The following is a 70,440-nucleotide window of genomic DNA, read 5'->3' as shown; positions in this document are numbered from 1 at the left end:
TTCTTTCCTCTCTCCTTTTCTCAAACTCTCCTGCTTCCTGGCTTTCGTCTTTCAATTCCTCCATTTCATTCCTGTAGCCCGGCACTACTTTTTCCTCTTGCCTCCCTTTGGCCTGCTCCCTTGGTTTTCTCCCTCTCTTCCATATTCTTCTTCCCGACTTGTCTCTTGGAGACTTTTGGCCACTTTGGAGCCAAATCTGGGGAAGTTATGGAAACTTTTCAGAGGCCTCGCTGGTGACAGGGGGGACAGCAGGCAGTGACAGGCCCGGGGCTGACAGGCTCCCCCTCCCCTAGCGGGCGCTCGGCTGCCACACCCAGCTGACATAGAACCTTTGTCACAATGCCCGCTACCGTGGTGAGGATGCGGGTACTCTGCAGGTGACAGGGACCCAGCAGGACTTACTGTCAGCTCAGCAATTGCTCAGTTCCCCAAAGAAGCTGAATTCTGCAAACTGATGTTTTTGCTCTTGAAATGATGTCATCAGGTGGGTGTTTTGGTGTAATACACTGAAAACCAGAGCAGAAATGCTGAAATATTCCCATGATATGCATGGTCTCTGCACCAAACCACCATGACTCAGCCTAAGTACATCTGCCGCTTGTTCTTTTGTACTGCCAGCTGATTGTGAAAGTACAGTATAAAAACCATCTTTATGGAGAGATCTTTGTGGTTTAGGCTTAGTCTAAGTGTCTCAAGTAGCCGGGGCTTTTGTTTGGGCCTAATCCATAAGGTCTGATGGCTTTCCTGCTCATCTCAAGATGAATGTGGTAGAAAATATAAATCAAGGAAACCTCGTTTGGCCTTGCCTTGCCTTGCCTTGCCTTATTTCCTTCTCATCCTGTTCTCTGTCCCAGCCTCTCTCACTAACCCCTCGTCTGGCTGCATGTCTCTTCTTTCCTCTCTCCTTTTCTTAAACTCTCCTGCTTCCTGGCTTTCGTCTTTCAATTCCTCCATTTCAGTCCTTCAGCCCGGCACTACTTTTTCCTCTTGCCTCCCTTTGGTCTGCTCCCTTGGCTTTCTCCCTCTCTTTCATATTCTTCTTCCCGACTTGTCTCTTGGAGACTTTTGGCCACTTTGGACCCAAGTCTGGGCATGTTTTGGAAACTTTTCAGAGGCCTCGCTGGTGACAGGGGGGACAGCAGGCAGTGACAGGCCCGGGGCTGACAGGCTCCCCCTCCCCTAGCGGGCGCTCGGCTGCCACACCCAGCTGACATAGAACCTTTGTCACAATGCCCGCTACCGTGGGGAGGATGCGGGCACTCTGCAGGTGACAGGGACCCAGCAGGACTTGCTGTCAGCTCAGCAATTGCTCAGTTCCCCAAAGAAGCTGAATTCTGCAAATTTCTGCTTTTGCTCTTGAAATGATGTCATCAGGTGGGTGTTTTGGTGTAATACACTGAAAGCCAGAGTAGAAATGCTGAAATATTCCCATGATATGCATGGTCTCTGCAGCAAACCACCATGACTCAGCCTAAGTATCTCTGCCGCTTGTTCTTTTGTACTGCCAGCTGATTGTGGAAGTACAGTATAAAAACCATCTTTATGGAGAGATCTTTCTGGTTTAGGCTTAGTCTAAGTGTCTCAAGTAGCCGGGGCTTTTGTTTGGGCCTAATCCATATGGTCTGATGGCTTTCCTCTCATCTCAAGATGAATGTGGTAGAAAATATAAATCAAAGAAACGTCCTTTGGCCTAGCCTTGCCTTGCCTTGCCTTATTTCCTTCTCATCCTGTTCTCTGTCCCAGCCTCTCTCACTAAGCCCTCGTCTGGCTGCATGTCTCTTCTTTCCTCTCTCCTTTTCTCAAACTCTCCTGCTTCCTGGCTTTCGTCTTTCAATTCCTCCATTTCAGTCCTGCAGCCCGGCACTACTTTTTCCTCTTGCCTCCCTTGGGCCTGCTCCCTTGGCTTTCTCCCTCTCTTCCATATCCTTCTTCCCGACTTGTCTCTTGGAGACTTTTGGCCACTTTGGACCCAAGTCTGGGCATGTTTTGGAAACTTTTCAGAGGCCTCGCTGGTGACACGGAGGACAGCAGGCAGTGACAGGCCCGGGGCTGACAGGCTTCCCCTCCCCTAGCGGGCGCTCGGCTGCCACACCCAGCTGACATAGAACCTTTGTCACAATGCCCGCTACTGTGGTGAGGATGCGGGCACTCTGCAGGTGACAGGGACCCAGCAGGACTTGCTGTCAGCTCAGCAATTGCTCAGTTCCCCAAAGAAGCTGAATTCTGCAAATTGCTGCTTTTGCTCTTGAAATGATGTCATCAGGTGGGTGTTTTGGTGTAATACACTGAAAACCAGAGCAGAAATGCTGAAATAGTCCCATGATATGCATGGTCTCTGCACCAAACCACCATGACTCAGCCTAAGTACATCTGCCGCTTGTTCTTCTCTACTGACAGCAGATTGTGGAAGTACAGTATAAAAACCATCTTTATGGTAAGATCTTTGTGGTTTAGACTTAGTGTAAGTGTCTCAAGTAGCCGGGGCTTTTGTTTGGGCCCAATCCATAAGGTCTGATGGCTTTCCTCTCATCTCAAGATGAATGTGGTAGAAAATATAAATCAAGGAAACCTCGTTTGGCCTAGCCTTGCCTTGCCTTGCCTTGCCTTATTTCCTTCTCATCCTGTTCTCTGTCCCAGCCTCTCTCACTAAGCCCTCGTCTGGCTGCATGTCTCTTCTTTCCTCTCTCCTTTTCTCAAACTCTCCTGCTTCCTGGCTTTCGTCTTTCAATTCCTCCGTTTCAGTCCTGCAGCCCCGCACTAGTTTTTCCTCTTACCTCCCTTTGGCCTGCTCCCGTGCCTGTCTCCCTCTGTTCCATATCCTTCTTCCCGACTTGTCTCTTGGAGACTTTTGGCCACGTTGGAGCCAAGTCTGGGGATGTTTTGGAAACTTTTCAGAGGCCTCGCTGGTGACAGGGGGGACAGCAGGCAGTGACAGGCCCGGGGCTGACAGGCTCCCCCTCCCCTAGCGGGCGCTCGGCTGCCACACCCAGCTGACATAGAACCTTTGTCACAATGCCTGCTACCGTGGTGAGGATGCGGGCACTCTGTAGGTGACAGGGACCCAGCAGGACTTACTGTCAGCTCAGCAATTGCTCAGTTCCCCAAAGAAGCTGAATTCTGCAAATTGCTGTTTTTGCTCTTGAAATGATGTCATCAGGTGGGTGTTTTGGTGTAATACACTGAAAACCAGAGCAGAAATGCTGAAATATTCCCATGATATGCATGGTCTCTGCACCAAACCACCATGACTCAGCCTAAGTATGTCTGCCGCTTGTTCTTTTGTACTGCCAGCTGATTGTGGAAGTACAGTATAGAAACCATCTTTATGGAGAGATCTTTGTGGTTTAGGCTTAGTCTAAGTGTCTCAAGTAGCCGGGGCTTTTGTTTGGGCCTAATCCATAAGGTCTGATGGCTTTCCTCCTCATCTCAAGATGAATGTGGTAGAAAATATAAATCAAGGAAACCTCGTTTGGCCTAGCCTTGCCTTGCCTTGCCTTGCCTTATTTCCTTCTCATCCTGTTCTCTGTCCCAGCCTCTCTCACTAACCCCTCGTCTGGCTGCATGTCTCTTCTTTCCTCTCTCCTTTTCTCAAACTCTCCTGCTTCCTGGCTTTCCTTTTTCAATTCCTCCATTTCAGTCCTGCAGCCCGGCACTACTTTTTTCTCTTGCCTCCCTTGGGCCTGCTCCCTTGGCTTTCTCCCTCTCTTCCATATCCTTCTTCCCGACTTGTCTCTTGGAGACTTTTGGCCACTTTGGAGCCAAGTCTGGGGATGTTTTGGAAACTTTTCAGAGGCCTCGCTGGTGACAGGGGGGACAGCAGGCAGTGACAGGCCCGGGGCTGACAGGCTCCCCCTCCCCTAGCGGGCGCTCGGCTGCCACACCCAGCTGACATAGAACCTTTGTCACAATGCCCGCTACCGTGGTGAGGATGCGGGCACTCTGCAGGTGACAGGGACCCAGCAGGATTTGCTGTCAGCTCAGCAATTGCTCAGTTCCCCAAAGAAGCTGAATTCTGCAAATTTCAGCTTTTGCTCTTGAAATGATGTCATCAGGTGGGTGTTTTGGTGTAATACACTGAAAACCAGAGCAGAAATGCTGAAATATTCCCATGATATGCATGGTCTCTGCAGCAAACCACCATGTCTCAGCCTAAGTATGTCTGCCGCTTGTTCTTTTGTACTGCCAGCTGATTGTGGAAGTACAGTATAAAAACCATCTTTATGGAGAGATCTTTCTGGTTTAGGCTTAGTCTAAGTGTCTCAAGTAGCCGGGGCTTTTGTTTGGGCCTAATCCATAACGTCTGATGGCTTTCCTCTCATCTCAAGATGAATGTGGTAGAAAATATAAATCAAAGAAATGTCCTTTGGCCTAGCCTTGCCTTGCCTTGCCTTATTTCCTTCTCATCCTGTTCTCTGTCCCAGCCTCTCTCACTAAGCCCTCGTCTGGCTGCATGTCTCTTCTTTCCTCTCTCCTTTTCTCAAACTCTCCTGCTTCCTGGCTTTCGTCTTTCAATTCCTCCATTTCATTCCTGTAGCCCGGCACTACTTTTTCCTCTTGCCTCCCTTTGGCCTGCTCCCTTGGTTTTCTCCCTCTCTTCCATATTCTTCTTCCCGACTTGTCTCTTGGAGACTTTTGGCCACTTTGGAGCCAAATCTGGGGAAGTTATGGAAACTTTTCAGAGGCCTCGCTGGTGACAGGGGGGACAGCAGGCAGTGACAGGCCCGGGGCTGACAGGCTCCCCCTCCCCTAGCGGGCGCTCGGCTGCCACACCCAGCTGACATAGAACCTTTGTCACAATGCCCGCTACCGTGGTGAGGATGCGGGCACTCTGCAGGTGACAGGGACCCAGCAGGACTTACTGTCAGCTCAGCAATTGCTCAGTTCCCCAAAGAAGCTGAAGTCTGCAAACTGATGTTTTTGCTCTTGAAATGATGTCATCAGGTGGGTGTTTTGGTGTAATACACTGAAAACCAGAGCAGAAATGCTGAAATATTCCCATGATATGCATGGTCTCTGCACCAAACCACCATGACTCAGCCTAAGTACATCTGCCGCTTGTTCTTTTGTACTGCCAGCTGATTGTGAAAGTACAGTATAAAAACCATCTTTATGGAGAGATCTTTGTGGTTTAGGCTTAGTCTAAGTGTCTCAAGTAGCCGGGGCTTTTGTTTGGGCCTAATCCATAAGGTCTGATGGCTTTCCTGCTCATCTCAAGATGAATGTGGTAGAAAATATAAATCAAGGAAACCTCGTTTGGCCTTGCCTTGCCTTGCCTTGCCTTATTTCCTTCTCATCCTGTTCTCTGTCCCAGCCTCTCTCACTAACCCCTCGTCTGGCTGCATGTCTCTTCTTTCCTCTCTCCTTTTCTTAAACTCTCCTGCTTCCTGGCTTTCGTCTTTCAATTCCTCCATTTCAGTCCTTCAGCCCGGCACTACTTTTTCCTCTTGCCTCCCTTTGGTCTGCTCCCTTGGCTTTCTCCCTCTCTTTCATATTCTTCTTCCCGACTTGTCTCTTGGAGACTTTTGGCCACTTTGGACCCAAGTCTGGGCATGTTTTGGAAACTTTTCAGAGGCCTCGCTGGTGACAGGGGGGACAGCAGGCAGTGACAGGCCCGGGGCTGACAGGCTCCCCCTCCCCTAGCGGGCGCTCGGCTGCCACACCCAGCTGACATAGAACCTTTGTCACAATGCCCGCTACCGTGGGGAGGATGCGGGCACTCTGCAGGTGACAGGGACCCAGCAGGACTTGCTGTCAGCTCAGCAATTGCTCAGTTCCCCAAAGAAGCTGAATTCTGCAAACTGATGTTTTTGCTCTTGAAATGATGTCATCAGGTGGGTGTTTTGGTGTAATACACTGAAAACCAGAGCAGAAATGCTGAAATATTCCCATGATATGCATGGTCTCTGCACCAAACCACCATGACTCAGCCTAAGTACATCTGCCGCTTGTTCTTTTGTACTGCCAGCTGATTGTGGAAGTACAGTATAAAAACCATCTTTATGGAGAGATCTTTGTGGTTTAGGCTTAGTCTAAGTGTCTCAAGTAGCCGGGGCTTTTGTTTGGGCCTAATCCATATGGTCTGATGGCTTTCCTCCCATCTCAAGATGAATGTGGTAGAAAATATAAATCAAGGAAACCTCGTTTGGCCTAGCCTTGCCTTGCCTTGCCTTGCCTTATTTCCTTCTCATCCTGTTCTCTGTCCCAGCCTCTCTCACTAAGCCCTCGTCTGGCTGCATGTCTCTTCTTTCCTCTCTCCTTTTCTCAAACTCTCCTGCTTCCTGGCTTTCGTCTTTCAATTCCTCCATTTCAGTCCTGCAGCCCGGCACTACTTTTTTCTCTTGCCTCCCTTGGGCCTGCTCCCTTGGCTTTCTCCCTCTCTTCCATATCCTTCTTCCCGACTTGTCTCTTGGAGACTTTTGGCCACTTTGGACCCAAGTCTGGGCATGTTTTGGAAACTTTTCAGAGGCCTCGCTGGTGACACGGAGGACAGCAGGCAGTGACAGGCCCGGGGCTGACAGGCTCCCCCTCCCCTAGCGGGCGCTCGGCTGCCACACCCAGCTGACGTAGAACCTTTGTCACAATGCCCGCTACCGTGGTGAGGATGCGGGCACTCTGCAGGTGACAGGGACCCAGCAGGACTTGCTGTCAGCTCAGCAATTGCTCAGTTCCCTAAAGAAGCTGAATTCTGCAAATTGCTGCTTTTGCTCTTGAAATGATGTCATCAGGTGGGTGTTTTGGTGTAATACACTGAAAACCAGAGCAGAAATGCTGAAATATTCCCATGATATGCATGGTCTCTGCACCAAACCACCATGACTCAGCCTAAGTACATCTGCCGCTTGTTCTTTTGTACTGCCAGCTGATTGTGAAAGTACAGTATAAAAACCATCTTTATGGAGAGATCTTTGTGGTTTAGGCTTAGTCTAAGTGTCTCAAGTAGCCGGGGCTTTTGTTTGGGCCTAATCCATATGGTCTGATGGCTTTCCTCCCATCTCAAGATGAATGTGGTAGAAAATATAAATCAAGGAAACCTCGTTTGGCCTAGCCTTGCCTTGCCTTGCCTTGCCTTATTTCCTTCTCATCCTGTTCTCTGTCCCAGCCTCTCTCACTAACCCCTCGTCTGGCTGCATGTCTCTTCTTTCCTCTCTCCTTTTCTCAAACTCTCCTGCTTCCTGGCTTTCGTCTTTCAATTCCTCCATTTCAGTCCTGCAGCCCCGCACTACTTTTTCCTCTTGCCTCCCTTTGGCCTGCTCCCTTGGCTTTCTCCCTCTCTTCCATATTCTTCTTCCCGACTTGTCTCTTGGAGACTTTTGGCCACTTTGGAGCCAAATCTGGGGAAGTTATGGAAACTTTTCAGAGGCCTCGCTGGTGACAGGGGGGACAGCAGGCAGTGACAGGCCCGGGGCTGACAGGCTCCCCCTCCCCTAGCGGGCGCTCGGCTGCCACACCCAGCTGACATAGAACCTTTGTCACAATGCCCGCTACCGTGGTGAGGATGCGGGCACTCTGCAGGTGACAGGGACCCAGCAGGACTTACTGTCAGCTCAGCAATTGCTCAGTTCCCCAAAGAAGCTGAATTCTGCAAACTGATGTTTTTGCTCTTGAAATGATGTCATCAGGTGGGTGTTTTGGTGTAATACACTGAAAACCAGAGCAGAAATGCTGAAATATTCCCATGATATGCATGGTCTCTGCACCAAACCACCATGACTCAGCCTAAGTACATCTGCCGCTTGTTCTTTTGTACTGCCAGCTGATTGTGAAAGTACAGTATAAAAACCATCTTTATGGAGAGATCTTTGTGGTTTAGGCTTAGTCTAAGTGTCTCAAGTAGCCGGGGCTTTTGTTTGGGCCTAATCCATAAGGTCTGATGGCTTTCCTGCTCATCTCAAGATGAATGTGGTAGAAAATATAAATCAAGGAAACCTCGTTTGGCCTTGCCTTGCCTTGCCTTGCCTTATTTCCTTCTCATCCTGTTCTCTGTCCCAGCCTCTCTCACTAACCCCTCGTCTGGCTGCATGTCTCTTCTTTCCTCTCTCCTTTTCTTAAACTCTCCTGCTTCCTGGCTTTCGTCTTTCAATTCCTCCATTTCAGTCCTTCAGCCCGGCACTACTTTTTCCTCTTGCCTCCCTTTGGTCTGCTCCCTTGGCTTTCTCCCTCTCTTTCATATTCTTCTTCCCGACTTGTCTCTTGGAGACTTTTGGCCACTTTGGACCCAAGTCTGGGCATGTTTTGGAAACTTTTCAGAGGCCTCGCTGGTGACAGGGGGGACAGCAGGCAGTGACAGGCCCGGGGCTGACAGGCTCCCCCTCCCCTAGCGGGCGCTCGGCTGCCACACCCAGCTGACATAGAACCTTTGTCACAATGCCCGCTACCGTGGGGAGGATGCGGGCACTCTGCAGGTGACAGGGACCCAGCAGGACTTGCTGTCAGCTCAGCAATTGCTCAGTTCCCCAAAGAAGCTGAATTCTGCAAATTGCTGCTTTTGCTCTTGAAATGATGTCATCAGGTGGGTGTTTTGGTGTAATACACTGAAAACCAGAGTAGAAATGCTGAAATATTCCCATGATATGCATGGTCTCTGCAGCAAACCACCATGTCTCAGCCTAAGTATGTCTGCCGCTTGTTCTTTTGTACTGCCAGCTGATTGTGGAAGTACAGTATAAAAACCATCTTTATGGAGAGATCTTTGTGGTTTAGGCTTAGTCTAAGTGTCTCAAGTAGCCGGGGCTTTTGTTTGGGCCTAATCCATATGGTCTGATGGCTTTCCTCCCATCTCAAGATGAATGTGGTAGAAAATATAAATCAAGGAAACCTCGTTTGGCCTAGCCTTGCCTTGCCTTGCCTTGCCTTATTTCCTTCTCATCCTGTTCTCTGTCCCAGCCTCTCTCACTAACCCCTCGTCTGGCTGCATGTCTCTTCTTTCCTCTCTCCTTTTCTCAAACTCTCCTGCTTCCTGGCTTTCGTCTTTCAATTCCTCCATTTCAGTCCTGCAGCCCGGCACTACTTTTTTCTCTTGCCTCCCTTGGGCCTGCTCCCTTGGCTTTCTCCCTCTCTTCCATATCCTTCTTCCCGACTTGTCTCTTGGAGACTTTTGGCCACTTTGGACCCAAGTCTGGGCATGTTTTGGAAACTTTTCAGAGGCCTCGCTGGTGACACGGAGGACAGCAGGCAGTGACAGGCCCGGGGCTGACAGGCTTCCCCTCCCCTAGCGGGCGCTCGGCTGCCACACCCAGCTGACATAGAACCTTTGTCACAATGCCCGCTACTGTGGTGAGGATGCGGGCACTCTGCAGGTGACAGGGACCCAGCAGGACTTGCTGTCAGCTCAGCAATTGCTCAGTTCCCCAAAGAAGCTGAATTCTGCAAATTTCTGCTTTTACTCTTGAAATGATGTCATCAGGTGGGTGTTTTGGTGTAATACACTGAAAACCAGAGCAGAAATGCTGAAATATTCCCATGATATGCATGGTCTCTGCAGCAAACCACCATGTCTCAGCCTAAGTACGTCTGCCGCTTGTTCTTTTGTACTGCCAGCTGATTGTGGAAGTACAGTATAAAAACCATCTTTATGGAGAGATCTTTCTGGTTTAGGCTTAGTCTAAGTGTCTCAAGTAGCCGGGGCTTTTGTTTGGGCCTAATCCATATGGTCTGATGGCTTTCCTCTCATCTCAAGATGAATGTGGTAGAAAATATAAATCAAAGAAACGTCCTTTGGCCTAGCCTTGCCTTGCCTTGCCTTATTTCCTTCTCATCCTGTTCTCTGTCCCAGCCTCTCTCACTAACCCCTCGTCTGGCTGCATGTCTCTTCTTTCCTCTCTCCTTTTCTCAAACTCTCCTGCTTCCTGGCTTTCGTCTTTCAATTCCTCCATTTCAGTCCTGCAGCCCGGCACTACTTTTTTCTCTTGCCTCCCTTGGGCCTGCTCCCTTGGCTTTCTCCCTCTCTTCCATATCCTTCTTCCCGACTTGTCTCTTGGAGACTTTTGGCCACTTTGGACCCAAGTCTGGGCATGTTTTGGAAACTTTTCAGAGGCCTCGCTGGTGACACGGAGGACAGCAGGCAGTGACAGGCCCGGGGCTGACAGGCTTCCCCTCCCCTAGCGGGCGCTCGGCTGCCACACCCAGCTGACATAGAACCTTTGTCACAATGCCCGCTACTGTGGTGAGGATGCGGGCACTCTGCAGGTGACAGGGACCCAGCAGGACTTGCTGTCAGCTCAGCAATTGCTCAGTTCCCCAAAGAAGCTGAATTCTGCAAATTTCTGCTTTTGCTCTTGAAATGATGTCATCAGGTGGGTGTTTTGGTGTAATACACTGAAAACCAGAGCAGAAATGCTGAAATATTCCCATGATATGCATGGTCTCTGCAGCAAACCACCATGTCTCAGCCTAAGTATGTCTGCCGCTTGTTCTTTTGTACTGCCAGCTGATTGTGGAAGTACAGTATAAAAACCATCTTTATGGAGAGATCTTTCTGGTTTAGGCTTAGTCTAAGTGTCTCAAGTAGCCGGGGCTTTTGTTTGGGCCTAATCCATATGGTCTGATGGCTTTCCTCTCATCTCAAGATGAATGTGGTAGAAAATATAAATCAAAGAAACGTCCTTTGGCCTAGCCTTGCCTTGCCTTGCCTTATTTCCTTCTCATCCTGTTCTCTGTCCCAGCCTCTCTCACTAACCCCTCGTCTGGCTGCATGTCTCTTCTTTCCTCTCTCCTTTTCTCAAACTCTCCTGCTTCCTGGCTTTCGTCTTTCAATTCCTCCATTTCAGTCCTGTAGCCCGGCACTACTTTTTCCTCTTGCCTCCCTTTGGCCTGCTCCCTTGGCTTTCTCCCTCTCTTTCATATCCTTCTTCCCGACTTGTCTCTTGGAGACTTTTGGCCACTTTGGACCCAAGTCTGGGCATGTTTTGGAAACTTTTCAGAGGCCTCGCTGGTGACACGGAGGACAGCAGGCAGTGACAGGCCCGGGGCTGACAGGCTTCCCCTCCCCTAGCGGGCGCTCGGCTGCCACACCCAGCTGACATAGAACCTTTGTCACAATGCCCGCTACTGTGGTGAGGATGCGGGCACTCTGCAGGTGACAGGGACCCAGCAGGACTTGCTGTCAGCTCAGCAATTGCTCAGTTCCCCAAAGAAGCTGAATTCTGCAAATTGCTGCTTTTGCTCTTGAAATGATGTCATCAGGTGGGTGTTTTGGTGTAATACACTGAAAACCAGAGCAGAAATGCTGAAATAGTCCCATGATATGCATGGTCTCTGCACCAAACCACCATGACTCAGCCTAAGTCCATCTGCCGCTTGTTCTTTTGTACTGCCAGCAGATTGTGGAAGTACAGTATAAAAACCATCTTTATGGTAAGATCTTTGTGGTTTAGGCTTAGTCTAAGTGTCTCAAGTAGCCGGGGCTTTTGTTTGGGCCTAATCCATATGGTCTGATGGCTTTCCTCTCATCTCAAGATGAATGTGGTAGAAAATATAAATCAAAGAAACGTCCTTTGGCCTAGCCTTGCCTTGCCTTGCCTTATTTCCTTCTCATCCTGTTCTCTGTCCCAGCCTCTCTCACTAAGCCCTCGTCTGGCTGCATGTCTCTTCTTTCCTCTCTCCTTTTCTCAAACTCTCCTGCTTCCTGGCTTTCGTCTTTCAATTCCTCCATTTCAGTCCTGCAGCCCGGCACTACTGTTTTCTCTTGCCTCCCTTTGGCCTGCTCCCTTGGCTTTCTCCCTCTCTTCCATATCCTTCTTCCCGACTTGTCTCTTGGAGACATATGGCCACTTTGGACCCAAGTCTGGGCATGTTTTGGAAACTTTTCAGAGGCCTCGCTGGTGACAGGGTGGACGGCAGGCAGTGACAGGCCCGGGGCTGACAGGCTCCCCCTCCCCTAGCGGGCGCTCGGCTGCCACACCCAGCTGACATAGAACCTTTGTCACAATGCCCGCTACTGTGGTGAGGATGCGGGCACTCTGCAGGTGACAGGGACCCAGCAGGACTTGCTGTCAGCTCAGCAATTGCTCAGTTCCCCAAAGAAGTTGAATTTTGCAAATTGCTGCTTTGCTCTTGAAATGATGTCATCAGGTGGGTGTTTTGGTGTAATACACTGAAAACCAGAGCAGAAATGCTGAAATAGTCCCATGATATGCATGGTCTCTGCACCAAACCACCATGACTCAGCCTAAGTACATCTGCCGCTTGTTCTTTTGTACTGCCAGCTGATTGTGAAAGTACAGTATAAAAACCATCTTTATGGTAAGATTTTTGTGGTTTAGACTTAGTCTAAGTGTCTCAAGTAGCCGGGGCTTTTGTTTGGGCCTAATCCATAAGGTCTGATGGCTTTCCTGCTCATCTCAAGATGAATGTGGTAGAAAATATAAATCAAGGAAACCTCGTTTGGCCTAGCCTTGCCTTGCCTTGCCTTGCCTTATTTCCTTCTCAGCCTGTTCTCTGTCCCAGCCTCTCTCACTAACCCCTCGTCTGGCTGCATGTCTCTTCTTTCCTCTCTCCTTTTCTCAAACTCTCCTGCTTCCTGGCTTTCGTCTTTCAATTCCTCCATTTCAGTCCTGCAGCCCGGCACTACTTTTTTCTCTTGCCTCCCTTTGGCCTGCTCCCTTGGCTTTCTCCCTCTCTTCCATATCCTTCTTCCCGACTTGTCTCTTGGAGACTTTTGGCCACTTTGGACACAAGTCTGGGCATGTTTTGGAAACTTTTCAGAGGCCTCGCTGGTGACAGGAGGGACAGCAGGCAGTGACAGGCCCGGGGCTGACAGGCTCCCCCTCCCCTAGCGGGCGCTCGGCTGCCACACCCAGCTGACATAGAACCTTTGTCACAATGCCCGCTACCGTGGTGAGGATGCGGGCACTCTGCAGGTGACAGGGACCCAGCAGGACTTACTGTCAGCTCAGCAATTGCTCAGTTCCCCAAAGAAGCTTAATTCTGCAAATTGCTGCTTTTGCTCTTGAAATGATGTCATCAGGTGGGTGTTTTGGTGTAATACACTGAAAACCAGAGCAGAAATGCTGAAATATTCCCATGATATGCATGGTCTCTGCAGCAAACCACCATGTCTCAGCCTAAGTACGTCTGCCGCTTGTTCTTTTGTACTGCCAGCTGATTGTGGAAGTACAGTATAAAAACCATCTTTATGGAGAGATCTTTCTGGTTTAGGCTTAGTGTAAGTGTCTCAAGTAGCCGGGGCTTTTGTTTGGGCCTAATCCATATGGTCTGATGGCTTTCCTCTCATCTCAAGATGAATGTGGTAGAAAATATAAATCAAAGAAACGTCCTTTGGCCTTGCCTTGCCTTGCCTTGCCTTATTTCCTTCTCATCCTGTTCTCTGTCCCAGCCTCTCTCACTAAGCCCTCGTCTGGCTGCATGTCTCTTCTTTCCTCTCTCCTTTTCTCAAACTCTACTGCTTCCTGGCTTTCGTCTTTCAATTCCTCCATTTCAGTCCTGCAGCCCGGCACTACTTTTTTCTCTTGCCTCCCTTGGGCCTGCTCCCTTGGCTTTCTCCCTCTCTTCCATATCCTTCTTCCCGACTTGTCTCTTGGAGACTTTTGGCCACTTTGGACCCAAGTCTGGGGATGTTTTGGAAACTTTTCAGAGGCCTCGCTGGTGACAGGGGGGACAGCAGGCAGTGACAGGCCCGGGGCTGACAGGCTCCCCCTCCCCTAGCGGGCGCTCGTCTGCCACACCCAGCTGACATAGAACCTTTGTCACAATGCCCGCTACCGTGGTGAGGATGCGGGCACTCTGCAGGTGACAGGGACCCAGCAGGACTTGCTGTCAGCTCAGCAATTGCTCAGTTCCCCAACGAAGTTGAATTTTGCAAATTGCTGCTTTGCTCTTGAAATGATGTCATCAGGTGGGTGTTGTGGTGTAATACACTGAAAACCAGAGCAGAAATGCTGAAATATTCCCATGATATGCATGGTCTCTGCAGCAAACCACCATGTCTCAGCCTAAGTATGTCTGCCGCTTGTTCTTTTGTACTGACAGAAGATTGTGGAAGTACAGTATAAAAACCATCTTTATGGAGAGATCTTTCTGGTTTAGGCTTAGTCTAAGTGTCTCAAGTAGCCGGGGCTTTTGTTTGGGCCTAATCCATATGGTCTGATGGCTTTCCTCTCATCTCAAGATGAATGTGGTAGAAAATAAAAATCAAAGAAACCTCGTTTGGCCTAGCCTTGCCTTGCCTTGCCTTGCCTTATTTCCTTCTCATCCTGTTCTCTGTCCTAGCCTCTCTCACTAAGCCCTCGTCTGGCTGCATGTCTCTTCTTTCCTCTCTCCTTTTCTCAAACTCTCCTGCTTCCTGGCTTTCGTCTTTCAATTCCTCCATTTCATTCCTGCAGCCCCTCACTAGTTTTTCCTCTTGCCTCCCTTGGGCCTGCTCCCTTGGCTTTCTCCCTCTCTTCCATATCCTTCTTCCCGACTTGTCTCTTGGAGACTTTTGGCCACTTTGGACCCAAGTCTGGGCATGTTTTGGAAACTTTTCAGAGGCCTCGCTGGTGACACGGGGGACAGCAGGCAGTGACAGGCCCGGGGCTGACAGGCTTCCCCTCCCCTAGCGGGCGCTCGACTGCCACACCCAGCTGACATAGAACCTTTGTCACAATGCCCGCTACCGTGGGGAGGATGCGGGCACTCTGCAGGTGACAGGGACCCAGCAGGACTTGCTGTCAGCTCAGCAATTGCTCAGTTCCCCAAAGAAGCTGAATTCTGCAAATTGCTGCTTTTGCTCTTGAAATGATGTCATCAGGTGGGTGTTTTGGTGTAATACACTGAAAACCAGAGCAGAAATGCTGAAATATTCCCATGATATGCATGGTCTCTGCACCAAACCACCATGTCTCAGCCTAAGTATGTCTGCCGCTTGTTCTTTTGTACTGCCAGCTGATTGTGGAAGTACAGTATAAAAAACATCTTTATGGAGAGATCTTTGTGGTTTAGGCTTAGTCTAAGTGCCTCAAGTAGCCGGGGCTTTTGTTTGGGTCTAATCCATAACGTCTGATGGCTTTCCTCTCATCTCAAGATGAATGTGGTAGAAAATATAAATCAAAGAAACGTCCTTTGGCCTAGCCTTGCCTTGCTTTATTTCCTTCTCATCCTGTTCTCTGTCCCAGCCTCTCTCACTAAGCCCTCGTCTGGCTGCATGTCTCTTCTTTCCTCTCTCCTTTTCTCAAACTCTCCTGCTTCCTGGCTTTCGTCTTTCAATTCCTCCATTTCAGTCCTGCAGCCCCTCACTAGTTTTTCTTCTTGCCTCCCTTGGGCCTGCTCCCTTGGCTTTCTCCCTCTGTTCCATATCCTTCTTCCCGACTTGTCTCTTGGAGACTTTTGGCCACTTGGGAGCCAAGTCTGGGGATGTTTTGGAAACTTTTCAGAGGCCTCGCTGGTGACAGGGGGGACAGCAGGCAGTGACAGGCCCGGGGCTGACAGGCTTCCCCTCCCCTAGCGGGCGCTCGGCTACCACACCCAGCTGACGTAGAACCTTTGTCACAATGCCCGCTACCGTGGTGAGGATGCGGGCACTCTGCAGGTGACAGGGACCCAGCAGGACTTGCTGTCAGCTCAGCAATTGCTCAGTTCCCCAAAGAAGCTGAATTCTGCAAATTGCTGCTTTTGCTCTTGAAATGATGTCATCAGGTGGGTGTTTTGGTGTAATACACTGAAAACCAGAGCAGAAATGCTGAAATATTCCCATGATATGCATGGTCTCTGCAGCAAACCACCATGTCTCAGCCTAAGTATGTCTGCCGCTTGTTCTTTTGTACTGCCAGCTGATTGTGGAAGTACAGTATAAAAACCATCTTTATGGAGAGATCTTTCTGGTTTAGGCTTAGTCTAAGTGTCTCAAGTAGCCGGGGCTTTTGTTTGGGCCTAATCCATAACGTCTGATGGCTTTCCTCTCATCTCAAGATGAATGTGGTAGAAAATATAAATCAAAGAAACGTCCTTTAGCCTAGCCTTGCCTTGCCTTGCCTTATTTCCTTCTCATCCTGTTCTCTGTCCCAGCCTCTCTCACTAAGCCCTCGTCTGGCTGCATGTCTCTTCTTTCCTCTCTCCTTTTCTCAAACTCTACTGCTTCCTGGCTTTCGTCTTTCAATTCCTCCATTTCAGTCCTGCAGCCCGGCACTACTTTTTTCTCTTGCCTCCCTTGGGCCTACTCCCTTGGCTTTCTCCCTCTCTTCCATATCCTTCTTCCCGACTTGTCTCTTGGAGACTTTTGGCCACTTTGGAGCCAAGTCTTGGGATGTTTTGGAAACTTTTCAGAGGCCTCGCTGGTGACAGGGGGGACAGCAGGCAGTGACAGGCCCGGGGCTGACAGGCTACCCCTCCCCTAGCGGGCGCTCGGCTGCCACACCCAGCTGACATAGAACCTTTGTCACAATGCCCGCTACCGTGGTGAGGATGCGGGCACTCTGCAGGTGACAGGGACCCAGCAGGACTTACTGTCAGCTCAGCAATTGCTCAGTTCCCCAAAGAAGCTGAATTCTGCAAATTTCTGCTTTTGCTCTTGAAATGATGTCATCAGGTGGGTGTTTTGGTGTAATACACTGAAAACCAGAGCAGAAATGCTGAAATATTCCCATGATATGCATGGTCTCTGCACCAAACCACCATGACTCAGCCTAAGTCCATCTGCCGCTTGTTCTTTTGTACTGCCAGCTGATTGTGAAAGTACAGTATAAAAACCATCTTTATGGAGAGATCTTTGTGGTTTAGGCTTAGTCTAAGTGTCTCAAGTAGCCGGGGCTTTTGTTTGGGCCTAATCCATAAGGTCTGATGGCTTTCCTGCTCATCTCAAGATGAATGTGGTAGAAAATATAAATCAAGGAAACCTCGTTTGGCCTTGCCTTGCCTTGCCTTGCCTTATTTCCTTCTCATCCTGTTCTCTGTCCCAGCCTCTCTCACTAACCCCTCGTCTGGCTGCATGTCTCTTCTTTCCTCTCTCCTTTTCTCAAACTCTCCTGCTTCCTGCCTTTCGTCTTTCAATTCCTCCATTTCAGTCCTGCAGCCCGGCACTACTTTTTTCTCTTGCCTCCCTTTGGCCTGCTCCCTTGGCTTTCTCCCTCTCTTCCATATCCTTCTTCCCGACTTGTCTCTTGGAGACTTTTGGCCACTTTGGAGCCAAGTCTGGGCATGTTTTGGAAACTTTTCAGAGGCCTCGCTGGTGACAGGGGGGACAGCAGGCAGTGACAGGCCCGGGGGCTGACAGGCTCCCCCTCCCCTAGCGGGCGCTCGGCTGCCACACCCAGCTGACATAGAACCTTTGTCACAATGCCCGCTACCGTGGGGAGGATGCGGGCACTCTGCAGGTGACAGGGACCCAGCAGGACTTGCTGTCAGCTCAGCAATTGCTCAGTTCCCCAAAGAAGCTGAATTCTGCAAATTGCTGCTTTTGCTCTTGAAATGATGTCATCAGGTGGGTGTTTTGGTGTAATACACTGAAAACCAGAGTAGAAATGCTGAAATATTCCCATGATATGCATGGTCTCTGCAGCAAACCACCATGTCTCAGCCTAAGTATGTCTGCCGCTTGTTCTTTTGTACTGCCAGCTGATTGTGGAAGTACAGTATAAAAACCATCTTTATGGAGAGATCTTTGTGGTTTAGGCTTAGTCTAAGTGTCTCAAGTAGCCGGGGCTTTTGTTTGGGCCTAATCCATATGGTCTGATGGCTTTCCTCTCATCTCAAGATGAATGTGGTAGAAAATATAAATCAAAGAAACGTCCTTTGGCCTAGCCTTGCCTTGCCTTGCCTTATTTCCTTCTCATCCTGTTCTCTGTCCCAGCCTCTCTCACTAAGCCCTCGTCTGGCTGCATGTCTCTTCTTTCCTCTCTCCTTTTCTCAAACTCTCCTGCTTCCTGGCTTTCGTCTTTCAATTCCTCCATTTCAGTCCTGCAGCCCGGCACTACTTTTTCCTCTTGCCTCCCTTGGGCCTGCTCCCTTGGCTTTCTCCCTCTCTTCCATATCCTTCTTCCCGACTTGTCTCTTGGAGACTTTTGGCCACTTTGGACCCAAGTCTGGGCATGTTTTGGAAACTTTTCAGAGGCCTCGCTGGTGACACGGAGGACAGCAGGCAGTGACAGGCCCGGGGCTGACAGGCTTCCCCTCCCCTAGCGGGCGCTCGGCTGCCACACCCAGCTGACATAGAACCTTTGTCACAATGCCCGCTACTGTGGTGAGGATGCGGGCACTCTGCAGGTGACAGGGACCCAGCAGGACTTGCTGTCAGCTCAGCAATTGCTCAGTTCCCCAAAGAAGCTGAATTCTGCAAATTTCTGCTTTTGCTCTTGAAATGATGTCATCAGGTGGGTGTTTTGGTGTAATACACTGAAAACCAGAGCAGAAATGCTGAAATATTCCCATGATATGCATGGTCTCTGCACCAAACCACCATGTCTCAGCCTAAGTATGTCTGCCGCTTGTTCTTTTGTACTGCCAGCTGATTGTGGAAGTACAGTATAAAAACCATCTTTATGGAGAGGTCTTTGTGGTTTAGGCTTAGTCTAAGTGTCTCAAGTAGCCGTGGCTTTTGTTTGGGCCTAATCCATAATGTCTGATGGCTTTCCTCTCATCTCAAGATAAATGTGGTAGAAAATATAAATCAAAGAAACGTCCTTTGGCCTAGCCTTGCCTTGCCTTGCCTTGCCTTATTTCCTTCTCATCCTGTTCTCTGTCCCAGCCTCTCTCACTAAGCCCTCGTCTGGCTGCATGTCTCTTCTTTCCTCTCTCCTTTTCTCAAACTCTCCTGCTTCCTGGCTTTCGTCCTTCAATTCCTCCATTTCAGTCCTGCAGCCCCTCACTAGTTTTTCCTCTTGCCTCCCTTGGGCCTGCTCCCTTGGCTTTCTCCCTCTCTTCCTTATCATTCTTCCCGACTTGTCTCTTGGAGACTTTTGGCCACTTTGGACACAAGTCTGGGGATGTTTTGGAAACTTTTCAGAGGCCTCGCTGGTGACAGGGGGGACAGCAGGCAGTGACAGGCCCGGGGCTGACAGGCTCCCCCTCCCCTAGCGGGCGCTCGGCTGCCACACCCAGCTGACGTAGAACCTTTGTCACAATGCCCGCTACCGTGGTGAGGATGCGGGCACTCTGCAGGTGACAGGGACCCAGCAGGACTTGCTGTCAGCTCAGCAATTGCTCAGTTCCCCAAAGAAGCTGAATTCTGCAAATTGCTGCTTTTGCTCTTGAAATGATGTCATCAGGTGGGTGTTTTGGTGTAATACACTGAAAACCAGAGCAGAAATGCTGAAATATTCCCATGATATGCATGGTCTCTGCACCAAACCACCATGTCTCATCCTAAGTATGTCTGCCGCTTGTCCTTTTGTACTGACAGAAGATTGTGGAAGTACAGTATAAAAACCATCTTTATGGAGAGATCTTTCTGGTTTAGGCTTAGTCTAAGTGTCTCAAGTAGCCGGGGCTTTTGTTTGGGCCTAATCCATAAGGTCTGATGGCTTTCCTCTCATCTCAAGATGAATGTGGTAGAAAATATAAATCAAAGAAACGTCCTTTGGCCTAGCCTTGCCTTGCCTTGCCTTGCCTTATTTCCTTCTCATCCTGTTCTCTGTCCCAGCCTCTCTCACTAAGCCCTCGTCTGGCTGCATGTCTCTTCTTTCCTCTCTCCTTTTCTCAAACTCTCCTGCTTCCTGCCTTTCGTCTTTCAATTCCTCCATTTCAGTCCTGCAGCCCGGCACTACTTTTTTCTCTTGCCTCCCTTTGGCCTGCTCCCTTGGCTTTCTCCCTCTCTTCCATATCCTTCTTCCCGACTTGTCTCTTGGAGACTTTTGGCCACTTTGGAGCCAAGTCTGGGCATGTTTTGGAAACTTTTCAGAGGCCTCGCTGGTGACAGGGGGGACAGCAGGCAGTGACAGGCCCGGGGCTGACAGGCTCCCCCTCCCCTAGCGGGCGCTCGGCTGCCACACCCAGCTGACATAGAACCTTTGTCACAATGCCCGCTACTGTGGTGAGGATGCGGGCACTCTGCAGGTGACAGGGACCCAGCAGGACTTGCTGTCAGCTCAGCAATTGCTCAGTGCCCCAAAGAAGTTGAATTTTGCAAATTGCTGCTTTGCTCTTGAAATGATGTCATCAGGTGGGTGTTTTGGTGTAATACACTGAAAACCAGAGCAGAAATGCTGAAATATTCCCATGATATGCATGGTCTCTGCACCAAACCACCATGACTCTGCCTAAGTACATCTGCCGCTTGTTCTTTTGTACTGCCAGCTGATTGTGGAAGTACAGTATAAAAACCATCTTTATGGAGAGATCTTTCTGGTTTAGGCTTAGTCTAAGTGTCTCAAGTAGCCGGGGCTTTTGTTTGGGCCTAATCCATAAGGTCTGATGGCTTTCCTCTCATCTGAAGATAAATGTGGTAGAAAATATAAATCAAAGAAACGTCCTTTGGCCTAGCCTTGCCTTGCCTTGCCTTGCCTTATTTCCTTCTCATCCTGTTCTCTGTCCCAGCCTCTCTCACAAACCCCTCGTCTGGCTGCATGTCTCTTCTTTCCTCTCTCCTTTTCTCAAACTCTCCTGCTTCCTGGCTTTCGTCTTTCAATTCCTCCATTTCATTCCTGCAGCCCCTCACTAGTTTTTCCTCTTGCCTCCCTTGGGCCTGCTCCCTTGGCTTTCTCCCTCTGTTCCATATCCTTCTTCCCGACTTGTCTCTTGGAGACTTTTGGCCACATTGGACACAAGTCTGGGCATGTTTTGGAAACTTTTCAGAGGCCTCGCTGGTGACACGGGGGACAGCAGGCAGTGACAGGCCCGGGGCTGACAGGCTTCCCCTCCCCTAGCGGGCGCTCGGCTGCCACACCCAGCTGACGTAGATCCTTTGTCACAATGCCCGCTACCGTGGTGAGGATGCGGGCACTCTGCAGGTGACAGAGACCCAGCAGGACTTGCTGTCAGCTCAGCAATTGCTCAGTTCCCCAAAGAAGCTGAATTCTGCAAATTGCTGCTTTTGCTCTTGAAATGATGTCATCAGGTGGGTGTTTTGGTGTAATACACTGAAAACCAGAGCAGAAATGCTGAAATATTCCCATGATATGCATGGTCTCTGCACCAAACCACCATGTCTCATCCTAAGTATGTCTGCCGCTTGTCCTTTTGTACTGACAGAAGATTGTGGAAGTACAGTATAAAAACCATCTTTATGGAGAGATCTTTCTGGTTTAGGCTTAGTCTAAGTGTCTCAAGTAGCCGGGGCTTTTGTTTGGGCCTAATCCATAAGGTCTGATGGCTTTCCTCTCATCTCAAGATGAATGTGGTAGAAAATATAAATCAAAGAAACGTCCTTTGGCCTAGCCTTGCCTTGCCTTGCCTTATTTCCTTCTCATCCTGTTCTCTGTCCCAGCCTCTCTCACTAAGCCCTCGTCTGGCTGCATATCTCTTCTTTCCTCTCTCCTTTTCTCAAACTCTCCTGCTTCCTGGCTTTCGTCTTTCAATTCCTCCATTTCAGTCCTGCAGCCCGGCACTACTTTTTTCTCTTGCCTCCCTTGGGCCTGCTCCCTTGGCTTTCTCCCTCTCTTCCATATCCTTCTTCCCGACTTGTCTCTTGGAGACTTTTGGCCACTTTGGACCCAAGTCTGGGGATGTTTTGGAAGCTTTTCAGAGGCCTCGCTGGTGACAGGGGGGACAGCAGGCAGTGACAGACCCGGGGCTGACAGGCTGACCCTCCCCTAGCGGGCGCTCGGCTGCCACACCCAGCTGACATAGAACCTTTGTCACAATGCCTGCTACTGTGGTGAGGATGCGGGCACTCTGCAGGTGACAGGGACCCAGCAGGACTTGCTGTCAGCTCAGCAATTGCTCAGTTCCCCAAAGAAGTTGAATTTTGCAAATTGCTGCTTTGCTCTTGAAATGATGTCATCAGGTGTGTGTTTTGGTGTAATACACTGAAAACCAGAGCAGAAATGCTGAAATATTCCCATGATATGCATGGTCTCTGCACCAAACCACCATGACTCAGCCTAAGTCCATCTGCCGCTTGTTCTTTTGTACTGCCAGCTGATTGTGAAAGTACAGTATAAAAACCATCTTTATGGTAAGATCTTTGTGGTTTAGGCTTAGTCTAAGTGTCTCAAGTAGCCGGGGCTTTTGTTTGGGCCTAATCCATATGGTCTGATGGCTTTCCTCTCATCTCAAGATGAATGTGGTAGAAAATATAAATCAAAGAAACGTCCTTTGGCCTAGCCTTGCCTTGCCTTGCCTTATTTCCTTCTCATCCTGTTCTCTGTCCCAGCCTCTCTCACTAAGCCCTCGTCTGGCTGCATGTCTCTTCTTTCCTCTCTCCTTTTCTCAAACTCTCCTGCTTCCTGGCTTTCGTCTTTCAATTCCTCCATTTCAGTCCTGCAGCCCGGCACTACTGTTTTCTCTTGCCTCCCTTTGGCCTGCTCCCTTGGCTTTCTCCCTCTCTTCCATATCCTTCTTCCCGACTTGTCTCTTGGAGACATATGGCCACTTTGGACCCAAGTCTGGGCATGTTTTGGAAACTTTTCAGAGGCCTCGCTGGTGACAGGGTGGACGGCAGGCAGTGACAGGCCCGGGGCTGACAGGCTCCCCCTCCCCTAGCGGGCGCTCGGCTGCCACACCCAGCTGACATAGAACCTTTGTCACAATGCCCGCTACTGTGGTGAGGATGCGGGCACTCTGCAGGTGACAGGGACCCAGCAGGACTTGCTGTCAGCTCAGCAATTGCTCAGTTCCCCAAAGAAGTTGAATTTTGCAAATTGCTGCTTTGCTCTTGAAATGATGTCATCAGGTGGGTGTTTTGGTGTAATACACTGAAAACCAGAGCAGAAATGCTGAAATAGTCCCATGATATGCATGGTCTCTGCACCAAACCACCATGACTCAGCCTAAGTACATCTGCCGCTTGTTCTTTTGTACTGCCAGCTGATTGTGAAAGTACAGTATAAAAACCATCTTTATGGTAAGATTTTTGTGGTTTAGACTTAGTCTAAGTGTCTCAAGTAGCCGGGGCTTTTGTTTGGGCCTAATCCATAAGGTCTGATGGCTTTCCTGCTCATCTCAAGATGAATGTGGTAGAAAATATAAATCAAGGAAACCTCGTTTGGCCTAGCCTTGCCTTGCCTTGCCTTGCCTTATTTCCTTCTCAGCCTGTTCTCTGTCCCAGCCTCTCTCACTAAGCCCTCGTCTGGCTGCATGTCTCTTCTTTCCTCTCTCCTTTTCTCAAACTCTCCTGCTTCCTGGCTTTCGTCTTTCAATTCCTCCATTTCAGTCCTGCAGCCCGGCACTACTTTTTTCTCTTGCCTCCCTTGGGCCTGCTCCCTTGGCTTTCTCCCTCTCTTCCATATCCTTCTTCCCGACTTGTCTCTTGGAGACTTTTGGCCACTTTGGACCCAAGTCTGGGCATGTTTTGGAAACTTTTCAGAGGCCTCGCTGGTGACACGGGGGACAGCAGGCAGTGACAGGCCCGGGGCTGACAGGCTCCCCCTCCCCTAGCGGGCGCTCAGCTGCCACACCCAGCTGACATAGAACCTTTGTCACAATGCCCGCTACCGTGGTGAGGATGCGGGCACTCTGCAGGTGACAGGGACCCAGCAGGACTTGCTGTCAGCTCAGCAATTGCTCAGTTCCCCAAAGAAGCTGAATTCTGCAAATTGCTGCTTTTGCTCTTGAAATGATGTCATCAGGTGGGTGTTTTGGTGTAATACACTGAAAACTAGAGCAGAAATGCTGAAATATTCCCATGATATGCATGGTCTCTGCAGCAAACCACCATGTCTCAGCCTAAGTATGTCTGCCGCTTGTTCTTTTGTACTGCCAGCTGATTGTGGAAGTACAGTATAAAAACCATCTTTATGGAGAGATCTTTCTGGTTTAGGCTTAGTCTAAGTGTCTCAAGTAGCCGGGGCTTTTGTTTGGGCCTAATCCATAACGTCTGATGGCTTTCCTCTCATCTCAAGATGAATGTGGTAGAAAATATAAATCAAAGAAACGTCCTTTGGCCTAGCCTTGCCTTGCCTTGACTTATTTCCTTCTCATCCTGTTCTCTGTCCCAGCCTCTCTCACTAACCCCTCGTCTGGCTGCATGTCTCTTCTTTCCTCTCTCCTTTTCTCAAACTCTCCTGCTTCCTGGCTTTCGTCTTTCAATTCCTCCATTTCAGTCCTGCAGCCCGGCACTACTTTTTTCTCTTGCCTCCCTTTGGCCTGCTCCCTTGGCTTTCTCCCTCTCTTCCATATCCTTCTTCCCGACTTGTCTCTTGGAGACTTTTGGCCACTTTGGACACAAGTCTGGGCATGTTTTGGAAACTTTTCAGAGGCCTCGCTGGTGACACGGGGGACAGCAGGCAGTGACAGGCCCGGGGCTGACAGGCTCCCCCTCCCCTAGCGGACGGTCGGCTGCCACACCCAGCTGACATAGAACCTTTGTCACAATGCCCGCTACTGTGGTGAGGATGCGGACACTCTGCAGGTGACAGGGACCCAGCAGGACTTGCTGTCAGCTCAGCAATTGCTCAGTTCCCCAAAGAAGTTGAATTTTGCAAATTGCTGCTTTGCTCTTGAAATGATGTCATCAAGTGGGTGTTTTGGTGTAATACACTGAAAACCAGAGCAGAAATGCTGAAATATTCCCATGATATGCATGGTCTCTGCACCAAACCACCATGACTCAGCCTAAGTATGTCTGTTGCTTGTTCTTTTGTACTGCCAGCTGATTGTGGAAGTACAGTATAAAAACCATCTTTATGGAGAGATCTTTCTGGTTTACGCTTAGTCTAAGTGTCTCAAGTAGCCGGGGCTTTTGTTTGGGCCTAGTCCATAAGGTCTGATGGCTTTCCTCTCATCTCCAGGTGAATGCGGTAGAAAATATAAATCAAAGAAACGTCCTTTGGCCTAGCCTTGCCTTGCCTTGCCTTGCCTTATTTCCTTCTCATCCTGTTCTCTGTCCCAGCCTCTCTCACTAACCCCTCGTCTGGCTGCATGTCTCTTCTTTCCTCTCTCCTTTTCTCAAACTCTCCTGCTTCCTGGCTTTCGTCTTTCAATTCCTCCATTTCAGTCATGCAGCCCCGCACTACTATTTCTTTTTGCCTCCCTTTGGCCTGCTCCCTTGGCTTTCTCCCTCTCTTCTATATCCTTCTTCCCGACTTGTCTCTTGGAGACTTTTGGCCACTTTGGACCCAAGTCTGGGCATGTTTTGGAAACTTTTCAGAGGCCTCGCTGGTGACACGGGAGACAGCAGGCAGTGACAGGCCCGGGGCTGACAGGCTCCCCCTCCCCTAGTGGTCGCTCGGCTGCCACACCCAGCTGACATAGAACCTTTGTCACAATGCCCGCTACCGTGGTGAGGATGCGGGCACTCTGCAGGTGACAGGGACCCAGCAGGACTTGCTGTCAGCTCAGCAATTGCTCAGTTCCCCAAGGAAGCTGAATTCTGCAAATTGCTGCTTTTGCTCTTGAAATGATGTCATCAGGTGGGTGTTTTGGTGTAATACACTGAAAACCAGAGCAGAAATGCTGAAATATTCCCATGATATGCATGGTCTCTGCACCAAACCACCATGTCTCAGCCTAAGTATGTCTGCCGCTTGTTCTTTTGTACTGACAGAAGATTGTGGAAGTACAGTATAAAAACCATCTTTATGGAGAGATCTTTCTGGTTTAGGCTTAGTCTAAGTGTCTCAAGTAGCCGGGGCTTTTGTTTGGGCCTAATCCATAAGGTCTGATGGCTTTCCTCTCATCTCAAGTTGAATGTGGTAGAAAATAAAAATCAAAGAAACGTCCTTTGGCCTAGCCTTGCCTTGCCTTGCCTTGCCTTATTTCCTTCTCATCCTGTTCTCTGTCCCAGCCTCTCTCACTAAGCCCTCGTCTGGCTGCATGTCTCTTCTTCCCTCTCTCCTTTTCTCAAACTCTCCTGCTTCCTGGCTTTCGTCTTTCAATTCCTCCATTTCAGTCCTGCAGCCCCTCACTAGTTTTTCCTCTTGCCTCCCTTGGGCCTGCTCCCTTGGCTTTCTCCCTCTGTTCCATATCCTTCTTCCCGACTTGTCCCTTGGAGACTTTTGGCCACATTGGACACAAGTCTGGGCATGTTTTGGAAACTTTTCAGAGGCCTCGCTGGTGACACGGGGGACAGCAGGCAGTGACAGGCCCGGGGCTGACAGGCTTCCCCTCCCCTAGCGGGCGCTCGGCTGCCACACCCAGCTGACGTAGAACCTTTGTCACAATGCCCGCTACCGTGGTGAGGATGCGGGCACTCTGCAGGTGACAGGGACCCAGCAGGAATTGCTGTCAGCTCAGCAATTGCTCAGTTCCCCAAAGAAGCTGAATTCTGCAAATGGCTGTTTTTGCTCTTGAAATGATGTCATCAGGTGGGTGTTTTGGTGTAATACACTGAAAACCAGAGCAGAAATGCTGAAATATTCCCATGATATGCATGGTCTCTGCACCAAACCACCATGTCTCAACCTAAGTATGTCTGCCCCTTGTTCTTTTGTACTGCCAGCTGATTGTGGAAGTACAGTATAAAAACCATCTTTATGGAGAGATCTTTCTGGTTTAGGCTTAGTCTAAGTGTCTCAAGTAGCCGGGGCTTTTGTTTGGGCCTAATCCATAAGGTCTGATGGCTTTTCTCTCATCTCAAGATGAATGTGGTAGAAAATATAAATCAAAGAAACGTCCTTTGGCCTAGCCTTGCCTTGCCTTGCCTTATTTCCTTCTCATCCTGTTCTCTGTCCCAGCCTCTCTCACTAAGCCCTCGTCTGGCTGCATATCTCTTCTTACCTCTCTCCTTTTCTCAAACTCTCCTGCTTCCTGGCTTTCGTCTTTCAATTCCTCCATTTCAGTCCTGCAGCCCCGCACTACTTTTTTCTCTTGCCTCCCTTGGGCCTGCTCCCTTGGCTTTCTCCCTCTCTTCCATATCCTTCTTCCCGACTTGTCTCTTGGAGACTTTTGGCCACTTTGGACCCAAGTCTGGGCATGTTTTGGAAGCTTTTCAGAGGCCTCGCTGGTGACACGGGGGACAGCAGGCAGTGACAGGCCCGGGGCTGACAGGCTCCCCCTCCCCTAGCGGGCGCTCGGCTGCCACACCCAGCTGACATAGAACCTTTGTCACAATGCCCGCTACCGTGGTGAGGATGCGGGCACTCTGCAGGTGACAGGGACCCAGCAGTACTTGCTGTCAGCTCAGCAATTGCTCAGTTCCCCAAAGAAGCTGAATTCTGCTAATTGCTGCTTTTGCTCTTGAAATGATGTCATCAGGTGGGTGTTTTGGTGTAATACACTGAAAACCAGAGCAGAAATGCTGAAATATTCCCATGATATGCATGGTCTCTGCAGCAAACCACCATGTCTCAGCCTAAGTATGTCTGCCGCTTGTTATTTTGTACTGCCAGCTGATTGTGGAAGTACAGTATAAAAACCATCTTTATGGAGAGATCTTTGTGGTTTAGGCTTAGTCTAAGTGTCTCAAGTAGCCGGGGCTTTTGTTTGGGCCTAATCCATATGGTCTGATGGCTTTCCTCTCATCTCAAGATGAATGTGGTAGAAAATATAAATCAAAGAAACGTCCTTTGGCCTAGCCTTGCCTTGCCTTGCCTTATTTCCTTCTCATCCTGTTCTCTGTCCCAGCCTCTCTCACTAACCCCTCGTCTGGCTGCATGTCTCTTCTTCCCTCTCTCCTTTTCTCAAACTCTCCTGCTTCCTGGCTTTCGTCTTTCAATTCCTCCATTTCAGTCCTGCAGCCCGGCACTACTGTTTTCTCTTGCCTCCCTTTGGCCTGCTCCCTTGGCTTTCTCCCTCTCTTCCATATCCTTCTTCCCGACTTGTCTCTTGGAGACTTTTGGCCACTTTGGACCCAAGTCTGGGCATGTTTTGGAAACTTTTCAGAGGCCTCGCTGGTGACAGGGGGGACAGCAGGCAGTGACAGGCCCGGGGCTGACAGGCTCCCCCTCCCCTAGCGGGCGCTCCGCTGCCACACCCAGCTGACATAGAACCTTTGTCACAATGCCCGCTACTGTGGTGAGGATGCGGGCACTCTGCAGGTGACAGGGACCCAGCAGGACTTGCTGTCAGCTCAGCAATTGCTCAGTTCCCCAAAGAAGTTGAATTTTGCAAATTGCTGCTTTGCTCTTGAAATGATGTCATCAGGTGGGTGTTTTGGTGTAATACACTGAAAACCAGAGCAGAAGTGCTGAAATATTCCCATGATATGCATGGTCTCTGCAGCAAACCACCATGACTCAGCCTAAGTATGTCTGCCGCTTGTTCTTTTGTACTGCCAGCTGATTGTGGAAGTACAGTATAAAAACCATCTTTATGGAGAGATCTTTCTGGTTTAGGCTTAGTCTAAGTGTCTCAAGTAGCCGGGGCTTTTGTTTGGGCCTAATCCATAAGGTCTGATGGCTTTCCTCCTCCTCTCAAGATGAATGTGGTAGAAAATATAAATCAAAGAAACGTCCTTTGGCCTAGCCTTGCCTTACCTTGCCTTATTTCCTTCTCATCCTGTTCTCTGTCCCAGCCTCTCTCACTAACCCCTCGTCTGGCTGCATGTCTCTTCTTTCCTCTCTCCTTTTCTCAAACTCTCCTGCTTCCTGGCTTTCGTCTTTCAATTCCTCCATTTCAGTCCTGCAGCCCGGTACTACTTTTTTCTCTTGCCTCCCTTTGGCCTGCTCCCTTGGTTTTCTCCCTCTCTTCCATATTCTTCTTCCCGACTTGTCTCTTGGAGACTTTTGGCCACTTTGGAGCCAAATCTGGGGATGTTTTGGAAACTTTTCAGAGGCCTCGCTGGTGACACGGGGGACAGCAGGCAGTGACAGGCCCGGGGCTGACAGGCTCCCCCTCCCCTAGCGGGCGCTCGGCTGCCACACCCAGCTGACATAGAACCTTTGTCACAATGCCCGCTACCGTGGGGAGGATGCGGGCACTCTGCAGGTGACAGGGACCCAGCAGGACTTGCTGTCAGCTCAGCAATTGCTCAGTTCCCCAAAGAAGCTGAATTCTGCAAATGGCTGTTTTTGCTCTTGAAATGATGTCATCAGGTGGGTGTTTTGGTGTAATACACTGAAAACCAGAGCAGAAATGCTGAAATATTCCCATGATATGCATGGTCTCTGCACCAAACCACCATGACTCAGCCTAAGTATGTCTGCCGCTTGTTCTTTTGTACTGCCAGCTGATTGTGGAAGTACAGTATAAAAACCATCTTTATGGAGAGATCTTTGTGGTTTAGGCTTAGTCTAAGTGTCTCAAGTAGCCGGGGCTTTTGTTTGGGCCTAATCCATAAGGTCTGATGGCTTTCCTGCTCATCTCAAGATGAATGTGGTAGAAAATATAAATCAAGGAAACCTCGTTTGGCCTAGCCTTGCCTTGCCTTGCCTTGCCTTATTTCCTTCTCATCCTGTTCTCTGTCCCAGCCTCTCTCACTAAGCCCTCGTCTGGCTGCATGTCTCTTCTTTCCTCTCTCCTTTTCTCAAACTCTCCTGCTTCCTGGCTTTCCTCTTTCAATTCCTCCATTTCAGTCCTGCAGCCCGGCACTACTGTTTTCTCTTGCCTCCCTTTGGCCTGCTCCCTTGGCTTTCTCCCTCTCTTCCATATTCTTCTTCCCGACTTGTCTCTTGGAGACTTTTGGCCACTTTGGAGCCAAATCTGGGGATGTTTTGGAAACTTTTCAGAGGCCTCGCTGGTGACAGGGGGGACAGCAGGCAGTGACAGGCCCGGGGCTGGCAGGCTCTCCCTCCCCCAGCGGGCGCTCGGCTGCCACACCCAGCTGACATAGAACCTTTGTCACAATGCCCGCTACCGTGGTGAGGATGCGGGCACTCTGCAGGTGACAGGGACCCAGCAGGACTTACTGTCAGCTCAGCAATTGCTCAGTTCCCCAAAGAAGCTGAGATCTGCAAATTGCTGCTTTTGCTCTTGAAATGATGTCATCAGGTGGGTGTTTTGGTGTAATACACTGAAAACCAGAGCAGAAATGCTGAAATATTCCCATGATATGCATGGTCTCTGCACCAAACCACCATGACTCAGCCTAAGTATGTCTGCCGCTTGTTCTTTTGTACTGCCAGCTGATTGTGGAAATACAGTATAAAAACCATCTTTATGGAGAGATGTTTCTGGTTTAGGCTTAGTCTAAGTGTCTCAAGTAGCAGGGGCTTTTGTTTGGGCCTAGTCCATAAGGTCTGATGGCTTTCCTCTCATCTCAAGATGAATGTGGTAGAAAATATAAATCAAAGAAACGTCCTTTGGCCTAGCCTTGCCTTGCCTTGCCTTATTTCCTTCTCATCCTGTTCTCTGTCCCAGCCTCTCTCACTAAGCCCTCGTCTGGCTGCATGTCTCTTCTTTCCTCTCTCCTTTTCTCAAACTCTCCTGCTTCCTGGCTTTCGTCTTTCAATTCCTCCATTTCAGTCCTGTAGCCCGGCACTACTTTTTCCTCTTGCCTCCCTTTGGCCTGCTCCCTTGGTTTTCTCCCTCTCTTCCATATCCCTCTTCCCGACTTGTCTCTTGGAGACTTTTGGCCACTTTGGAGCCAAATCTGGGGATGTTTTGGAAACTTTTCAGAGGCCTCGCTGGTGACAGGGGGGACAGCAGGCAGTGACAGGCCCGGGGCTGACAGGCTCCCCCTCCCATAGCGGGCGCTCGGCTGCCACACCCAGCTGACGTAGAACCTTTGTCACAATGCCCGCTACCGTGGTGAGGATGCGGGCACTCTGCAGGTGACAGGGACCCAACAGGACTTACTGTCAGCTCAGCAATTGCTCAGTTCCCCAAAGAAGCTGAGATCTGCAAATTGCTGCTTTTGCTCTTGAAATGATGTCATCAGGTGGGTGTTTTGGTGTAATACACTGAAAACCAGAGCAGAAATGCTGAAATATTCCCATGATATGCATGGTCTCTGCACCAAACCACCATGACTCAGCCTAAGTATGTCTGCCGCTTGTTCTTTTGTACTGCCAGCTGATTGTGGAAGTACAGTATAAAAACCATCTTTATGGAGAGATCTTTGTGGTTTAGGCTTAGTCTAAGTGTCTCAAGTAGCCGGGGCTTTTGTTTGGGCCTAGTCCATAAGGTCTGATGGCTTTCCTCTCATCTCAAGATGAATGTGGTAGAAAATATAAATCAAAGAAACGTCCTTTGGCCTAGCCTTGCCTTGCCTTGCCTTATTTCCTTCTCATCCTGTTCTCTGTCCCAGCCTCTCTCACTAAGCCCTCGTCTGGCTGCATGTCTCTTCTTTCCTCTCTCCTTTTCTCAAACTCTCCTGCTTCCTGGCTTTCGTCTTTCAATTCCTCCATTTCAGTCCTGTAGCCCGGCACTACTTTTTCCTCTTGCCTCCCTTTGGCCTGCTCCCTTGGTTTTCTCCCTCTCTTCCATATTCTTCTTCCCGACTTGTCTCTTGGAGACTTTTGGCCACTTTGGAGCCAAATCTGGGGATGTTTTGGAAACTTTTCAGAGGCCTCGCTGGTGACAGGGGGGACAGCAGGCAGTGACAGGCCCGGGGCTGACAGGCTCTCCCTCCCCCAGCGGGCGCTCGGCTGCCACACCCAGCTGACATAGAACCTTTGTCACAATGCCCGCTACCGTGGTGAGGATGCGGGCACTCTGCAGGTGACAGGGACCCAGCAGGACTTGCTGTCAGCTCAGCAATTGCTCAGTTCCCCAAAGAAGTTGAATTCTGCAAATTGCTGCTTTTGCTCTTAAAATGATGTCATCAGGTGGGTGTTTTGGTGTAATACACTGAAAACCAGAGCAGAAATGCTGAAATATTCTCATGATATTCATGGTCTCTGCACCAAACCACCATGACTCAGCCTAAGTCCATCTGCCGCTTGTTCCTTTGTACTGCCAGCTGATTGTGGAAGTACAGTATAAAAACCATCTTTATGGAGAGATCTTTGTGGTTTAGGCTTAGTCTAAGTGTCTCAAGTAGCCGGGGCTTTTGTTTGGGCCTAATCTATAACGTCTGATGGCTTTCCTCCTCATCTCAAGATGAATGTGGTAGAAAATATAAATCAAGGAAACCTCGTTTGGCCTAGCCTTGCCTTGCCTTGCCTTGCCTTATTTCCTTCTCATCCTGTTCTCTGTCCCAGCCTCTCTCACTAAATCCTCGTCTGGCTGCATGTCTCTTCTTTCCTCTCTCCTTTTCTCAAACTCTCCTGCTTCCTGGCTTTCGTCTTTCAATTCCTCCATTTCAGTCATGCAGCCCGGCACTACTTTTTTCTCTTGCCTCCCTTGGGCCTGCTCCCTTGGCTTTCTCCCTCTCTTCCATATCCCTCTTCCCGACTTGTCTCTTGGAGACTTTTGGCCACTTTGGAGCCAAGTCTGGGCATGTTTTGGAAACATTTCAGAGGCCTCGCTGGTGACAGGGGGGACAGCAGGCAGTGACAGGCCCGGGGCTGACAGGCTCCCCCTCCCCTAGCGGGCGCTCGGCTGCCACACCCAGCTGACGTAGAACCTTTGTCACAATGCCCGCTACCGTGGTGAGGATGCGGGCACTCTGCAGGTGACAGGGACCCAGCAGGACTTGCTGTCAGCTCAGCAATTGCTCAGTTCCCCAAAGAAGCTGAATTCTGCAAATTGCTGCTTTTGCTCTTGAAATGATGTCATCAGGTGGGTGTTTTGGTGTAATACACTGAAAACCAGAGCAGAAATGCTGAAATATTCCCATGATATGCATGGTCTCTGCACCAAACCACCATGTCTCAGCCTAAGTATGTCTGCCGCTTGTTCTTTTGTACTGCCAGCTGATTGTGGAAGTACAGTATAAAAACCATCTTTATGGAGAGATCTTTGTGGTTTAGGCTTAGTCTAAGTGTCTCAAGTAGCCGGGGCTTTTGTTTGGGCCTAATCCATAACGTCTGATGGCTTTCCTCTCATCTCAAGATGAATGTGGTAGAAAATATAAATCAAGGAAACCTCGTTTGGCCTAGCCTTGCCTTGCCTTGCCTTGCCTTATTTCCTTCTCATCCTGTTCTCTGTCCCAGCCTCTCTCACTAAATCCTCGTCTGGCTGCATGTCTCTTCTTTCCTCTCTCCTTTTCTCAAACTCTCCTGCTTCCTGGCTTTCGTCTTTCAATTCCTCCATTTCAGTCCTGCAGCCCGGCACTACTTTTTTCTCTTGCCTCCCTTGGGCCTGCTACCTTGGCTTTCTCCCTCTCTTCCATATCCCTCTTCCCGACTTGTCTCTTGGAGACTTTTGGCCACTTTGGACCCAAGTCTGGGCATGTTTTGGAAACTTTTCAGAGGCCTCGCTGGTGACACGGGGGACAGCAGGCAGTGACAGGCCCGGGGCTGACAGGCTCCCCCTCCCCTAGCGGGCGCTCGGCTGCCACACCCAGCTGACGTAGAACCTTTGTCACAATGCCCGCTACCGTGGTGAGGATGCGGGCACTCTGCAGGTGACAGGGACCCAGCAGGACTTGCTGTCAGCTCAGCAATTGCTCAGTTCCCCAAAGAAGCTGAATTCTGCAAATTGCTGCTTTTGCTCTTGAAATGATGTCATCAGGTGGGTGTTTTGGTGTAATACACTGAAAACCAGAGCAGAAATGCTGAAATATTCCCATGATATGCATGGTCTCTGCACCAAACCACCATGACTCAGCCTAAGTATGTCTGCCACTTGTTCTTTTGTACTGCCAGCTCATTGTGGAAGTACAGTATAAAAACCATCTTTATGGAGAGATCTTTCTGGTTTAGGCTTAGTCTAAGTGTCTCAAGTAGCCGGGGCTTTTGTTTGGGCCTAATCCATATGGTCTGATGGCTTTCCTCTCATCTCAAGATGAATGTGGTAGAAAATATAAATCAAAGAAACGTCCTTTGGCCTAGCCTTGCCTTGCCTTATTTCCTTCTCATCCTGTTCTCCGTCCCAGCCTCTCTCACTGAGCCCTCGTCTGGCTGCATGTCTCTTCTTTCCTCTCTCCTTTTCTCAAACTGTCCTGCTTCCTGGCTTTCGTCTTTCAATTCCTCCATTTCAGTCCTGCAGCCCGGCACTACTTTTTCCTCTTGCCTCCCTTGGGCCTGCTCCCTTGGCTTTCTCCCTCTCTTCCATATCCTTCTTCCCGACTTGTCTCTTGGAGACTTTTGGCCACTTTGGAGCCAAATCTGGGCATGTTTTGGAAACTTTTCAGAGGCCTCGCTGGTGACACGGGGGACAGCAGGCAGTGACAGGCCCGGGGCTGACAGGCTCACCCTCCCCTAGCGGGCGCTCGGCTGCCACACCCAGCTGACGTAGAACCTTTGTCACAATGCCCGCTACCGTGGTGAGGATGCGGGCACTCTGCAGGTGACAGGGACCCAGCAGGACTTGCTGTCAGCTCAGCAATTGCTCAGTTCCCCAAAGAAGCTGAATTCTGCAAATTGCTGCTTTTGCTCTTGAAATGATGTCATCAGGTGGGTGTTTTGGTGTAATACACTGAAAACCAGAGCAGAAATGCTGAAATATTCCCATGATATGCATGGTCTCTGCACCAAACCACCATGTCTCAGCCTAAGTATGTCTGCCGCTTGTTCTTTTGTACTGCCAGCTGATTGTGAAAGTACAGTATAAAAACCATCTTTATGGAGAGATCTTTGTGGTTTAGGCTTAGTCTAAGTGTCTCAAGTAGCCGGGGCTTTTGTTTGGGCCTAGTCCATAAGGTCTGATGGCTTTCCTCTCATCTCAAGATGAATGTGGTAGAAAATATAAATCAAAGAAACGTCCTTTGGCCTAGCCTTGCCTTGCCTTGCCTTGCCTTATTTCCTTCTCATCCTGTTCTCTGTCCCAGCCTCTCTCACTAAGCCCTCGTCTGGCTGCATGTCTCTTCTTTCCTCTCTCCTTTTCTCAAACTCTCCTGCTTCCTGGCTTTCGTCTTTCAATTCCTCCATTTCAGTCCTGCAGCCCGGCACTACTTTTTCCTCTTGCCTCCCTTTGGCCTGCTCCCTTGGCTTTCTCCCTCTGTTCCATATCCTTCTTCCCGACTTGTCTCTTGGAGACTTTTGGCCACTTTGGAGCCAAGTCTGGGCATGTTTTGGAAACTTTTCAGAGGCCTCGCTGGTGACAGGGGGGACAGCAGGCAGTGACAGGCCCAGGGCTGACAGGCTCCCCCTCCCCTAGCGGGCGCCCGGCTGCCACACCCAGCTGACATAGAACCTTTGTCACAATGCCCGCTACCGTGGTGAGGATGCGGGCACTCTGCAGGTGACAGGGACCCAGCAGGACTTGCTGTCAGCTCAGCAATTGCTCAGTTCCCCAAAGAAGCTGAATTCTGCAAATTGCTGCTTTTGCTCTTGAAATGATGTCATCAGGTGGGTGTTTTGCTGTAATACACTGAAAACCAGAGCAGAAATGCTGAAATATTCCCATGATAAGCATGGTCTCTGCAGCAAACCACCATGTCTCAGCCTAAGTATGTCTGCCGCTTGTTCTTTTGTACTGCCAGCTGATTGTGGAAGTACAGTATAAAAACCATCTTTATGGAGAGATCTTTGTGGTTTAGGCTTAGTCTAAGTGTCTCAAGTAGCCGGGGCTTTTGTTTGGGCCTAATCCATAACATCTGATGGCTTTCCTCTCATCTCAAGATGAATGTGGTAGAAAATATAAATCAAGGAAACCTCGTTTGGCCTAGCCTTGCCTTGCCTTGCCTTGCCTTGCCTTATTTCCTTCTCATCCTGTTCTCTGTCCCAGCCTCTCTCACTAAATCCTCGTCTGGCTGCATGTCTCTTCTTTCCTCTCTCCTTTTCTCAAACTCTCCTGCTTCCTGGCTTTCGTCTTTCAATTCCTCCATTTCAGTCCTGCAGCCCGGCACTACTTTTTTCTCTTGCCTCCCTTGGGCCTGCTCCCTTGGCTTTCTCCCTCTCTTCCATATCCCTCTTCCCGACTTGTCTCTTGGAGACTTTTGGCCACTTTGGAGCCAAATCTGGGCATGTTTTGGAAACTTTTCAGAGGCCTCGCTGGTGACACGGGGGACAGCAGGCAGTGACAGGCCCGGGGCTGACAGGCTCACCCTCCCCTAGCGGGCGCTCGGCTGCCACACCCAGCTGACGTAGAACCTTTGTCACAATGCCCGCTACCGTGGTGAGGATGCGGGCACTCTGCAGGTGACAGGGACCCAGCAGGACTTGCTGTCAGCTCAGCAATTGCTCAGTTCCCCAAAGAAGCTGAATTCTGCAAATTGCTGCTTTTGCTCTTGAAATGATGTCATCAGGTGGGTGTTTTGGTGTAATACACTGAAAACCAGAGCAGAAATGCTGAAATATTCCCATGATATGCATGGACTCTGCACCAAACCACCATGACTCAGCCTAAGTATGTCTGCCACTTGTTCTTTTGTACTGCCAGCTCATTGTGGAAGTACAGTATAAAAACCATCTTTATGGAGAGATCTTTGTGGTTTAGGCTTAGTCTAAGTGTCTCAAGTAGCCGGGGCTTTTGTTTGGGCCTAATCCATAACGTCTGATGGCTTTCCTCTCATCTCAAGATGAATGTGGTAGAAAATATAAATCAAAGAAACGTCCTTTGGCCTAGCCTTGCCTTGCCTTGCCTTATTTCCTTCTCATCCTGTTCTCTGTCCCAGCCTCTCTCACTAAGCCCTCGTCTGGCTGCATGTCTCTTCTTTCCTCTCTCCTTTTCTCAAACTCTCCTGCTTCCTGGCTTTCGTCTTTCAATTCCTCCATTTCATTCCTGTAGCCCGGCACTACTTTTTCCTCTTGCCTCCCTTTGGCCTGCTCCCTTGGTTTTCTCCCTCTCTTCCATATTCTTCTTCCCGACTTGTCTCTTGGAGACATTTGGCCACTTTGGAGCCAAATCTGGGGATGTTTTGGAAACTTTTCAAAGGCCTCGCTGGTGACAGGGGGGACAGCAGGCAGTGACAGGCCCGGGGCTGACAGGCTCAACCTCCCCTAGCGGGCGCTCGGCTGCCACACCCAGCTGACATAGAACCTTTGTCACAATGCCCGCTACCGTGGTGAGGATGCGGGCACTCTGCAGGTGACAGGGACCCAGCAGGACTTACAGTCAGCTCAGCAATTGCTCAGTTCCCCAAAGAAGCTGAATTCTGCAAATTGCTGCTTTTGCTCTTGAAATGATGTCATCAGGTGGGTGTTTTGGTGTAATACACTGAAAACCAGAGCAGAAATGCTGAAATATTCCCATGATATGCATGGTCTCTGCACCAAACCACCATGACTCAGCCTAAGTATGTCTGCCGCTTCTTCTTTTGTACTGCCAGCTGATTGTGGAAGTACAGTATAAAAACCATCTTTATGGAGAGATCTTTGTGGTTTAGGCTTAGTCTAAGTGTCTCAAGTAGCCGGGGCTTTTGTTTGGGCCTAGTCCATAAGGTCTGATGGCTTTCCTCTCATCTCAAGATGAATGTGGTAGAAAATATAAATCAAAGAAACGTCCTTTGGCCTAGCCTTGCCTTGCCTTGCCTTGGCTTATTTCCTTCTCATCCTGTTCTCTGTCCCAGCCTCTCTCACTAAGCCCTCGTCTGGCTGCATGTCTCTTCTTTCCTCTCTCCTTTTCTCAAACTCTCCTGCTTCCTGGCTTTCGTCTTTCAATTCCTCCATTTCAGTCCTGCAGCCCCGCACTACTTTTTCCTCTTGCCTCCCTTTGGCCTGCTGCCTTGGCTTTCTCCCTCTCTTCCATATCCTTCTTCCCGACTTGTCTCTTGGAGACTTTTGGCCACTTTGGACCCAAGTCTGGGCATGTTTTGGAAACTTTTCAGAGGCCTCGCTGGTGACACGGGGGACAGCAGGCAGTGACAGGCCCGGGGCTGACAGGCTCCCCCTCCCCTAGCGGGCGCTCGGCTGCCACACCCAGCTGACATAGAACCTTTGTCACAATGCCCGCTACCGTGGTGAGGATGCGGGCACTCTGCAGGTGACAGGGACCCAGCAGGACTTGCTGTCAGCTCAGCAATTGCTCAGTTCCCCAAAGAAGTTGAATTCTGCAAATTGCTGCTTTGCTCTTGAAATGATGTCATCAGGTGGGTGTTTTGGTGTAATACACTGAAAACCAGAGCAGAAATGCTGAAATATTCCCATGATATGCATGGTCTCTGCACCAAACCACCATGACTCAGCCTAAGTACATCTGCCACTTGTTCTTTTGTACTGCCAGCTGATTGTGAAAGTACAGTATAAAAACCATCTTTATGGTAAGATCTTTGTGGTTTAGACTTAGTCTAAGTGTCTCAAGTAGCCGGGGCTTTTGTTTGGGCCTAATCCATAAGGTCTGATGGCTTTCCTCCTCATCTCAAGATGAATGTGGTAGAAAATATAAATCAAGGAAACCTCGTTTGGCCTAGCCTTGCCTTGCCTTGACTTGCCTTATTTCCTTCTCATCCTGTTCTCTGTCCCAGCCTCTCTCACTAAGCCCTCGTCTGGCTGCATGTCTCTTCTTTCCTCTCTCCTTTTCTCAAACTCTCCTGCTTCCTGGCTTTCGTCTTTCAATTCCTCCATTTCAGTCTTGCAGCCCGGCACTACTTTTTTCTCTTGCCTCCCTTGGGCCTGCTCCCTTGGCTTTCTCCCTCTCTTCCATATCCTTCTTCCCGACTTGTCTCTTGGAGACTTTTGGCCACTTTGGACACAAGTCTGGGCATGTTTTGGAAACTTTTCAGAGGCCTCGCTGGTGACACGGGGGACAGCAGGCAGTGACAGGCCCGGGGCTGACAGGCTCCCCCTCCCCTAGCGGGCGCTCGGCTGCCACACCCAGCTGACGTAGAACCTTTGTCACAATGCCCGCTACCGTGGTGAGGATGCGGGCACTCTGCAGGTGACAGGGACCCAGCAGGACTTGCTGTCAGCTCAGCAATTGCTCAGTTCCCCAAAGAAGCTGAATTCTGCAAATTGCTGCTTTTGCTCTTGAAATGATGTCATCAGGTGGGTGTTTTGGTGTAATACACTGAAAACCAGAGCAGAAATGCTGAAATATTCCCATGATATGCATGGTCTCTGCACCAAACCACCATGTCTTCAGCCTAAGTATGTCTGCCGCTTGTTCTTTTGTACTGCCAGCTGATTGTGGAAGTACAGTATAAAAACCATCTTTATGGAGAGATCTTTGTGGTTTAGGCTTAGTCTAAGTGTCTCAAGTAGCCGGGGTTTTTGTTTGGGCCTAATCCATATGGTCTGATGGCTTTCCTCTCATCTCAAGATGAATGTGGTAGAAAATATAAATCAAAGAATCGTCCTTTGGCCTAGCCTTGCCTTGCCTTATTTCCTTCTCATCCTGTTCTCTGTCCCAGCCTCTCTCACTAACCCCTCGTCTGGCTGCATGTCTCTTCTTTCCTCTCTCCTTTTCTCAAACTCTCCTGCTTCCTGGCTTTTGTCTTTCAATTCCTCCATTTCAGTCCTGCAGCCGGGCACTACTTTTTTCTCTTGCCTCCCTTGGGCCTGCTCCCTTGGCTTTCTCCCTCTCTTCCATATCCTTCTTCCCGGCTTGTCTCTTGGAGACTTTTGGCCACTTTGGAGCCAAGTCTGGGCATGTTTTGGAAACTTTTCAGAGGCCTCGCTGGTGACAGGGGGGACAGCAGGCAGTGACAGGCCCGGGGCTGACAGGCTGCCCCTCCCCTAGCGGGCGCTCGGCTGCCACACCCAGCTGACATAGAACCTTTGTCACAATGCCCGCTACCGTGGTGAGGATGCGGGCACTCTGCAGGTGACAGGGACCCAGCAGGACTTGCTGTCAGCTCAGCAATTGCTCAGTTCCCCAAAGAAGCTGAATTCTGCAAATTGCTGCTTTTGCTCTTGAAATGATGTCATCAGGTGGGTGTTTTGGTGTAATACACTGAAAACCAGAGCAGAAATGCTGAAATATTCCCATGATATGCATGGTCTCTGCACCAAACCACCATGAGTCAGCCTAAGTACGTCTGCCGCTTGTTCTTTTGTACTGCCAGCTGATTGTGGAAGTACAGTATAAAAACCATCTTTATGGAGAGATCTTTGTGGTTTAGGCTTAGTCTAAGTGTCTCAAGTAGCCGGGGCTTTTGTTTGGGCCTAGTCCATAAGGTCTGATGGCTTTCCTCTCATCTCAAGATGAATGTGGTAGAAAATATAAATCAAAGAAACGTCCTTTGGCCTAGCCTTGCCTTGCCTTATTTCCTTCTCATCCTGTTCTCTGTCCCAGCCTCTCTCACTAAGCCCTCGTCTGGCTGCATGTCTCTTCTTTCTTCTCTCCTTTTCTCAAACTCTCCTGCTTCCTGGCTTTCGTCTTTCAATTCCTCCATTTCAGTCCTGCAGCCCGGCACTACTTTTTTCTCTTGCCTCCCTTGGGCCTGCTCCCTTGGCTTTCTCCCTCTCTTCCATATCCTTCTTCCCGACTTGTCTCTTGGAGACTTTTGGCCACTTTGGACCCAAGTCTGGGCATGTTTTGGAAACTTTTCAGAGGCCTCGCTGGTGACAGGGGGGACAGCAGGCAGTGACAGGCCCGGGGCTGACAGGCTCCCCCTCCCCTAGCGGGCGCTCGGCTGCCACACCCAGCTGACATAGAACCTTTGTCACAATGCCCGCTACCGTGGTGAGGATGCGGGCACTCTGCAGGTGACAGGGACCCAGCAGGACTTGCTGTCAGCTCAGCAATTGCTCAGTTCCCCACAGAAGTTGAATTCTGCAAATTGCTGCTTTGCTCTTGAAATGATGTCATCAGGTGGGTGTTTTGGTGTAATACACTGAAAACCAGAGCAGAAATGCTGAAATATTCCCATGATATGCATGGTCTCTGCACCAAACCACCATGACTCAGCCTAAGTACATCTGCCGCTTGTTCTTTTGTACTGCCAGCTGATTGTGAAAGTACAGTATAAAAACCATCTTTATGGTAAGATCTTTGTGGTTTAGACTTAGTCTAAGTGTCTCAAGTAGCCGGGGCTTTTGTTTGGGCCTAATCCATAAGGTCTGATGGCTTTCCTCCTCATCTCAAGATGAATGTGGTAGAAAATATAAATCAAGGAAACCTCGTTTGGCCTAGCCTTGCCTTGCCTTGACTTGCCTTATTTCCTTCTCATCCTGTTCTCTGTCCCAGCCTCTCTCACTAAGCCCTCGTCTGGCTGCATGTCTCTTCTTTCCTCTCTCCTTTTCTCAAACTCTCCTGCTTCCTGGCTTTCGTCTTTCAATTCCTCCATTTCAGTCTTGCAGCCCGGCACTACTTTTTTCTCTTGCCTCCCTTGGGCCTGCTCCCTTGGCTTTCTCCCTCTCTTCCATATCCTTCTTCCCGACTTGTCTCTTGGAGACTTTTGGCCACTTTGGACACAAGTCTGGGCATGTTTTGGAAACTTTTCAGAGGCCTCGCTGGTGACACGGGGGACAGCAGGCAGTGACAGGCCCGGGGCTGACAGGCTCCCCCTCCCCTAGCGGGCGCTCGGCTGCCACACCCAGCTGACGTAGAACCTTTGTCACAATGCCCGCTACCGTGGTGAGGATGCGGGCACTCTGCAGGTGACAGGGACCCAGCAGGACTTGCTGTCAGCTCAGCAATTGCTCAGTTCCCCAAAGAAGCTGAATTCTGCAAATTGCTGCTTTTGCTCTTGAAATGATGTCATCAGGTGGGTGTTTTGGTGTAATACACTGAAAACCAGAGCAGAAATGCTGAAATATTCCCATGATATGCATGGTCTCTGCACCAAACCACCATGTCTTCAGCCTAAGTATGTCTGCCGCTTGTTCTTTTGTACTGCCAGCTGATTGTGGAAGTACAGTATAAAAACCATCTTTATGGAGAGATCTTTGTGGTTTAGGCTTAGTCTAAGTGTCTCAAGTAGCCGGGGTTTTTGTTTGGGCCTAATCCATATGGTCTGATGGCTTTCCTCTAAACTCAAGATGAATGTGGTAGAAAATATAAATCAAAGAATCGTCCTTTGGCCTAGCCTTGCCTTGCCTTATTTCCTTCTCATCCTGTTCTCTGTCCCAGCCTCTCTCACTAAGCCCTCGTCTGGCTGCATGTCTCTTCTTTCTTCTCTCCTTTTCTCAAACTCTCCTGCTTCCTGGCTTTCGTCTTTCAATTCCTCCATTTCAGTCCTGCAGCCCGGCACTACTTTTTTCTCTTGCCTCCCTTGGGCCTGCTCCCTTGGCTTTCTCCCTCTCTTCCATATCCTTCTTCCCGACTTGTCTCTTGGAGACTTTTGGCCACTTTGGAGCCAAGTCTGGGCATGTTTTGGAAACTTTTCAGAGGCCTCGCTGGTGACAGGGGGGACAGCAGGCAGTGACAGGCCCGGGGCTGACAGGCTCCCCCTCCCCTAGCGGGCGCTCGGCTGCCACACCCAGCTGACATAGAACCTTTGTCACAATGCCCGCTACCGTGGTGAGGATGCGGGCACTCTGCAGGTGACAGGGACCCAGCAGGACTTGCTGTCAGCTCAGCAATTGCTCAGTTCCCCACAGAAGTTGAATTCTGCAAATTGCTGCTTTGCTCTTGAAATGATGTCATCAGGTGGGTGTTTTGGTGTAATACACTGAAAACCAGAGCAGAAATGCTGAAATATTCCCATGATATGCATGGTCTCTGCACCAAACCACCATGACTCAGCCTAAGTACATCTGCCGCTTGTTCTTTTGTACTGCCAGCTGATTGTGAAAGTACAGTATAAAAACCATCTTTATGGTAAGATCTTTGTGGTTTAGACTTAGTCTAAGTGTCTCAAGTAGCCGGGGCTTTTGTTTGGGCCTAATCCATAAGGTCTGATGGCTTTCCTCCTCATCTCAAGATGAATGTGGTAGAAAATATAAATCAAGGAAACCTCGTTTGGCCTAGCCTTGCCTTGCCTTGCCTTGCCTTATTTCCTTCTCATCCTGTTCTCTGTCCCAGCCTCTCTCACTAAGCCCTCGTCTGGCTGCATGTCTCTTCTTTCCTCTCTCCTTTTCTCAAACTCTCCTGCTTCCTGGCTTTCGTCTTTCAATTCCTCCATTTCAGTCTTGCAGCCCGGCACTACTTTTTTCTCTTGCCTCCCTTTGGCCTGCTCCCTTGGCTTTCTCCCTCTCTTCCATATCCTTCTTCCCGACTTGTCTCTTGGAGACTTTTGGCCACTTTGGACACAAGTCTGGGCATGTTTTGGAAACTTTTCAGAGGCCTCGCTGGTGACACGGGGGACAGCAGGCAGTGACAGGCCCGGGGCTGACAGGCTCCCCCTCCCCTAGCGGGCGCTCGGCTGCCACACCCAGCTGACGTAGAACCTTTGTCACAATGCCCGCTACCGTGGTGAGGATGCGGGCACTCTGCAGGTGACAGGGACCCAGCAGGACTTGCTGTCAGCTCAGCAATTGCTCAGTTCCCCAAAGAAGCTGAATTCTGCAAATTGCTGCTTTTGCTCTTGAAATGATGTCATCAGGTGGGTGTTTTGGTGTAATACACTGAAAACCAGAGCAGAAATGCTGAAATATTCCCATGATATGCATGGTCTCTGCACCAAACCACCATGTCTTCAGCCTAAGTATGTCTGCCGCTTGTTCTTTTGTACTGCCAGCTGATTGTGGAAGTACAGTATAAAAACCATCTTTATGGAGAGATCTTTGTGGTTTAGGCTTAGTCTAAGTGTCTCAAGTAGCCGGGGTTTTTGTTTGGGCCTAATCCATATGGTCTGATGGCTTTCCTCTCATCTCAAGATGAATGTGGTAGAAAATATAAATCAAAGAATCGTCCTTTGGCCTAGCCTTGCCTTGCCTTATTTCCTTCTCATCCTGTTCTCTGTCCCAGCCTCTCTCACTAAGCCCTCGTCTGGCTGCATGTCTCTTCTTTCCTCTCTCCTTTTCTCAAACTCTCCTGCTTCCTGGCTTTTGTCTTTCAATTCCTCCATTTCAGTCCTACAGCCGGGCACTACTTTTTTCTCTTGCCTCCCTTGGGCCTGCTCCCTTGGCTTTCTCCCTCTCTTCCATATCCTTCTTCCCGACTTGTCTCTTGGAGACTTTTGGCCACTTTGGACCCAAGTCTGGGCATGTTTTGGAAACTTTTCAGAGGCCTCGCTGGTGACAGGGGGGACAGCAGGCAGTGACAGGCCCGGGGCTGACAGGCTGCCCCTCCCCTAGCGGGCGCTCGGCTGCCACACCCAGCTGACATAGAACCTTTGTCACAATGCCCGCTACCGTGGTGAGGATGCGGGCACTCTGCAGGTGACAGGGACCCAGCAGGACTTGCTGTCAGCTCAGCAATTGCTCAGTTCCCCAAAGAAGCTGAATTCTGCAAATTGCTGCTTTTGCTCTTGAAATGATGTCATCAGGTGGGTGTTTTGGTGTAATACACTGAAAACCAGAGCAGAAATGCTGAAATATTCCCATGATATGCATGGTCTCTGCACCAAACCACCATGAGTCAGCCTAAGTACGTCTGCCGCTTGTTCTTTTGTACTGCCAGCTGATTGTGGAAGTACAGTATAAAAACCATCTTTATGGAGAGATCTTTCTGGTTTAGGCTTAGTCTAAGTGTCTCAAGTAGCCGGGGCTTTTGTTTGGGCCTAATCCATAACGTCTGATGGCTTTCCTCTCATCTCAAGATGAATGTGGTAGAAAATATAAATCAAAGAAACGTCCTTTGGCCTAGCCTTGCCTTGCCTTATTTCCTTCTCATCCTGTTCTCTGTCCCAGCCTCTCTCACTAAGCCCTCGTCTGGCTGCATGTCTCTTCTTTCTTCTCTCCTTTTCTCAAACTCTCCTGCTTCCTGGCTTTCGTCTTTCAATTCCTCCATTTCAGTCCTGCAGCCCGGCACTACTTTTTTCTCTTGCCTCCCTTGGGCCTGCTCCCTTGGCTTTCTCCCTCTCTTCCATATCCTTCTTCCCGACTTGTCTCTTGGAGACTTTTGGCCACTTTGGAGCCAAGTCTGGGGATGTTTTGGAAACTTTTCAGAGGCCTCGCTGGTGACAGGGGGGACAGCAGGCAGTGACAGGCCCGGGGCTGACAGGCTTCTCCTCCCCTAGCGAGCGCTCGGCTGCCACACCCAGCTGACGTAGAACCTTTGTCACAATGCCCGCTACCGTGGTGAGGATGCGGGCACTCTGCAGGTGACAGGGACCCAGCAGGACTTGCTGTCAGCTCAGCAATTGCTCAGTTCCCCAAAGAAGCTGAATTCTGCAAATTGTTGCTTTTGCTCTTGAAATGATGTCATCAGGTGGGTGTTTTGGTGTAATACACTGAAAACCAGAGCAGAAATGCTGAAATATTCCCATGATATGCATGGTCTCTGCACCAAACCACCATGACTCAGCCTAAGTATGTCTGCCGCTTGTTCTTTTGTACTGCCAGCTGATTGTGGAAGTACAGTATAAAAACCATCTTTATGGAGAGATCTTTCTGGTTTAGGCTTAGTCTAAGTGTCTCAAGTAGCCGGGGCTTTTGTTTGGGCCTAATCCATAACGTCTGATGGCTTTCCTCTCATCTCAAGATGAATGTGGTAGAAAATATAAATCAAAGAAACGTCCTTTGGCCTAGCCTTGCCTTGCCTTGCCTTATTTCCTTCTCATCCTGTTCTCTGTCCCAGCCTCTCTCACTAAGCCCTCGTCTGGCTGCATGTCTCTTCTTTCCTCTCTCCTTTTCTCAAACTCTCCTGCTTCCTGGCTTTCGTCTTTCAATTCCTCCATTTCAGTCCTGCAGCCCGGCACTACTTTTTTCTCTTGCCTCCCTTGGGCCTGCTCCCTTGGCTTTCTCCCTCTCTTCCATATCCTTCTTCCCGACTTGTCTCTTGGAGACTTTTGGCCACTTTGGACCTAAGTCTGGGCATGTTTTGGAAACTTTTCAGAGGCCTCGCTGGTGACACGGGGGACAGCAGGCAGTGACAGGCCCGGGGCTGACAGGCTTCCCCTCCCCTAGCGGGCCTCGGCTGCCACACCCAGCTGACATAGAACCTTTGTCACAATGCCCGCTACTGTGGTGAGGATGGGGGCACTCTGCAGGTGACAGGGACCCAGCAGGACTTGGTGTCAGCTCAGCAATTGCTCAGTTCCCCAAAGAAGCTGAATTCTGCAAATTGCTGCTTTTGCTCTTGAAATGATGTCATCAGGTGGGTGTTTTGGTGTAATACACTGAAAACCAGAGCAGAAATGCTGAAATATTCCCATGGTATGCATGGTCTCTGCACCAAACCACCATGACTCAGCCTAAGTCCATCTGCCGCTTGTTCTTTTGTACTGCCAGCTGATTGTGGAAGTACAGTATAAAAACCATCTTTATGGAGAGATCTTTCTGGTTTAGGCTTAGTCTAAGTGTCTCAAGTAGCCGTGGCTTTTGTTTGGGCCTAATCCATATGGTCTGATGGCTTTCCTCTCACCTCAAGTTGAATGTGGTAGAAAATATAAATCAAAGAAACGTCCTTTGGCCTAGCCTTGCCTTGCCTTGCCTTGCCTTATTTCCTTCTCATCCTGTTCTCTGTCCCAGCCTCTCTCACTAAGCCCTCGTCTGGCTGCATGTCTCTTCTTTCCTCTCTCCTTTTCTCAAACTCTCCTGCTTCCTGGCTTTCGTCTTTCAATTCCTCCATTTCAGTCCTGCAGCCCGGCACTACTTTTTTCTCTTGCCTCCCTTGGGCCTGCTCCCTTGGCTTTCTCCCTCTCTTCCATATCCTTCTTCCCGACTTGTCTCTTGGAGACTTTTGGCCACTTTGGAGCCAAGTCTGGGCATGTTTTGGAAACTTTTCAGAGGCCTCGCTGGTGACAGGGGGGACAGCAGGCAGTGACAGGCCCGGGGCTGACAGGCTCCCCCTCCCCTAGCGGGCGCTCGGCTGCCACACCCAGCTGATATAGAACCTTTGTCACAATGCCCGCTACCGTGGTGAGGATGCGGGCACTCTGCAGGTGACAGGGACCCAGCAGGACTTGCTGTCAGCTCAGCAATTGCTCAGTTCCCCAAAGAAGCTGAATTCTGCAAATTGCTGCTTTTGCTCTTGAAATGATGTCATCAGGTGGGTGTTTTGGTGTAATACACTGAAAACCAAAGCAGAAATGCTGAAATATTCCCATGATATGCATGGTCTCTGCACCAAACCACCATGAGTCAGCCTAAGTACGTCTGCCGCTTGTTCTTTTGTACTGCCAGCTGATTGTGGAAGTACAGTATAAAAACCATCTTTATGGAGAGATCTTTCTGGTTTAGGCTTAGTCTAAGTGTCTCAAGAAGCCGGGGCTTTTGTTTGGGCCTAATCCATAACGTCTGATGGCTTTCCTCTCATCTCAAGATGAATGTGGTAGAAAATATAAATCAAAGAAACGTCCTTTGGCCTAGCCTTGCCTTGCCTTGCCTTATTTCCTTCTCATCCTGTTCTCTGTCCCAGCCTCTCTCACTAAGCCCTCGTCTGGCTGCATGTCTCTTCTTTCCTCTCTCCTTTTCTCAAACTCTCCTGCTTCCTGGCTTTCGTCTTTCAATTCCTCCATTTCAGTCGTGCAGCCCCGCACTACTTTTTTCTCTTGCCTCCCTTGGGCCTGCTCCCTTGGCTTTCTCCCTCTCTTCCATATCCTTCTTCCCGACTTGTCTCTTGGAGACTTTTGGCCACTTTGGACCTAAGTCTGGGCATGTTTTGGAAACTTTTCAGAGGCCTCGCTGGTGACACGGGGGACAGCAGGCAGTGACAGGCCCGGGGCTGACAGGCTTCCCCTCCCCTAGCGGGCCTCGGCTGCCACACCCAGCTGACATAGAACCTTTGTCAGAATGCCCGCTACTGTGGTGAGGATGCGGGCACTCTGCAGGTGACAGGGACCCAGCAGGACTTGGTGTCAGCTCAGCAATTGCTCAGTTCCCCAAAGAAGCTGAATTCTGCAAATTGCTGCTTTTGCTCTTGAAATGATGTCATCAGGTGGGTGTTTTGGTGTAATACACTGAAAACCAGAGCAGAAATGCTGAAATATTCCCATGGTATGCATGGTCTCTGCACCAAACCACCATGACTCAGCCTAAGTCCATCTGCCGCTTGTTCTTTTGTACTGCCAGCTGATTGTGGAAGTACAGTATAAAAACCATCTTTATGGAGAGATCTTTGTGGTTTAGGCTTAGTCTAAGTGTCTCAAGTAGCCGGGGCTTTTGTTTGGGCCTAATCCATAATGTCTGATGGCTTTCCTCTCATCTCAAGATGAATGTGGTAGAAAATATAAATCAAAGAAACGTCCTTTGGCCTAGCCTTGCCTTGCCTTGCCTTATTTCCTTCTCATCCTGTTCTCTGTCCCAGCCTCTCTCACTAAGCCCTCGTCTGGCTGCATGTCTCTTCTTTCCTCTCTCCTTTTCTCAAACTCTCCTGCTTCCTGGCTTTCGTCTTTCAATTCCTCCATTTCAGTCCTGCAGCCCGGCACTACTTTTTTCTCTTGCCTCCCTTGGGCCTGCTCCCTTGGCTTTCTCCCTCTCTTCCATATCCTTCTTCCCGACTTGTCTCTTGGAGACTTTTGGCCACTTTGGACCCAAGTCTGGGCATGTTTTGGAAACTTTTCAGAGGCCTCGCTGGTGACAGGGGGGACAGCAGGCAGTGACAGGCCCGGGGCTGACAGGCTCCCCCTCCCCTAGTGGGCGCTCGGCTGCCACACCCAGCTGACATAGAACCTTTGTCACAATGCCCGCTACCGTGGTGAGGATGCGGGCACTCTGCAGGTGACAGGGACCCAGCAGGACTTATTGTCAGCTCAGCAATTGCTCAGTTCCCCAAAGAAGTTGAATTTTGCAAATTGCTGCTTTGCTCTTGAAATGATGTCATCAGGTGGGTGTTTTGGTGTAATACACTGAAAACCAGAGCAGAAATGCTGAAATATTCCCATGATATGCATGGTCTCTGCACTAAACCACCATGACTCTGCCTAAGTACATCTGCCGCTTGTTCTTTTGTACTGCCAGCTGATTGTGGAAGTACAGTATAAAAACCATCTTTATGGAGAGATCTTTGTGGTTTAGGCTTAGTCTAAGTGTCTCAAGTAGCCGGGGCTTTTGTTTGGGCCTAATCCATATGGTCTGATGGCTTTCCTCTCATCTCAAGATGAATGTGGTAGAAAATATAAATCAAAGAAACGTCCTTTGGCCTAGCCTTGCCTTGCCTTGCCTTGCCTTATTTCCTTCTCATCCTGTTCTCTGTCCCAGCCTCTCTCACTAAGCCCTCGTCTGGCTGCATGTCTCTTCTTTCCTCTCTCCTTTTCTCAAACTCTCCTGCTTCCTGCCTTTCGTCTTTCAATTCCTCCATTTCAGTCCTGCAGCCCGGCACTACTTTTTTCTCTTGCCTCCCTTGGGCCTGCTCCCTTGGCTTTCTCCCTCTCTTCCATATCCCTCTTCCTGACTTGTCTCTTGGAGACTTTTGGCCACTTTGGAGCCAAGTCTGGGCATGTTTTGGAAACTTTTCAGAGGCCTCGCTGGTGACACGGGGGACAGCAGGCAGTGACAGGCCCGGGGCTGACAGGCTCCCCCTCCCCTAGCGGGCGCTCGGCTGCCACACCCAGCTGACATAGAACCTTTGTCAGAATGCCCGCTACTGTGGTGAGGATGCGGGCACTCTGCAGGTGACAGGGACCCAGCAGGACTTGGTGTCAGCTCAGCAATTGCTCAGTTCCCCAAAGAAGCTGAATTCTGCAAATTGCTGCTTTTGCTCTTGAAATGATGTCATCAGGTGGGTGTTTTGGTGTAATACACTGAAAACCAGAGCAGAAATGCTGAAATATTCCCATGATATGCATGGTCTCTGCACCAAACCACCATGACTCAGCCTAAGTATGTCTGCCGCTTGTTCTTTTGTACTGCCAGCTGATTGTGGAAGTACAGTATAAAAACCATCTTTATGGAGAGATCTTTCTGGTTTAGGCTTAGTCTAAGTGTCTCAAGTAGCCGGGGCTTTTGTTTGGGCCTAATCCATAACGTCTGATGGCTTTCCTCTCATCTCAAGATGAATGTGGTAGAAAATATAAATCAAAGAAACGTCCTTTGGCCTAGCCTTGCCTTGCCTTGCCTTATTTCCTTCTCATCCTGTTCTCTGTCCCAGCCTCTCTCACTAAGCCCTCGTCTGGCTGCATGTCTCTTCTTTCCTCTCTCCTTTTCTCAAACTCTCCTGCTTCCTGGCTTTCGTCTTTCAATTCCTCCATTTCAGTCCTGCAGCCCGGCACTACTTTTTTCTCTTGCCTCCCTTGGGCCTGCTCCCTTGGCTTTCTCCCTCTCTTCCATATCCTTCTTCCCGACTTGTCTCTTGGAGACTTTTGGCCACTTTGGACCTAAGTCTGGGCATGTTTTGGAAACTTTTCAGAGGCCTCGCTGGTGACACGGGGGACAGCAGGCAGTGACAGGCCCGGGGCTGACAGGCTTCCCCTCCCCTAGCGGGCCTCGGCTGCCACACCCAGCTGACATAGAACCTTTGTCACAATGCCCGCTACTGTGGTGAGGATGGGGGCACTCTGCAGGTGACAGGGACCCAGCAGGACTTGGTGTCAGCTCAGCAATTGCTCAGTTCCCCAAAGAAGCTGAATTCTGCAAATTGCTGCTTTTGCTCTTGAAATGATGTCATCAGGTGGGTGTTTTGGTGTAATACACTGAAAACCAGAGCAGAAATGCTGAAATATTCCCATGGTATGCATGGTCTCTGCACCAAACCACCATGACTCAGCCTAAGTCCATCTGCCGCTTGTTCTTTTGTACTGCCAGCTGATTGTGGAAGTACAGTATAAAAACCATCTTTATGGAGAGATCTTTCTGGTTTAGGCTTAGTCTAAGTGTCTCAAGTAGCCGTGGCTTTTGTTTGGGCCTAATCCATATGGTCTGATGGCTTTCCTCTCACCTCAAGTTGAATGTGGTAGAAAATATAAATCAAAGAAACGTCCTTTGGCCTAGCCTTGCCTTGCCTTGCCTTGCCTTATTTCCTTCTCATCCTGTTCTCTGTCCCAGCCTCTCTCACTAAGCCCTCGTCTGGCTGCATGTCTCTTCTTTCCTCTCTCCTTTTCTCAAACTCTCCTGCTTCCTGGCTTTCGTCTTTCAATTCCTCCATTTCAGTCCTGCAGCCCGGCACTACTTTTTTCTCTTGCCTCCCTTGGGCCTGCTCCCTTGGCTTTCTCCCTCTCTTCCATATCCTTCTTCCCGACTTGTCTCTTGGAGACTTTTGGCCACTTTGGAGCCAAGTCTGGCATGTTTTGGAAACTTTTCAGAGGCCTCGCTGGTGACAGGGGGGACAGCAGGCAGTGACAGGCCCGGGGCTGACAGGCTCCCCCTCCCCTAGCGGGCGCTCGGCTGCCACACCCAGCTGATATAGAACCTTTGTCACAATGCCCGCTACCGTGGTGAGGATGCGGGCACTCTGCAGGTGACAGGGACCCAGCAGGACTTGCTGTCAGCTCAGCAATTGCTCAGTTCCCCAAAGAAGCTGAATTCTGCAAATTGCTGCTTTTGCTCTTGAAATGATGTCATCAGGTGGGTGTTTTGGTGTAATACACTGAAAACCAGAGCAGAAATGCTGAAATATTCCCATGATATGCATGGTCTCTGCACCAAACCACCATGTCTCATCCTAAGTATGTCTGCCGCTTGTTCTTTTGTACTGCCAGCTGATTGTGGAAGTATAGTATAAAAAACATCTTTATGGAGAGATCTTTGTGGTTTAGGCTTAGTCTAAGTGTCTCAAGTAGCCGGGGCTTTTGTTTGGGCCTAATCCATATGGTCTGATGGCTTTCCTCTCATCTCAAGATGAATGTGGTAGAAAATATAAATCAAAGAAACGTCCTTTGGCCTAGCCTTGCCTTGCCTTGCCTTGCCTTATTTCCTTCTCATCCTGTTCTCTGTCCCAGCCTCTCTCACTAAGCCCTCGTCTGGCTGCATGTCTCTTCTTTCCTCTCTCCTTTTCTCAAACTCTCCTGCTTCCTGCCTTTCGTCTTTCAATTCCTCCATTTCAGTCCTGCAGCCCGGCACTACTTTTTTCTCTTGCCTCCCTTGGGCCTGCTCCCTTGGCTTTCTCCCTCTCTTCCATATCCCTCTTCCTGACTTGTCTCTTGGAGACTTTTGGCCACTTTGGACCCAAGTCTGGGCATGTTTTGGAAACTTTTCAGAGGCCTCGCTGGTGACACGGGGGACAGCAGGCAGTGACAGGCCCGGGGCTGACAGGCTCCCCCTCCCCTAGCGGGCGCTCGGCTGCCACACCCAGCTGACATAGAACCTTTGTCAGAATGCCCGCTACTGTGGTGAGGATGCGGGCACTCTGCAGGTGACAGGGACCCAGCAGGACTTGGTGTCAGCTCAGCAATTGCTCAGTTCCCCAAAGAAGCTGAATTCTGCAAATTGCTGCTTTTGCTCTTGAAATGATGTCATCAGGTGGGTGTTTTGGTGTAATACACTGAAAACCAGAGCAGAAATGCTGAAATATTCCCATGGTATGCATGGTCTCTGCACCAAACCACCATGACTCAGCCTAAGTCCATCTGCCGCTTGTTCTTTTGTACTGCCAGCTGATTGTGGAAGTACAGTATAAAAACCATCTTTATGGAGAGATCTTTCTGGTTTAGGCTTAGTCTAAGTGTCTCAAGTAGCCGTGGCTTTTGTTTGGGCCTAATCCATATGGTCTGATGGCTTTCCTCTCATCTCAAGATGAATGTGGTAGAAAATATAAATCAAAGAAACGTCCTTTGGCCTAGCCTTGCCTTGCCTTGCCTTGCCTTATTTCCTTCTCATCCTGTTCTCTGTCCCAGCCTCTCTCACTAAGCCCTCGTCTGGCTGCATGTCTCTTCTTTCTTCTCTCCTTTTCTCAAACTCTCCTGCTTCCTGGCTTTCGTCTTTCAATTCCTCCATTTCAGTCCTGCAGCCCGGCACTACTTTTTTCTCTTGCCTCCCTTGGGCCTGCTCCCTTGGCTTTCTCCCTCTCTTCCATATCCTTCTTCCCGACTTGTCTCTTGGAGACTTTTGGCCACTTTGGACCCAAGTCTGGGCATGTTTTGGAAACTTTTCAGAGGCCTCGCTGGTGACAGGGGGGACAGCAGGCAGTGACAGGCCCGGGGCTGACAGGCTGCCCCTCCCCTAGCGGGCGCTCGGCTGCCACACCCAGCTGACATAGAACCTTTGTCACAATGCCCGCTACCGTGGTGAGGATGCGGGCACTCTGCAGGTGACAGGGACCCAGCAGGACTTGCTGTCAGCTCAGCAATTGCTCAGTTCCCCAAAGAAGCTGAATTCTGCAAATTGCTGCTTTTGCTCTTGAAATGATGTCATCAGGTGGGTGTTTTGGTGTAATACACTGAAAACCAAAGCAGAAATGCTGAAATATTCCCATGATATGCATGGTCTCTGCACCAAACCACCATGAGTCAGCCTAAGTACGTCTGCCGCTTGTTCTTTTGTACTGCCAGCTGATTGTGGAAGTACAGTATAAAAACCATCTTTATGGAGAGATCTTTCTGGTTTAGGCTTAGTCTAAGTGTCTCAAGAAGCCGGGGCTTTTGTTTGGGCCTAATCCATAACGTCTGATGGCTTTCCTCTCATCTCAAGATGAATGTGGTAGAAAATATAAATCAAAGAAACGTCCTTTGGCCTAGCCTTGCCTTGCCTTGCCTTATTTCCTTCTCATCCTGTTCTCTGTCCCAACCTCTCTCACTAAGCCCTCGTCTGGCTGCATGTCTCTTCTTTCCTCTCTCCTTTTCTCAAACTCTCCTGCTTCCTGGCTTTCGTCTTTCAATTCCTCCATTTCAGTCGTGCAGCCCCGCACTACTTTTTTCTCTTGCCTCCCTTGGGCCTGCTCCCTTGGCTTTCTCCCTCTCTTCCATATCCTTCTTCCCGACTTGTCTCTTGGAGACTTTTGGCCACTTTGGACCTAAGTCTGGGCATGTTTTGGAAACTTTTCAGAGGCCTCGCTGGTGACACGGGGGACAGCAGGCAGTGACAGGCCCGGGGCTGACAGGCTTCCCCTCCCCTAGCGGGCCTCGGCTGCCACACCCAGCTGACATAGAACCTTTGTCAGAATGCCCGCTACTGTGGTGAGGATGCGGGCACTCTGCAGGTGACAGGGACCCAGCAGGACTTGGTGTCAGCTCAGCAATTGCTCAGTTCCCCAAAGAAGCTGAATTCTGCAAATTGCTGCTTTTGCTCTTGAAATGATGTCATCAGGTGGGTGTTTTGGTGTAATACACTGAAAACCAGAGCAGAAATGCTGAAATATTCCCATGGTATGCATGGTCTCTGCACCAAACCACCATGACTCAGCCTAAGTCCATCTGCCGCTTGTTCTTTTGTACTGCCAGCTGATTGTGGAAGTACAGTATAAAAACCATCTTTATGGAGAGATCTTTGTGGTTTAGGCTTAGTCTAAGTGTCTCAAGTAGCCGGGGCTTTTGTTTGGGCCTAATCCATAATGTCTGATGGCTTTCCTCTCATCTCAAGATGAATGTGGTAGAAAATATAAATCAAAGAAACGTCCTTTGGCCTAGCCTTGCCTTGCCTTGCCTTATTTCCTTCTCATCCTGTTCTCTGTCCCAGCCTCTCTCACTAAGCCCTCGTCTGGCTGCATGTCTCTTCTTTCCTCTCTCCTTTTCTCAAACTCTCCTGCTTCCTGGCTTTCGTCTTTCAATTCCTCCATTTCAGTCCTGCAGCCCGGCACTACTTTTTTCTCTTGCCTCCCTTGGGCCTGCTCCCTTGGCTTTCTCCCTCTCTTCCATATCCTTCTTCCCGACTTGTCTCTTGGAGACTTTTGGCCACTTTGGACCCAAGTCTGGGCATGTTTTGGAAACTTTTCAGAGGCCTCGCTGGTGACAGGGGGGACAGCAGGCAGTGACAGGCCCGGGGCTGACAGGCTCCCCCTCCCCTAGTGGGCGCTCGGCTGCCACACCCAGCTGACATAGAACCTTTGTCACAATGCCCGCTACCGTGGTGAGGATGCGGGCACTCTGCAGGTGACAGGGACCCAGCAGGACTTATTGTCAGCTCAGCAATTGCTCAGTTCCCCAAAGAAGTTGAATTTTGCAAATTGCTGCTTTGCTCTTGAAATGATGTCATCAGGTGGGTGTTTTGGTGTAATACACTGAAAACCAGAGCAGAAATGCTGAAATATTCCCATGATATGCATGGTCTCTGCACTAAACCACCATGACTCTGCCTAAGTACATCTGCCGCTTGTTCTTTTGTACTGCCAGCTGATTGTGGAAGTACAGTATAAAAACCATCTTTATGGAGAGATCTTTGTGGTTTAGGCTTAGTCTAAGTGTCTCAAGTAGCCGGGGCTTTTGTTTGGGCCTAATCCATATGGTCTGATGGCTTTCCTCTCATCTCAAGATGAATGTGGTAGAAAATATAAATCAAAGAAACGTCCTTTGGCCTAGCCTTGCCTTGCCTTGCCTTGCCTTATTTCCTTCTCATCCTGTTCTCTGTCCCAGCCTCTCTCACTAAGCCCTCGTCTGGCTGCATGTCTCTTCTTTCCTCTCTCCTTTTCTCAAACTCTCCTGCTTCCTGCCTTTCGTCTTTCAATTCCTCCATTTCAGTCCTGCAGCCCGGCACTACTTTTTTCTCTTGCCTCCCTTGGGCCTGCTCCCTTGGCTTTCTCCCTCTCTTCCATATCCCTCTTCCTGACTTGTCTCTTGGAGACTTTTGGCCACTTTGGAGCCAAGTCTGGGCATGTTTTGGAAACTTTTCAGAGGCCTCGCTGGTGACACGGGGGACAGCAGGCAGTGACAGGCCCGGGGCTGACAGGCTCCCCCTCCCCTAGCGGGCGCTCGGCTGCCACACCCAGCTGACATAGAACCTTTGTCAGAATGCCCGCTACTGTGGTGAGGATGCGGGCACTCTGCAGGTGACAGGGACCCAGCAGGACTTGCTGTCAGCTCAGCAATTGCTCAGTTCCCCAAAGAAGCTGAATTCTGCAAATTGCTGCTTTTGCTCTTGAAATGATGTCATCAGGTGGGTGTTTTGGTGTAATACACTGAAAACCAGAGCAGAAATGCTGAAATATTCCCATGGTATGCATGGTCTCTGCACCAAACCACCATGACTCAGCCTAAGTCCATCTGCCGCTTGTTCTTTTGTACTGCCAGCTGATTGTGGAAGTACAGTATAAAAACCATCTTTATGGAGAGATCTTTCTGGTTTAGGCTTAGTCTAAGTGTCTCAAGTAGCCGTGGCTTTTGTTTGGGCCTAATCCATATGGTCTGATGGCTTTCCTCTCATCTCAAGATGAATGTGGTAGAAAATATAAATCAAAGAAACGTCCTTTGGCCTAGCCTTGCCTTGCCTTGCCTTGCCTTATTTCCTTCTCATCCTGTTCTCTGTCCCAGCCTCTCTCACTAAGCCCTCGTCTGGCTGCATGTCTCTTCTTTCTTCTCTCCTTTTCTCAAACTCTCCTGCTTCCTGGCTTTCGTCTTTCAATTCCTCCATTTCAGTCCTGCAGCCCGGCACTACTTTTTTCTCTTGCCTCCCTTGGGCCTGCTCCCTTGGCTTTCTCCCTCTCTTCCATATCCTTCTTCCCGACTTGTCTCTTGGAGACTTTTGGCCACTTTGGACCCAAGTCTGGGCATGTTTTGGAAACTTTTCAGAGGCCTCGCTGGTGACAGGGGGGACAGCAGGCAGTGACAGGCCCGGGGCTGACAGGCTGCCCCTCCCCTAGCGGGCGCTCGGCTGCCACACCCAGCTGACATAGAACCTTTGTCACAATGCCCGCTACCGTGGTGAGGATGCGGGCACTCTGCAGGTGACAGGGACCCAGCAGGACTTGCTGTCAGCTCAGCAATTGCTCAGTTCCCCAAAGAAGCTGAATTCTGCAAATTGCTGCTTTTGCTCTTGAAATGATGTCATCAGGTGGGTGTTTTGGTGTAATACACTGAAAACCAAAGCAGAAATGCTGAAATATTCCCATGATATGCATGGTCTCTGCACCAAACCACCATGAGTCAGCCTAAGTACGTCTGCCGCTTGTTCTTTTGTACTGCCAGCTGATTGTGGAAGTACAGTATAAAAACCATCTTTATGGAGAGATCTTTCTGGTTTAGGCTTAGTCTAAGTGTCTCAAGAAGCCGGGGCTTTTGTTTGGGCCTAATCCATAACGTCTGATGGCTTTCCTCTCATCTCAAGATGAATGTGGTAGAAAATATAAATCAAAGAAACGTCCTTTGGCCTAGCCTTGCCTTGCCTTGCCTTATTTCCTTCTCATCCTGTTCTCTGTCCCAGCCTCTCTCACTAAGCCCTCGTCTGGCTGCATGTCTCTTCTTTCCTCTCTCCTTTTCTCAAACTCTCCTGCTTCCTGGCTTTCGTCTTTCAATTCCTCCATTTCAGTCGTGCAGCCCCGCACTACTTTTTTCTCTTGCCTCCCTTGGGCCTGCTCCCTTGGCTTTCTCCCTCTCTTCCATATCCTTCTTCCCGACTTGTCTCTTGGAGACTTTTGGCCACTTTGGACCTAAGTCTGGGCATGTTTTGGAAACTTTTCAGAGGCCTCGCTGGTGACACGGGGGACAGCAGGCAGTGACAGGCCCGGGGCTGACAGGCTTCCCCTCCCCTAGCGGGCCTCGGCTGCCACACCCAGCTGACATAGAACCTTTGTCAGAATGCCCGCTACTGTGGTGAGGATGCGGGCACTCTGCAGGTGACAGGGACCCAGCAGGACTTGGTGTCAGCTCAGCAATTGCTCAGTTCCCCAAAGAAGCTGAATTCTGCAAATTGCTGCTTTTGCTCTTGAAATGATGTCATCAGGTGGGTGTTTTGGTGTAATACACTGAAAACCAGAGCAGAAATGCTGAAATATTCCCATGGTATGCATAGTCTCTGCACCAAACCACCATGACTCAGCCTAAGTCCATCTGCCGCTTGTTCTTTTGTACTGCCAGCTGATTGTGGAAGTACAGTATAAAAACCATCTTTATGGAGAGATCTTTGTGGTTTAGGCTTAGTCTAAGTGTCTCAAGTAGCCGGGGCTTTTGTTTGGGCCTAATCCATAATGTCTGATGGCTTTCCTCTCATCTCAAGATAAATGTGGTAGAAAATATAAATCAAAGAAACGTCCTTTGGCCTAGCCTTGCCTTGCCTTGCCTTATTTCCTTCTCATCCTGTTCTCTGTCCCAGCCTCTCTCACTAAGCCCTCGTCTGGCTGCATGTCTCTTCTTTCCTCTCTCCTTTTCTCAAACTCTCCTGCTTCCTGGCTTTCGTCTTTCAATTCCTCCATTTCAGTCCTGCAGCCCGGCACTACTTTTTTCTCTTGCCTCCCTTGGGCCTGCTCCCTTGGCTTTCTCCCTCTCTTCCATATCCTTCTTCCCGACTTGTCTCTTGGAGACTTTTGGCCACTTTGGACCCAAGTCTGGGCATGTTTTGGAAACTTTTCAGAGGCCTCGCTGGTGACAGGGGGGACAGCAGGCAGTGACAGGCCCGGGGCTGACAGGCTCCCCCTCCCCTAGTGGGCGCTCGGCTGCCACACCCAGCTGACATAGAACCTTTGTCACAATGCCCGCTACCGTGGTGAGGATGCGGGCACTCTGCAGGTGACAGGGACCCAGCAGGACTTATTGTCAGCTCAGCAATTGCTCAGTTCCCCAAAGAAGTTGAATTTTGCAAATTGCTGCTTTGCTCTTGAAATGATGTCATCAGGTGGGTGTTTTGGTGTAATACACTGAAAACCAGAGCAGAAATGCTGAAATATTCCCATGATATGCATGGTCTCTGCACTAAACCACCATGACTCTGCCTAAGTACATCTGCCGCTTGTTCTTTTGTACTGCCAGCTGATTGTGGAAGTACAGTATAAAAACCATCTTTATGGAGAGATCTTTGTGGTTTAGGCTTAGTCTAAGTGTCTCAAGTAGCTGGGGCTTTTGTTTGGGCCTAATCCATATGGTCTGATGGCTTTCCTCTCATCTCAAGATGAATGTGGTAGAAAATATAAATCAAAGAAACGTCCTTTGGCCTAGCCTTGCCTTGCCTTGCCTTATTTCCTTCTCATCCTGTTCTCTGTCCCAGCCTCTCTCACTAAGCCCTCGTCTGGCTGCATGTCTCTTCTTTCCTCTCTCCTTTTCTCAAACTCTCCTGCTTCCTGGCTTTCGTCTTTCAATTCCTCCATTTCAGTCCTGCAGCCCGGCACTACTTTTTTCTCTTGCCTCCCTTGGGCCTGCTCCCTTGGCTTTCTCCCTCTCTTCCATATCCTTCTTCCCGACTTGTCTCTTGGAGACTTTTGGCCACTTTGGACCCAAGTCTGGGCATGTTTTGGAAACTTTTCAGAGGCCTCGCTGGTGACAGGGGGGACAGCAGGCAGTGACAGGCCCGGGGCTGACAGGCTCCCCCTCCCCTAGTGGGCGCTCGGCTGCCACACCCAGCTGACATAGAACCTTTGTCACAATGCCCGCTACCGTGGTGAGGATGCGGGCACTCTGCAGGTGACAGGGACCCAGCAGGACTTATTGTCAGCTCAGCAATTGCTCAGTTCCCCAAAGAAGTTGAATTTTGCAAATTGCTGCTTTGCTCTTGAAATGATGTCATCAGGTGGGTGTTTTGGTGTAATACACTGAAAACCAGAGCAGAAATGCTGAAATATTCCCATGATATGCATGGTCTCTGCACTAAACCACCATGACTCTGCCTAAGTACATCTGCCGCTTGTTCTTTTGTACTGCCAGCTGATTGTGGAAGTACAGTATAAAAACCATCTTTATGGAGAGATCTTTGTGGTTTAGGCTTAGTCTAAGTGTCTCAAGTAGCCGGGGCTTTTGTTTGGGCCTAATCCATATGGTCTGATGGCTTTCCTCTCATCTCAAGATGAATGTGGTAGAAAATATAAATCAAAGAAACGTCCTTTGGCCTAGCCTTGCCTTGCCTTGCCTTGCCTTATTTCCTTCTCATCCTGTTCTCTGTCCCAGCCTCTCTCACTAAGCCCTCGTCTGGCTGCATGTCTCTTCTTTCCTCTCTCCTTTTCTCAAACTCTCCTGCTTCCTGCCTTTCGTCTTTCAATTCCTCCATTTCAGTCCTGCAGCCCGGCACTACTTTTTTCTCTTGCCTCCCTTGGGCCTGCTCCCTTGGCTTTCTCCCTCTCTTCCATATCCCTCTTCCTGACTTGTCTCTTGGAGACTTTTGGCCACTTTGGAGCCAAGTCTGGGCATGTTTTGGAAACTTTTCAGAGGCCTCGCTGGTGACACGGGGGACAGCAGGCAGTGACAGGCCCGGGGCTGACAGGCTCCCCCTCCCCTAGCGGGCGCTCGGCTGCCACACCCAGCTGACATAGAACCTTTGTCAGAATGCCCGCTACTGTGGTGAGGATGCGGGCACTCTGCAGGTGACAGGGACCCAGCAGGACTTGGTGTCAGCTCAGCAATTGCTCAGTTCCCCAAAGAAGCTGAATTCTGCAAATTGCTGCTTTTGCTCTTGAAATGATGTCATCAGGTGGGTGTTTTGGTGTAATACACTGAAAACCAGAGCAGAAATGCTGAAATATTCCCATGGTATGCATGGTCTCTGCACCAAACCACCATGACTCAGCCTAAGTCCATCTGCCGCTTGTTCTTTTGTACTGCCAGCTGATTGTGGAAGTACAGTATAAAAACCATCTTTATGGAGAGATCTTTCTGGTTTAGGCTTAGTCTAAGTGTCTCAAGTAGCCGTGGCTTTTGTTTGGGCCTAATCCATATGGTCTGATGGCTTTCCTCTCATCTCAAGATGAATGTGGTAGAAAATATAAATCAAAGAAACGTCCTTTGGCCTAGCCTTGCCTTGCCTTGCCTTGCCTTATTTCCTTCTCATCCTGTTCTCTGTCCCAGCCTCTCTCACTAAGCCCTCGTCTGGCTGCATGTCTCTTCTTTCTTCTCTCCTTTTCTCAAACTCTCCTGCTTCCTGGCTTTCGTCTTTCAATTCCTCCATTTCAGTCCTGCAGCCCGGCACTACTTTTTTCTCTTGCCTCCCTTGGGCCTGCTCCCTTGGCTTTCTCCCTCTCTTCCATATCCTTCTTCCCGACTTGTCTCTTGGAGACTTTTGGCCACTTTGGACCCAAGTCTGGGCATGTTTTGGAAACTTTTCAGAGGCCTCGCTGGTGACAGGGGGGACAGCAGGCAGTGACAGGCCCGGGGCTGACAGGCTGCCCCTCCCCTAGCGGGCGCTCGGCTGCCACACCCAGCTGACATAGAACCTTTGTCACAATGCCCGCTACCGTGGTGAGGATGCGGGCACTCTGCAGGTGACAGGGACCCAGCAGGACTTGCTGTCAGCTCAGCAATTGCTCAGTTCCCCAAAGAAGCTGAATTCTGCAAATTGCTGCTTTTGCTCTTGAAATGATGTCATCAGGTGGGTGTTTTGGTGTAATACACTGAAAACCAAAGCAGAAATGCTGAAATATTCCCATGATATGCATGGTCTCTGCACCAAACCACCATGAGTCAGCCTAAGTACGTCTGCCGCTTGTTCTTTTGTACTGCCAGCTGATTGTGGAAGTACAGTATAAAAACCATCTTTATGGAGAGATCTTTCTGGTTTAGGCTTAGTCTAAGTGTCTCAAGAAGCCGGGGCTTTTGTTTGGGCCTAATCCATAACGTCTGATGGCTTTCCTCTCATCTCAAGATGAATGTGGTAGAAAATATAAATCAAAGAAACGTCCTTTGGCCTAGCCTTGCCTTGCCTTGCCTTATTTCCTTCTCATCCTGTTCTCTGTCCCAGCCTCTCTCACTAAGCCCTCGTCTGGCTGCATGTCTCTTCTTTCCTCTCTCCTTTTCTCAAACTCTCCTGCTTCCTGGCTTTCGTCTTTCAATTCCTCCATTTCAGTCGTGCAGCCCCGCACTACTTTTTTCTCTTGCCTCCCTTGGGCCTGCTCCCTTGGCTTTCTCCCTCTCTTCCATATCCTTCTTCCCGACTTGTCTCTTGGAGACTTTTGGCCACTTTGGACCTAAGTCTGGGCATGTTTTGGAAACTTTTCAGAGGCCTCGCTGGTGACACGGGGGACAGCAGGCAGTGACAGGCCCGGGGCTGACAGGCTTCCCCTCCCCTAGCGGGCCTCGGCTGCCACACCCAGCTGACATAGAACCTTTGTCAGAATGCCCGCTACTGTGGTGAGGATGCGGGCACTCTGCAGGTGACAGGGACCCAGCAGGACTTGGTGTCAGCTCAGCAATTGCTCAGTTCCCCAAAGAAGCTGAATTCTGCAAATTGCTGCTTTTGCTCTTGAAATGATGTCATCAGGTGGGTGTTTTGGTGTAATACACTGAAAACCAGAGCAGAAATGCTGAAATATTCCCATGGTATGCATAGTCTCTGCACCAAACCACCATGACTCAGCCTAAGTCCATCTGCCGCTTGTTCTTTTGTACTGCCAGCTGATTGTGGAAGTACAGTATAAAAACCATCTTTATGGAGAGATCTTTGTGGTTTAGGCTTAGTCTAAGTGTCTCAAGTAGCCGGGGCTTTTGTTTGGGCCTAATCCATAATGTCTGATGGCTTTCCTCTCATCTCAAGATAAATGTGGTAGAAAATATAAATCAAAGAAACGTCCTTTGGCCTAGCCTTGCCTTGCCTTGCCTTATTTCCTTCTCATCCTGTTCTCTGTCCCAGCCTCTCTCACTAAGCCCTCGTCTGGCTGCATGTCTCTTCTTTCCTCTTTCCTTTTCTCAAACTCTCCTGCTTCCTGGCTTTCGTCTTTCAATTCCTCCATTTCAGTCCTGCAGCCCGGCACTACTTTTTTCTCTTGCCTCCCTTGGGCCTGCTCCCTTGGCTTTCTCCCTCTCTTCCATATCCTTCTTCCCGACTTGTCTCTTGGAGACTTTTGGCCACTTTGGACCCAAGTCTGGGCATGTTTTGGAAACTTTTCAGAGGCCTCGCTGGTGACAGGGGGGACAGCAGGCAGTGACAGGCCCGGGGCTGACAGGCTCCCCCTCCCCTAGTGGGCGCTCGGCTGCCACACCCAGCTGACATAGAACCTTTGTCACAATGCCCGCTACCGTGGTGAGGATGCGGGCACTCTGCAGGTGACAGGGACCCAGCAGGACTTATTGTCAGCTCAGCAATTGCTCAGTTCCCCAAAGAAGTTGAATTTTGCAAATTGCTGCTTTGCTCTTGAAATGATGTCATCAGGTGGGTGTTTTGGTGTAATACACTGAAAACCAGAGCAGAAATGCTGAAATATTCCCATGATATGCATGGTCTCTGCACTAAACCACCATGACTCTGCCTAAGTACATCTGCCGCTTGTTCTTTTGTACTGCCAGCTGATTGTGGAAGTACAGTATAAAAACCATCTTTATGGAGAGATCTTTGTGGTTTAGGCTTAGTCTAAGTGTCTCAAGTAGCCGGGGCTTTTGTTTGGGCCTAATCCATATGGTCTGATGGCTTTCCTCTCATCTCAAGATGAATGTGGTAGAAAATATAAATCAAAGAAACGTCCTTTGGCCTAGCCTTGCCTTGCCTTGCCTTGCCTTATTTCCTTCTCATCCTGTTCTCTGTCCCAGCCTCTCTCACTAAGCCCTCGTCTGGCTGCATGTCTCTTCTTTCCTCTCTCCTTTTCTCAAACTCTCCTGCTTCCTGGCTTTCGTCTTTCAATTCCTCCATTTCAGTCCTGCAGCCCGGCACTACTTTTTTCTCTTGCCTCCCTTTGGCCTGCTCCCTTGGCTTTCTCCCTCTCTTCCATATCCCTCTTCCTGACTTGTCTCTTGGAGACTTTTGGCCACTTTGGAGCCAAGTCTGGGCATGTTTTGGAAACTTTTCAGAGGCCTCGCTGGTGACACGGGGGACAGCAGGCAGTGACAGGCCCGGGGCTGACAGGCTCCCCCTCCCCTAGCGGGCGCTCGGCTGCCACACCCAGCTGACATAGAACCTTTGTCAGAATGCCCGCTACTGTGGTGAGGATGCGGGCACTCTGCAGGTGACAGGGACCCAGCAGGACTTGGTGTCAGCTCAGCAATTGCTCAGTTCCCCAAAGAAGCTGAATTCTGCAAATTGCTGCTTTTGCTCTTGAAATGATGTCATCAGGTGGGTGTTTTGGTGTAATACACTGAAAACCAGAGCAGAAATGCTGAAATATTCCCATGGTATGCATGGTCTCTGCACCAAACCACCATGACTCAGCCTAAGTCCATCTGCCGCTTGTTCTTTTGTACTGCCAGCTGATTGTGGAAGTACAGTATAAAAACCATCTTTATGGAGAGATCTTTCTGGTTTAGGCTTAGTCTAAGTGTCTCAAGAAGCCGGGGCTTTTGTTTGGGCCTAATCCATAACGTCTGATGGCTTTCCTCTCATCTCAAGATGAATGTGGTAGAAAATATAAATCAAAGAAACGTCCTTTGGCCTAGCCTTGCCTTGCCTTGCCTTATTTCCTTCTCATCCTGTTCTCTGTCCCAGCCTCTCTCACTAAGCCCTCGTCTGGCTGCATGTCTCTTCTTTCCTCTCTCCTTTTCTCAAACTCTCCTGCTTCCTGGCTTTCGTCTTTCAATTCCTCCATTTCAGTCGTGCAGCCCCGCACTACTTTTTTCTCTTGCCTCCCTTGGGCCTGCTCCCTTGGCTTTCTCCCTCTCTTCCATATCCTTCTTCCCGACTTGTCTCTTGGAGACTTTTGGCCACTTTGGACCTAAGTCTGGGCATGTTTTGGAAACTTTTCAGAGGCCTCGCTGGTGACACGGGGGACAGCAGGCAGTGACAGGCCCGGGGCTGACAGGCTTCCCCTCCCCTAGCGGGCCTCGGCTGCCACACCCAGCTGACATAGAACCTTTGTCAGAATGCCCGCTACTGTGGTGAGGATGCGGGCACTCTGCAGGTGACAGGGACCCAGCAGGACTTGGTGTCAGCTCAGCAATTGCTCAGTTCCCCAAAGAAGCTGAATTCTGCAAATTGCTGCTTTTGCTCTTGAAATGATGTCATCAGGTGGGTGTTTTGGTGTAATACACTGAAAACCAGAGCAGAAATGCTGAAATATTCCCATGGTATGCATAGTCTCTGCACCAAACCACCATGACTCAGCCTAAGTCCATCTGCCGCTTGTTCTTTTGTACTGCCAGCTGATTGTGGAAGTACAGTATAAAAACCATCTTTATGGAGAGATCTTTGTGGTTTAGGCTTAGTCTAAGTGTCTCAAGTAGCCGGGGCTTTTGTTTGGGCCTAATCCATAATGTCTGATGGCTTTCCTCTCATCTCAAGATAAATGTGGTAGAAAATATAAATCAAAGAAACGTCCTTTGGCCTAGCCTTGCCTTGCCTTGCCTTATTTCCTTCTCATCCTGTTCTCTGTCCCAGCCTCTCTCACTAAGCCCTCGTCTGGCTGCATGTCTCTTCTTTCCTCTTTCCTTTTCTCAAACTCTCCTGCTTCCTGGCTTTCGTCTTTCAATTCCTCCATTTCAGTCCTGCAGCCCGGCACTACTTTTTTCTCTTGCCTCCCTTGGGCCTGCTCCCTTGGCTTTCTCCCTCTCTTCCATATCCTTCTTCCCGACTTGTCTCTTGGAGACTTTTGGCCACTTTGGACCCAAGTCTGGGCATGTTTTGGAAACTTTTCAGAGGCCTCGCTGGTGACAGGGGGGACAGCAGGCAGTGACAGGCCCGGGGCTGACAGGCTCCCCCTCCCCTAGTGGGCGCTCGGCTGCCACACCCAGCTGACATAGAACCTTTGTCACAATGCCCGCTACCGTGGTGAGGATGCGGGCACTCTGCAGGTGACAGGGACCCAGCAGGACTTATTGTCAGCTCAGCAATTGCTCAGTTCCCCAAAGAAGTTGAATTTTGCAAATTGCTGCTTTGCTCTTGAAATGATGTCATCAGGTGGGTGTTTTGGTGTAATACACTGAAAACCAGAGCAGAAATGCTGAAATATTCCCATGATATGCATGGTCTCTGCACTAAACCACCATGACTCTGCCTAAGTACATCTGCCGCTTGTTCTTTTGTACTGCCAGCTGATTGTGGAAGTACAGTATAAAAACCATCTTTATGGAGAGATCTTTGTGGTTTAGGCTTAGTCTAAGTGTCTCAAGTAGCCGGGGCTTTTGTTTGGGCCTAATCCATATGGTCTGATGGCTTTCCTCTCATCTCAAGATGAATGTGGTAGAAAATATAAATCAAAGAAACGTCCTTTGGCCTAGCCTTGCCTTGCCTTGCCTTGCCTTATTTCCTTCTCATCCTGTTCTCTGTCCCAGCCTCTCTCACTAAGCCCTCGTCTGGCTGCATGTCTCTTCTTTCCTCTCTCCTTTTCTCAAACTCTCCTGCTTCCTGGCTTTCGTCTTTCAATTCCTCCATTTCAGTCCTGCAGCCCGGCACTACTTTTTTCTCTTGCCTCCCTTTGGCCTGCTCCCTTGGCTTTCTCCCTCTCTTCCATATCCCTCTTCCTGACTTGTCTCTTGGAGACTTTTGGCCACTTTGGAGCCAAGTCTGGGCATGTTTTGGAAACTTTTCAGAGGCCTCGCTGGTGACACGGGGGACAGCAGGCAGTGACAGGCCCGGGGCTGACAGGCTCCCCCTCCCCTAGCGGGCGCTCGGCTGCCACACCCAGCTGACATAGAACCTTTGTCAGAATGCCCGCTACTGTGGTGAGGATGCGGGCACTCTGCAGGTGACAGGGACCCAGCAGGACTTGGTGTCAGCTCAGCAATTGCTCAGTTCCCCAAAGAAGCTGAATTCTGCAAATTGCTGCTTTTGCTCTTGAAATGATGTCATCAGGTGGGTGTTTTGGTGTAATACACTGAAAACCAGAGCAGAAATGCTGAAATATTCCCATGGTATGCATGGTCTCTGCACCAAACCACCATGACTCAGCCTAAGTCCATCTGCCGCTTGTTCTTTTGTACTGCCAGCTGATTGTGGAAGTACAGTATAAAAACCATCTTTATGGAGAGATCTTTCTGGTTTAGGCTTAGTCTAAGTGTCTCAAGTAGCCGTGGCTTTTGTTTGGGCCTAATCCATATGGTCTGATGGCTTTCCTCTCATCTCAAGATGAATGTGGTAGAAAATATAAATCAAAGAAACGTCCTTTGGCCTAGCCTTGCCTTGCCTTGCCTTGCCTTATTTCCTTCTCATCCTGTTCTCTGTCCCAGCCTCTCTCACTAAGCCCTCGTCTGGCTGCATGTCTCTTCTTTCTTCTCTCCTTTTCTCAAACTCTCCTGCTTCCTGGCTTTCGTCTTTCAATTCCTCCATTTCAGTCCTGCAGCCCGGCACTACTTTTTTCTCTTGCCTCCCTTGGGCCTGCTCCCTTGGCTTTCTCCCTCTCTTCCATATCCTTCTTCCCGACTTGTCTCTTGGAGACTTTTGGCCACTTTGGACCCAAGTCTGGGCATGTTTTGGAAACTTTTCAGAGGCCTCGCTGGTGACAGGGGGGACAGCAGGCAGTGACAGGACCGGGGCTGACAGGCTGCCCCTCCCCTAGCGGGCGCTCGGCTGCCACACCCAGCTGACATAGAACCTTTGTCACAATGCCCGCTACCGTGGTGAGGATGCGGGCACTCTGCAGGTGACAGGGACCCAGCAGGACTTGCTGTCAGCTCAGCAATTGCTCAGTTCCCCAAAGAAGCTGAATTCTTCAAATTGCTGCTTTTGCTCTTGAAATGATGTCATCAGGTGGGTGTTTTGGTGTAATACACTGAAAACCAAAGCAGAAATGCTGAAATATTCCCATGATATGCATGGTCTCTGCACCAAACCACCATGAGTCAGCCTAAGTACGTCTGCCGCTTGTTCTTTTGTACTGCCAGCTGATTGTGGAAGTACAGTATAAAAACCATCTTTATGGAGAGATCTTTCTGGTTTAGGCTTAGTCTAAGTGTCTCAAGAAGCCGGGGCTTTTGTTTGGGCCTAATCCATAACGTCTGATGGCTTTCCTCTCATCTCAAGATGAATGTGGTAGAAAATATAAATCAAAGAAACGTCCTTTGGCCTAGCCTTGCCTTGCCTTGCCTTATTTCCTTCTCATCCTGTTCTCTGTCCCAGCCTCTCTCACTAAATCCTCGTCTGGCTGCATGTCTCTTCTTTCCTCTCTCCTTTTCTCAAACTCTCCTGCTTCCTGGCTTTCGTCTTTCAATTCCTCCATTTCAGTCGTGCAGCCCCGCACTACTTTTTTCTCTTGCCTCCCTTGGGCCTGCTCCCTTGGCTTTCTCCCTCTCTTCCATATCCTTCTTCCCGACTTGTCTCTTGGAGACTTTTGGCCACTTTGGACCTAAGTCTGGGCATGTTTTGGAAACTTTTCAGAGGCCTCGCTGGTGACACGGGGGACAGCAGGCAGTGACAGGCCCGGGGCTGACAGGCTTCCCCTCCCCTAGCGGGCCTCGGCTGCCACACCCAGCTGACATAGAACCTTTGTCAGAATGCCCGCTACTGTGGTGAGGATGCGGGCACTCTGCAGGTGACAGGGACCCAGCAGGACTTGGTGTCAGCTCAGCAATTGCTCAGTTCCCCAAAGAAGCTGAATTCTGCAAATTGCTGCTTTTGCTCTTGAAATGATGTCATCAGGTGGGTGTTTTGGTGTAATACACTGAAAACCAGAGCAGAAATGCTGAAATATTCCCATGGTATGCATGGTCTCTGCACCAAACCACCATGACTCAGCCTAAGTCCATCTGCCGCTTGTTCTTTTGTACTGCCAGCTGATTGTGGAAGTACAGTATAAAAACCATCTTTATGGAGAGATCTTTGTGGTTTAGGCTTAGTCTAAGTGTCTCAAGTAGCCGGGGCTTTTGTTTGGGCCTAATCCATAATGTCTGATGGCTTTCCTCTCATCTCAAGATGAATGTGGTAGAAAATATAAATCAAAGAAACGTCCTTTGGCCTAGCCTTGCCTTGCCTTGCCTTATTTCCTTCTCATCCTGTTCTCTGCCCCAGCCTCTCTCACTAAGCCCTCGTCTGGCTGCATGTCTCTTCTTTCCTCTCTCCTTTTCTCAAACTCTCCTGCTTCCTGCCTTTCGTCTTTCAATTCCTCCATTTCAGTCCTGCAGCCCGGCACTACTTTTTTCTCTTGCCTCCCTTGGGCCTGCTCCCTTGGCTTTCTCCCTCTCTTCCATATCCTTCTTCCCGACTTGTCTCTTGGAGACTTTTGGCCACTTTGGAGCCAAGTCTGGGGATGTTTTGGAAACTTTTCAGAGGCCTCGCTGGTGACAGGGGGGACAGCAGGCAGTGACAGGCCCGGGGCTGACAGGCTCCCCCTCCCCTAGTGGGCGCTCGGCTGCCACACCCAGCTGACATAGAACCTTTGTCACAATGCCCGCTACCGTGGTGAGGATGCGGGCACTCTGCAGGTGACAGGGACCCAGCAGGACTTATTGTCAGCTCAGCAATTGCTCAGTTCCCCAAAGAAGTTGAATTTTGCAAATTGCTGCTTTGCTCTTGAAATGATGTCATCAGGTGGGTGTTTTGGTGTAATACACTGAAAACCAGAGCAGAAATGCTGAAATATTCCCATGATATGCATGGTCTCTGCACCAAACTACCATGACTCAGCCTAAGTATGTCTGCCGCTTGTTCTTTTGTACTGCCAGCTGATTGTGGAAGTACAGTATAAAAACCATCTTTATGGAGAGATCTTTGTGGTTTAGGCTTAGTCTAAGTGTCTCAAGTAGCCGGGGCTTTTGTTTGGGCCTAATCCATATGGTCTGATGGCTTTCCTCTCATCTCAAGATGAATGTGGTAGAAAATATAAATCAAAGAAACGTCCTTTGGCCTAGCCTTGCCTTGCCTTGCCTTGCCTTATTTCCTTCTCATCCTGTTCTCTGTCCCAGCCTCTCTCACTAAGCCCTCGTCTGGCTGCATGTCTCTTCTTTCCTCTCTCCTTTTCTCAAACTCTCCTGCTTCCTGCCTTTCGTCTTTCAATTCCTCCATTTCAGTCCTGCAGCCCGGCACTACTTTTTTCTCTTGCCTCCCTTGGGCCTGCTCCCTTGGCTTTCTCCCTCTCTTCCATATCCCTCTTCCTGACTTGTCTCTTGGAGACTTTTGGCCACTTTGGACCCAAGTCTGGGCATGTTTTGGAAACTTTTCAGAGGCCTCGCTGGTGACACGGGGGACAGCAGGCAGTGACAGGCCCGGGGCTGACAGGCTCCCCCTCCCCTAGCGGGCGCTCGGCTGCCACACCCAGCTGACATAGAACCTTTGTCAGAATGCCCGCTACTGTGGTGAGGATGCGGGCACTCTGCAGGTGACAGGGACCCAGCAGGACTTGCTGTCAGCTCAGCAATTGCTCAGTTCCCCAAAGAAGCTGAATTCTGCAAATTGCTGCTTTTGCTCTTGAAATGATGTCATCAGGTGGGTGTTTTGGTGTAATACACTGAAAACCAGAGCAGAAATGCTGAAATATTCCCATGGTATGCATGGTCTCTGCACCAAACCACCATGACTCAGCCTAAGTCCATCTGCCGCTTGTTCTTTTGTACTGCCAGCTGATTGTGGAAGTACAGTATAAAAACCATCTTTATGGAGAGATCTTTCTGGTTTAGGCTTAGTCTAAGTGTCTCAAGTAGCCGGGGCTTTTGTTTGGGCCTAATCCATAACGTCTGATGGCTTTCCTCTCATCTCAAGATGAATGTGGTAGAAAATATAAATCAAAGAAACGTCCTTTGGCCTAGCCTTGCCTTGCCTTGCCTTGCCTTATTTCCTTCTCATCCTGTTCTCTGTCCCAGCCTCTCTCACTAAGCCCTCGTCTGGCTGCATGTCTCTTCTTTCCTCTCTCCTTTTCTCAAACTCTCCTGCTTCCTGGCTTTCGTCTTTCAATTCCTCCATTTCA

Source organism: Patagioenas fasciata, chromosome 6, assembly GCF_037038585.1.
Source record: "Patagioenas fasciata isolate bPatFas1 chromosome 6, bPatFas1.hap1, whole genome shotgun sequence".
Lineage (NCBI taxonomy): Eukaryota > Metazoa > Chordata > Aves > Columbiformes > Columbidae > Patagioenas > Patagioenas fasciata.
The sequence above is the reverse complement of the archived record's forward strand: the minus strand, read 5'-3'. Positions refer to the sequence as shown.